Raw genomic sequence first — 63,924 nt, forward strand, 5'->3', positions numbered from 1 at the left:
CTGGGTACTCGTCTGGCTCTGTCAATCTGTTTTTTCACTTCAGCAGGTGGGTATTGTAGTTTTAAGAATGCTTGATAGAGATCTTGTAGGTGCTTGTCTTTATCTGAGGGATTGGAGCAAATGCAGTTATATCTTAGAGCTTGGCTGTAGACAATGGATCGTGTGGTGTGTCCTGGATGGAAGCTGGAGGCATGTAGGTAAGTGTAGCGGTCAGTAGGTTTCCGGTATAGGGTGGTATTTATGTGACCATCGCTTATTAGCACAGTAGTGTCCAGGAAATGGACCGCTTGTGTGGATTGATCTAGGCTGAGGTTGATGGTGGGATGGAAATTATTGAAATCATGGTGAAATTCCTCAAGGGCTTCTTTTCCATGGGTCCAGATGATGAAGATGTCATCAATGTAGCGCAAGTAGAGTAGGGGCGTTAGGGGACGAGAGCTAAGGAAGCGTTGTTCTAAGTCAGCCATAAAAATGTTGGCATATTGTGGGACCATGCGGGTACCCATAGCAGTGCCGCTGACTTGAAGGTATATATTGTCCCCAAATGTGAAATAGTTGTGGGTGAGGACAAAATCACAAAGTTCAGCCACCAGGTTAGCTGTGACATTATCGGGGATACTGTTCCTGATAGCTTGTAGTCCATCTTTGTGTGGAATATTGGCGTAGAGGGCTTCTACGTCCATAGTGGCCAGGGCTGAGCCATTACAAACATTGAATCTATCTCCCCTTGTAAGTATTCTCACACTTCTTATCAAACTGTCTGTACTGGGCTATCTTGATTATCACTTGAAAAGTTTTTTTTCTCTTACTTAATTGGCCTCTCAGGCCTGGTCTACACTACGACTTTAATTCGGTTTTATCAGCGTTAATTCGAATTTACCCTGCAACCGTCCACACAACGACGCCATTTATTTCAAAATAAAGGGCCCTTTAAATTGATTTCTGTACTCCACCCCGACGAGCGGAGTAGCGCCAAAATCGATTTTAACATTTCGAATTAGGGATAGTGTGGCTGCAATTCGATGGTATTGGCCTCCGGGAGCTATCCCACAGTGCATCATTGTGACCGCTCTGGACAGCAATCTAAACTCGGATGCACTGGCCAGGTAGACAGGAAAAGCCCCGCGAACATTTGAATTTCATTTCCTGTTTGCCCAGCGTGGAGAGCACAGGTGACCACAGATAGCTCATCAGCACAGGTAACCATGCAGGCCGATAATCGAAAAAGAGCACCAGCATGGACCGAGAGGGAGGTACTGGATCTGATCGCTATATGGGGAGAGGATTCAGTGCTAGCAGAACTTCGTTCTAAAAGACGAAATGCCAAAACTTTTGAAAAAATCTCCAAGGGCATGATGGAGAGAGGCCACAATAGGGACTCAGATCAGTGCCGCGTGAAAGTCAAGGAGCTCAGACAAGCCTATCAAAAAACAAAGGAGGCAAACGGTCGCTCTGGGTCAGAGCCGCGGACATGCCGTTTCTACGCCGAGCTGCATGCAATTCTAGGGGGGGCCGCCACCACTACCCCATCTGTGATCGTGGATTCCGGGTCGGGGATAGTCTCATCAGCTACACCTGAGGATTCTGCCGATGGGGGAGAGGAGGAGGAGGAGGAGGAGGAGGAGGACGAGCTTGCAGAGAGCACACAGCACTCCGTTCTCCCCAACAGCCAGGATCTTTTTCTCACCCTGACTGAAGTACCCTCCCAACCCTCCCAAGCCAGTATCCAAGACACTGACCCCATGGAAGGGACCTCAGGTGAGTTTACCTTTTAAAATATAAAACTTGTTTTAAAAGCAAACGGTTTTTAATGATTACTTTGCCCTGAGGACTTGGGATGCATTCGCGGTCAGTTCAGCTACTGGAAAAGTCTGTTAACGTGTCTGGGGATGGAGCGGAAATCCTCCAGGGACATCTCCATGAAGCTCTCCTGGAGGTACTCCAAAAGCCTTGCCACAAGGTTTCTGGGCAGTGCATCCTTATTCCCTCCTCCATGGTAGGACACTTGACCACGCCATGCTTGCAGCAAGTAATCTGGTATCATTGCCTGACAAAGCCTGGCAGCGTATGGTCCCGGTGTTTGCTGGCATTCAAGCAACATCCGTTCTTTATCTTGCTGTGTAATCCTCAGGAGAGTGATATCACTCCTGGTAACCTGGTTGAAATACGGGAACTTAATTAAGGGGACAGAAGTGGCCGTTCCTACTGGGCTGTTTGCCTGTGGCTGAAAATAAATCCTTCCCTGCAGTTAGCCAAGCGCAGATGGGAAATTGGCCCTGAGCTTTTCGCGTTTGGCTAGCAGGGATCTTCCATGTTACCAGCCACGCGGTGGGGGGAGGGGTACCGTGATCATCCCAGAGAATTCATGGCAGGAGGGGTGGGGTGGGGTGGTTAGTTTGTTTTCTGCTGCTGCTGAATGTTAACAGAAAAACTGCAGCACTCTACGGGCTTTGCTTGGTATGTGGGAAAGGAGGGCGCAGAAGCCGTAAGACAATGACTTACCATGGCCGCATGCAAGCCGAATTCTGTTGCCCGGACCTGTGATCTCGAGCAGCAAAGCCACAGGCACAGGCACTCAGTATTAAGAGGCAAAATGCGACCTTGCACAGAAATCACATGTGCTATGTAATGTGAATAGTGTTGGTCACCGTGAAAGAGTATAAGCATTGTTCTGCAAAATGTATCTTTTTAAACAATTCTCTCTTCTTTCCCCTCTCTACAGCAGCTGTAAATTCCTCAAGCCTCCCTCCTCCATCCCGAAGGCTATCACAGATAAGGCGTCGTAAGAAGAAGACGCGAGACGAGATGTTTTCAGAAATTATGGAATCCAGCCGCAGTGACAGAGCTCATCTGAATGAGTGGAAGGAAACGGTTGCAAAGTATAGGAAAGAAGCCAGTGAACGTGAGGACAGGAGGGACCAACGTGAGGACATGAGGGACCAATGTGAGGACAGGAGGGACCAACGTGAGGAGAGGAGAGATGCTCGAGATGAGAGGTGGCGGCAGGAAGATCAGAGGAGGCAGGATGCAACGCTGGGGCTGCTGCGTGAGCAAACAGACATGCTCCGGTGTCTGGTGGAGCTTCAGGAACGGCTGCAGGAAAACAGACTGCCGCTACAGCCCCTGTACCCCCCTCACCCCTCCCCATGTTTCGTATCCTCCTCACCCAGACGTGTAAGAACGCGAGGGGGGAGGCTCCGTACACCTTCCCATTCCACCCCAGTAGACAGCCCAAGCAAAAGGCTGTCATTTTTTTAACCTTTTTTTAGTGGCCTTTTCCTTCCCACCGATCCTCCTCCCAAATACCACCCGGGTTCCCTCCCTCTTTTTCTAATCTATTAATAAAGAATAAATGATTTTTAAATGATAGTGACTTTATTTGGTTTGAAAGAAAGCTGGGGGAAGGGGGAGGGTGGGTTCCTTACAGAAAATGAGTCAATAAAGCGGGCAGGTATTCATGAAGGAGAAACAAACAGATATTTCACACTGTAGCCTGGCCAGTCATGAAACTGGTTTTCAAAGCTTCTCTGATGCTCAGCGCTTCCTGGTGTGCTCTTCTAATCGCCCTGGTGTCTGGCTGCGCGTAATCAGCAGCCAGGCGATTTGCCTCAGCCTCCCACCCCGCCATAAAGGTCTCCCCCTTACTTTCACAGAGATTATGGAGCACGCAGCAAGCAGAAATAACAATGGGGAGATTTCTTTGGCTGAGGTCAGAGCGAGTCAATAATGAACGCCAGCGACCTTTTAAATGGCCAAATGCACATTCTACCACCATTCTGCACTTGCTCAGCCTGTAGTTGAACAGCTCCTGACTCCTGTCCAGGCTGCCTGTGTATGGCTTCATGAGCCATGGCATTAAGGGGTAGGCTGGGTCCCCAAGAATAACTATTGGCATCTCAACATCCCCAACGGTTATTTTCTGGTCCGGAAAGTAAGTCCCTTGCTGCAGCCCTTTAAACAGAGTAGTGTTCCTGAAGACGCGAGCGTCATGAACCCTTCCCGCCCAGCCCGCGTTGATGCTGGTGAAATGTCCCTTGTGATCCACAAGTGCTTGCAGCACCATGGAAAAGTACCCCTTGTGGTTTATGTACTCGGTGGCTTGGTGCTCCGGTGCCAAGATAGGGATATGGGTTCCATCTATCGCCCCACCACAGTTAGGGAATCCCATTGCAGCAAAGCCATCCACTATGGCCTGCACATTTCCCAGAGTCACTAACTTTCGTAGCAGCACCTGAGTGATTGCTTTGGCTACTTGCATCACAGCAGCCCCCCACAGTAGATTTGCCCACTCCAAATTGATTCCCGACTGACCGGTAGCTGTCTGGCGTTGCAAGCTTCCACAGGGCTATCGCCACGCGCTTCTCAACTGTGAGGGCTGCTCTCATCTTGGTATTCTGGCGTTTCAGGGCAGGGGACAGCAAGTCACAAAGTTCCATGAAAGTGCCCTTACGCATGCGAAAGTTCCGCAGCCACTGGGAATCATCCCACACCTGCAACACTATGCGGTCCCACCAGTCTGTGCTTGTTTCCCTTGCCCAGAATCGGCGTTCCATGGCTAGAACCTGCCCCATTAACAACATGATCTCCAAAGCACCGGGGCCCGTGGTTTCACAGAATTCTGTGTCCGTGTCCATGTCCATGTCCTCATCATGCTTGTCGCTGCGCTGCCGCCGCTGCTGCCTCCTTGCCTCGTTTTTCTGGTCCTGGCTCAGCATAAACTCCACGAGAACGCGCGAGGTGTTTACAATGTTCATGACTGCTGTCTTGAGCTCAGCGGGCTCCATGCTTGCCGTGGTATGGAGTCTGCAGTGTTCACCCAGGAAAAAAGGCGCGAAATGGTTGTCTGCCGTCTGTTGCTTTCATGCAGGGAGGGAGGGAGGGAGGGAGGAGGTGAGGCTGTACCCAGAACCACCTGCAACGATGTTTTTTGTCCCATCAGGCACTGGGATCTCAACCCAGAATTCCAATGGGCGCGGGAGACTGCGGGAACTATGGGATAGCTATGGGATAGCTACCCAGAGTGCAACGCTGCAGAAATCGACGCTATCCCCGGTACTTGGACGCACACTGCCGAATTAATGTGCTTAGTGTGGCCGCATACATTTCGACTTTATACAATCTGTTTCCCAAATTCGAATTATATAAATTCGGATTAATCCCGTAGTGTAGACATACCCTCAGAGTTGGTAAGACAACCCCCACCTGTTTATGCTCTCTGTATGTGTGTGTATATATATATCTCCTCAATATTTATTCCACTCTATATGCATCCAAAGAAGTGGGCTGTAGTCCATGAAAGCTTATGCTCTAATAAATTTGTTAGTCTCTAAGGTGCCACAAGTACTCCTGTTCTTTTTGCGGATACAGACTAACACGGCTGCTACTCTGAAACCTTTAGAATCTAAAATCTAAAGGCTTATTGATAAAAGAAAAAAGATAGAGATGAGAGTTAGAATTGGTTACATGGAATCAATTACATATAGTAATGGCAAAGTTCTTGGTTCAGGCTTGCAGCAGTGATAGAATAAACTGCAGGTTCAAATCAAGTCTCTGGAGTACATCCCCGCTGGGATGGGTCATTCAGTCCTTTGTTCAAAGCTTCGGCTTGTAGCAAAGTCCTTCCAGAGGTAAGAAGCAGGATTGAAGACAAAATGGAGATGAGGCATCAGCCTTATATAGTCTTTTCCAGGTGTAAGAACACCTCTTTGTTCTTACTGTGGAAAATTACAGCAAAATGGAGCCTGGAGTCACATGGGCCAGTCCCTGCATACTTTGCTGAGTCTGAAGGCATATTTGCCTTCTCTCAATGGGTCCATTGTATAGCTGATGGTCCTTAATGGGCCATCAAGCAGGCTAGTCAGAGCTAATCCCAGCTTGTCTGGGATGTCACCCAGAAGCATAGCATAAGTTTGCCATACAGACAGTATAGAGCCAATATTCATAACTTCAACTACAAAACTGATACACACATATAGACAGCATAATCATAACCAGTAAACCATAACCTTGTCTTAGACACCCCATTTGACCCCCTTTATACAAGATTTGGGTGCCACTACAGGACCTTGGTTGCAACAATGATCTATATGGTCCCAGTTTATGTCAATAACGTCACAGAAGGTTCTCAGGCCGCAGGTGGCCCGCGGGCCGGGACTTTGAGACCCCTGGTTTAGATATTAGCATCCAAGTATTTGGGTACATCACTCATGAAAAGTTATACAGAGAGTTGGTTGTGGAAAGAAAATATATCAGTGAGTGAAGATTGTTCCTCAGTAATTGAGAATTGAACGTAGGTTGTCCATTTTGAAAATACAATCCATGAGGAAAGTATTTCAGTTACTTTCCCGACTATGCTTCTCATTGGCTCTTCAGCTCATCCTCCTGGTATTACTGATGTCCGGTGATGTGTTCTATGTAGATGTCCCTCGACCACCTGATGGCATCCAACACCATGAATTGCCGCATCAGCCAAGCATAGTGCTGACTGATTCCACATTCTCTCAACACTCACTTGTCACTGGTGTCCCATGCACCCAGGGCTCCAATGATCAGCACGTGTGTCTGAACCTGGTAACCATTAGCTCTCAAGGTTTCGGCCAGAGGGGTGTATTTCTGCACCTTTCAAGCTCAGGCATCGTGGAAGGCCAGGGTCCTGTTCTCGAAGGGCACTGTGACATCCACCATCATAATCTTCTTCTGGTCCTCGTTGGTGATGAGGATGTCCGGCTGCAGTTGTCTGTCGGTTCCAGGGATGGCAGAGTTCATGGCCACCTTCCCTACAGGTGGCGGGATGGCTCTGACTAGGCGATCTTGGATGCATTGTGTCACAGCTGCCAGGCTCTGGAATGGGGCTTGCAGCTACATAGGACGTGGGGTAAGGTCTCATTGCCATAGCCACACTTCCTGCATCGCTTGTCCAGATTTCCATGGCAGACGGCTCCGTTCAGCGGAACGCAGTTGAGCCGAGCCCTGTGGATGAACCTCCAGTCGGCAAATCGGGTGAAGCTGCCCCCAGGGAGGAAGTGGTTGCTGGCATCCCACTTGCACGTCACCTTGAATGCCTTGCCCTGGTCTGGCTTCCGTTTCAGGTTTTTCACATATTGGCAGCAGATGCCATCCTTCAGGGTCCTCTCCAGCATGGTTCTAACTCTCAGAGTGACAACTGTGTGCTCTGCATTCTTTACCTGTGGTACCAGGACTCCCAAGTCCTGGCATTCCTCACACCACATCCAGCGGCAGCCTATACACATCTCCAGTTGTTGAGTAGCATTGCGGACATGAGTCCAGAGCAAAGCAAAGTCTCCTCCATCTCTTCCAAATTCGCCTTCCTGTGAGCCACTCAGGTAGGTGGTGACATCTTGGTTGGAGGGGTCCTTGCAATTCGCTTCTTGATGACATCCTGCATAGCACTTTCTGCAATGTTCCTCACCATGGTATCCGGGCACGTCAGAAGATGGAAGGCATGAGTGATCACCGCAATGTCGCAGAGATCACCCATACGAGGGACGATGGCACCACCCTGCCTGTGCGAGATGTACACCAGTTCATTGCTGACTCTCTGGGGAAGAAACATCCACTTCTTCACTAGCTGCCTGATGGTGTTGTCTGCTTTGTTAAGAGGTACCTTCATCACAGCAGATCCCCTCAGAATGAATGAAATACGGGGGATCAGGAAGGTGTTCAAGGCGTTGATCTTCTGCCATGGTGCCAGTAGGGAGGAGTCGATCCTGGCCACATCTCATAGGATCTCCGTGATGATATCCTCAGGTGTCTGCTGGACGAGGAAACCTGTGGGCGTGCCTAGATGTTGGTACACTTGCCCATCCTCGAGGAAGATCATGGGTTCACTCTGGATCTGAAATGGTGTCGCCTGCACCGAGTCCCTGCTAAACCCAGGGTTGGGAGTTTAGTCCTTGAGGGGGCCATTTAGGGATTTGGGGCAAAAATCTGTCTGGGGATTGGTCCTGCTTTGAGCAGGGGGTTGGACTAGATGACCTCCTGAGGTCCCTTTCAACCCTGATATTCTATGATACTGCCATTGACATAACATTTGTATGTCCCTTCATGCTTCAACCACCATTCCAGACATACTTCTATGCTGATGACGCTTATTAAAAAATAAAAGCATTAATTAAATTTATGGCTGAACTCCTTGGGGGAGAACTGTATGTCTCCTGCTCTGTTTTACCCACATTCTGCCATGTATTTCATGTTATAGCAGTCTTGGATGATGATCCAGCACATGTTGTTCATTTTAAGAACACTTTCACTGTAGATTTGACAAAACACAAAGAAGGTACCAATGTGAGATTTCTAAATATAGCTACATCACTAGACCCAAGGTTTAGGAATCTGAAGTGCCTTCCAAAACCTGAGAGGGACAAGGTATGGAGAATGCTTTCAGAAGTCTTTAAAGAACAACACTCTGATGAGGAAACTACAGAACCCAAATCACCAAAAAAGAAAATGAACCTTCTGCTGGTGACATCTGACTCAGATGATGAAAATGAACATGCGTTGATCCGCAGTGCTTTGGATCGTTATCAAGCAGAACGCGTCATTAGCATGGACGCACGTCTTCTGGAATGGTGGTTGAAGCATGAAGGGACATATGAATCTTTAGTGCATCTGTCACATAAATATCTTGCAATGCCGGCTACAACAGTGCCATGACTGTTCTCACTTTCAGGTGACATTGCAAACAAGAAGCAGGTAGCATTATCTCCTGCAAATGTAAACAAGCTTGTTTGTCTCAGAGACTCGCTGAACAAGAAGTAGGACTGAGTGAACTTATAGCCTCTAAAGTTTTACATTATTTTGTTTTTGAATGCAGTCATTTTTTGTACATAATTCTACATTTGTAAGTTCAACTTTCACGATAAAGAGATTGCACTATGGTACTTGTATGAGGTGAATTGAAAAATACTATTTCTTTTGTTTATCTTTTTTACAGTGCAAATATTTGTAATAAAAATAATATAGAGTGAGCACTGTACACTTTGTATTGTGTTGTAATTGTAAGCAGAGTCAGGATGAGCTCTACCCTGACATCTGGTGGTGAATTGTGGAGACTTGTGGAAAAGAACTTCAGGGGCTGATCTTGTTTGCATAGGCACACCCACCCTGCCTAGCATGAGCCCAAATGGTCACTTTGGCTGCTGTGGGATCCCCAGTTTCTCTGTTATTGGGGCAGGAAGAATAAAGTGTTGTTACCCTGATTATGTGACTCAAGGACAATGAAACTGTTTTATGACAGAGGGACTCGCCATCAACTAAGTAGCACTCGCTAGACAAGGGACATGGGTTCCAAAACCCAGTGAATTGAGAGGAAATGGGGATAGGCATTTGTATCTGATGGCATGGGCCCCCTCTTTGAGGGCCTGAAATACCAGTTGCTATGCTGCTGCCTCCTCCTTCTCCTCTCTAGTGTGGAATATCAGAGCTAATTTTAATTCTATTAGGAGTCTAGTTACAGGCTGCTGAGCTGAATTCACTTTGGGCTAATGGTGTACTAGCACTGAGGCTCCTCTACTATAAGCTACTATCACTAAAAAGCTAAAATTACTGAGTGCTGTTGAGTGGGCCTGAAGATATATTGCTGAGTAGCTGGTGGAGCAGAACTGTTTGTGGGACGGCTGGTGGACTGGCTCACGGTGAAGGCTGCAGCAGAACCCCATGGAGAGGTGGGGCAGTTGGCCTTGGACCATGTAAGGTGCTCCCCCCTTCCCCCCCTCCCCCAGGCTGGGAGATAAAACTCTGCAGATAAACTTTTGAAATCTGGGGCTGCACTGACCAGGGACAGAGACTTTTGGGTTGCTGGACTGTTGGGACTTTGGGTGATTTTTTTGGGTTGCTCTACTTAAGTCCCGGGGGGGGGAAGGATACTGCCAAACTTACTTGGGGGTGGGTGGGTCTTTTGCTCATGGTTTGTGTTACGAATCCTGTTTGTGGTGTTTCCCCATATAATGCCTCATTGTTTCCCTCCTTTATTAAAAGGATTTTGCTACACTCAGACTCCGTGCTTGCGAGAGGGGAAGTATTGCCTCTTAGAGGCACCCGGGGGGTGATAAGTAATTGTCCGAGGTCACTGGGTGGGCGCTCGAGCCAGTTTTGCATTGTGTTATTGAAACGTAACCCCTAGCTACTGAACCCGGCCCTTGTTGCTGCCAGCTCAGATGGGCAGAAGAGTTACATAATTGAAATCAATATATTTGAAAATGTAGAAAACATCCAAAATATTTAAATAAATGGTATTCTATTATTGTTTAACAGTGTGATTAATTATGATTATTTTTTTTAATTGCTTGACAGCCCTACTTGTTTTATTATAAGTATTCACAAGTGCTGTGTGAGGAATGGTGATTTAAGATAACACTGGTAAACTGGGGTTCACTGCACCTCTGGGGCAGAGGATGTGCTATTTCTGTGAGTAGCCAGCGTCAAGGGCTGGATATCCCAGGGGAATGATTCAATCGGACATGGATTCACCTATTGTTAATCTGCAAGGAATAGTCCAGAGGAGAGTGCTTGTGTGGCGGAAAGGCTAGTGGTCTTTGGGTGCTAACACCCAGCTCCAACGGGCCAGTCTACCTCTTGCTAGAGGGACAGGGTAACAATGTGACATAGTCCAGGGTACCTCAAGAACTATCAAAAGCTCCTCTGGGTAAGGCTATTGGGGAATGAAGGGTGTGATCAGGATGAAGATCGTGGATGGAGTGGAAGAGGCCTTGAGACCTGGCTGGGAGAGGGTGACTGTTGCCCTTGGTGGGGGCTGCTTCAGGGGAGCTGGACTGCAGGGGCCCTGGAGAGGAGCAGAGCAGACAGCATGTATGGTGAGGAGGAGGAGGCAGGTGGGACAGTAGTAGTAGTCAGGGGAATAGACAGGAGGGATTGAGGAAGCCAATGGCATGGGCAAATGCCAAGGGGGAAGATGCTCATGGGGAGAGACTGGCCAAGGCCAGCAGGGTGTAGTGCAGTTTCAGAGCAGGCTGCGGGCTGGCTCCTCTTGTGAAGGTGTTGGGGGTTTCTTTGAGGCTGAAGACTGAGGGGTCAAACATAGTGATTGCTTTGTTCAATTGCTCGCCCACAGGTGATATGGTGGCAGTGTTGGGGGTGGTACTGAATGGGGCCAGGTCTGTAAGGGGGACAGTGTCTGGGACTGGATGTCACTGCTAGGCAGGGGTTGCTGGGGTTGAGGTGTCTCTGCAAAGGGGCTGGGTGTAACTGGCAGGGAAAAGCAGCGGGTTGGGGCATCTCTGGACAAGGGGTTGGGGGTTGCTGGGGCCAGGGTGTCTCTGCAGGGGGACTGGGTGTCAGTGGCAGACAGAAGGTTGGTGGGGTCAGGGTGTCTCTGGACAGGGTAGGGGCTGGGTGTTACTGGCAGGTGGGGATTGCTGGGGCCATAGTGTCTCTGCAGGGGAGTGTCAGTGGGGGGCAGGAGGTTGCTGGGTATATCTGCAGGGGGACTGGGTATCATTGGAAAGCAGAGGTTTGCCAGGGCTGGGGTGTCACTGCAGGGAGGTGGCAGGGGGTTCGGGACTGCCTCTATATGGAGGCGGGGTATCATTAGCAGGAGGTGTTTGCTGGGGCGGGGGTATAAGCAGGGCCGGCTTTAGGAAGTGCGGGGCCCAATTCGAACATTTTCGGTGGGGCCCCAGCAGGGATGACTAACAAAAAAAAAAAAAAAAACATAAAAAAAAAGCCTTTCATTTCTTCCATGTATTATTTACTTTCCATAACTATATAAATAATAATTTTATATATTTTGCACATTGCGTCATATATGCTGTTGATCGGTTAATAATGAGCTCCGTTTCACATGTGTGGGTCCCCGCCACTCCCTGGGGGTGTGTGTGCACATGTGTGGGTCCCAGGGCCCCTCATTGAAGCAGGTGTGCAGGGTTACTGCCCTGGGAACTGCAGGGCAGGGGCTGACTGGAGGTAGGGTCTGGCTGCAGGCAGGGCAAGGGGTGCGGGGCTGGCTGGAGACAGGGGTGTGTGGGGCGGGCTGGCTGGCTTCAGGCAGGGTCACAGGGGTGTGTGGCAGGGGTTGGCAGGGCTGGAGACAGAGGAGTGTGGGACTGGCTGGCTTCAGGCAGGGGTGTGTGGCAGGGGTTGGCTGGAGATTGGGCAGGGGGTGCGGGGCTGGCTGGCTTCGGGGAGGGCCGCAGGGGGCGCGGCAGGGGTTGGCTGGAGACAGGGCAGAGGGTGCGGCAAGGGTTGGCTGTAGGCAGGGCAGGGCAGGGCGGGCGGGGCTTGTGCAGGCAGGACAGGGCAGGGGGTGCAGGGCTGGTGCAGGCAGGGGGTGCGGGGCTGGAGGCAGAGCAGAGGGTGCAGCAGGGGCTGGCTGGAGACAGGGCCTGGCTGCAGGCAGGGCAGAGGGTGTAGCAGAGGCAGCTAGAGCCCCCGCTATCCCAGGGCTCTGGGGGCTATTTAAAGGGCCCGGGGCTCCCCTGCTTCTACTGCCCCAGCCCTTTAAATAGTCGAGGGAGCCCTGGAGAAGTGGCGGGGCTCCGGCGGCTATTTAAAGGACCGGGGCAGCAGAGGCAGCTGGAGCCCCCGCTACCCCAGGGCTCTGGGGGCTATTTAAAGGGCCCGGGGCTCCCCTGCTTCTACCACCCCAGCCCTTTAAATAGTCGAGGGAGCCCTGGGGAAGTGGTGGGGCTCCAGCGGCTATTTAAAGGGCCGGGGCGGTAGAGGCAGCAGGAGCCCCGGACTTTTTAAATGGCCCCCAGAGCCTCGCAGCCCTACCCCAGGGCTCCAGCAGTGGGGCTCTGGTGGCAATTTAAAGGGCCCCCTGGGGAAGCCGAGCCATGCCGGTTCGCCGTACCGGGGCTTAGGCGCGGGGCCCAATTCAGGGGAATTGGTTGAATTGGCCTAAAGCCGGCCCTGGGTGTAAGTGGGAGGCAGGGGGTCGGGGCTGTCTCTATATGCGTGTCAGTGGCAGGTGGGGGTTGCTGGGGAGGGGGTGTCACTGCAGGGGGTGTCAGTGCCCGGAGGAGGGGGGGGGTCGGGGCTATCTCTGTATGGGTGTCAGTGGCAGGTGGGGGTTGCTGGGGAGGGGGTGTCACTGCAGGGGGTGTCAGTGGCCGGAGCGGGGGGTCGGGGCTGTCTCTATATGGGGGCGGGAGCTGGGGTGTCTCCACACGCGGGGCTGGCAGTCTAGGGCGCAGCAGCAGCGGGGCGGGGGCCCGGGCAGGGCGGAGCGAAGCTGAAGGTCGCGGGGAGGCGGCGCTCGGCTGGCTACTGCCCGTACTGTGCTGGCGGCGGGGAGGCGCTGAGTTGGCGGGATGGCGGCGGCGCTAGACCTGGAGAAGCTGCGGATGTCGGGGGCCGGTATGGCCCTGGCGGTGCTCACCAGCGGGGGGGACGCACAAGGTGAGCCCCCCGCCCCCTCCGGTCCCCGGGGGGCTGCGTCCCGCCCCCCCCGATTCCTCCGCTCCCCGGGGGCTGCCCCCAATCCGCCCCCCCGACCCTGGGGAGGGGGCTACACGGGCTCTTCTCGGGCTCGCTCCTCGCGCGCGCTCCCCCCGCCCCCGAGGGGGCCCGAGGTTCTCGGTTCGCACGTGCCCAAACCCGAGTCACGTGTGCTGTTGGTGAACGTGCCTCTAGTCATGGCGACCGGCCTGAGCAATAGATCCCAGAGGCGAGGTTCCGCCCTCTGAACAACCTCGCGGAGGAGGGGGCGCCTTTGCTAATCGCCCCCAGAGCGCTCGATGGTCGGGTGGGCAGCTCTGAGAGGTCCATTGCAGAGCCTGTGTGGGGTTGCCAGACATCACCAGTCGATCCCTGAGCCCTTCCCGGCCCAGGTGGCATGGTAGTGCCTGGGTCCTGGAGGGCAGAGGGGGACATGCTGGGGGCCCTGCTTGGGCAGAGGGCCTGGCCAGTGACATAGAGGTCAGGGTAATGCAGGGGAGCCAGGTGGGGATCCCCTCTCACCCTGACACCCATAGGTGCAGCACCCAGGCCTCTCGCATGCCAGGCCTTGCCTGTCGCCATGGTGCCCTGCACTTGGTCACACGGACTGTGCACCTGGAGCTGCGGGCACTCAGCACCTCTGAGAGCCAGGCCCCAACGACCCTCAGCTCTGCCATAGGGCTGTATTAGCCCCACAGCTGCCGTGAGGGGCACAGACCCAGCAGGGTGAAACGTATGAGGCACGTTGCCCTGCTGCCCCCAGCAGCTGTGCCTACTGCCTGGCTATGGCCTGCCTGTTTGTCTAGTGGCCGCTGTGGGGTTACGCTGCCCTACTGGCTTCTCTTATATAGTTGCCAAGTGTGTGAGCCAGACCAGATGGTGGCCCCAGGAGTGACCTGCAGTGAAACTGACTAGGGATTGGAAATAAAGGGAACAGTCTACAGCTGTCCCTACCAGGAGATCAGTGCATTACCACTTTATGGCATAGCTATTAAATCTGTGATTAGGGTGATGGTAATACTGGGTGTTTACACTGATAGCAGAGATTTCAGAATAATGAAAGATCTGCTCAGTTACAGTCAGGATGTAAAGAAACGGAGTTCCTATATTGTATCTTTTTTGTTTTAAAATGTAATCTTCAGGAGCATTTGGCATCTTAAATGTTTTTTTGTTTTGTTTTTGTTTTTTTTATAATCAGTTTACCTTTAATATGGGTAAAAAAAAATCAGGCCACTAACATGCCGTTTGCTGCCATCACATTGTCCACTCTGCTTGTGTGAGCTACACCTTCCCTGTGTCTGTCTGGTGTATTTCAATTGTCAGTTCTTTGGGACAGGGACTATCTGGTATTCTGTTTGTACAGTGCCTAGCACAATGGGGCCCTGGTCTTGGTTAGTCCTTAGGCACTACTGTAATAACCGTGATTAATAATAATAAGCACTGAAACATCAAGAAATAGCAAGAGTGCATCTAAACTCTACCCCTCATAAGAGTCTATAATGATATGAGCACAGAGTGCTGTTCTTATTAAGGCATAGATTCCTTTGATTTAAAGAAACATTGCTTAACACAGCAGCAAGGGCATGGTGGAATCTGCAGCCTGCCACTGTCTGCTCTGACCTCTGCAGTCCAATGCCCACCTTCCAAAATGAAGAATGAGCTTTAGTGTCTGTATCTGCCCCCTGATGTAATAACAACAACTGCTCCACACATGCTATTTCTAATATAAGGGAAATATTAGGGTGCCAATTCCATCTTCACAATCACAGCCCTGTGAGCACTAAAGTGGTTTAAAATAAAGATCAAGAACAGATTTTATAATGGCGACAGTGTCATTTATATTTTCATTCTCACACTCCAAAGGGGCGGAACCAGCTGTGCCCAGGCATTCCAGAAATTTCACCTTGAGACAGAGAGCAGTTCTGGAAAACTTGAGCCTGAAAGGTGAAAGTTTTGGAAAACGATCAGCAACTGAAAACACAGGGTTACTATGCAAATTTTTATATTTTTTCCCCTTGTTTTCAGTTGACTCCTCCCTCCATAATCTGTTTTCATTTCTTATTGAGTAATCTGTCTAAGTTAGATTGTAAAACTTTATGGCAGAGACTTTGTCTTTTCACTTTCTAAAACGGCCATCCACACCAGCAGTGCTATATAGATCATCCTAATACTCATAGTTATGTCCTTTGGGGTGAAAAAACCCAAACAATTCCTCTTTCCTTATTGTTTACATCTTTCAAATACTTGTAGTTATCATGTTCCCCCATTAGCAGTCATTTGGCAAAGTTCTGTACACTTTAGATATCCTAATCTGGCCTTAATACCTAATTTCTTGGCTTCTTTGTGCCTCAATTTCTGAATCCTACTGTTGCAGTAAAATTTATTTGACTGCAATATGAACATGTTGAGCTCTATGGGCCAGATCTTCAACCTGTGTAAATCAGAACAGATCCCTTGATTTCAGTGAAGTTACGCTGATTTACACGAGCTGAGGATCTGACTCAGCATGTTTATTGTAAAAATAATGCACCCCAAATATCACAACCCCTTTTTACATTCCTCTTCTTCCCTAATGGCAATGGTAGCGATAGGTTGGAAAACAGAGATCTGGTGGTGCCTAAACTAACCTTGCTAAGCTTTGTTTTAGGGTGTTGGACTAATGAAACCAGAGAAGGAGGAGCCTGCCTGCCTGATAGAAAATACCCCATTTCTCCAAATATCGATTCAGGGAAGCACTTAAGCACATATTTAAAGTTAGGTCTATAAGCATGTGCTAAAATGCTTTCCTGAATCGGGGCCCTAGCGATCAGCCCAGCACTTACTGATATTCTGCCAATGCATTTTCTCTTGCAGATCCACAAGGCTGGGATTACTGTATTTTTCCTCTGTGCAGTTTCATTCTCAGCCATAGGATAAACTTGTAGACAGCTTGTTTAAGTCTCATGTGGATTAGTTTGTTTTACGTGCTGCAGTCCAAGGATTAGCTAAAAAGTCAACATTAGATTCTGCTAAGTGCTGGAATTCTGGGACAAGTTTCAGAGGAGTAGCCGTGTTAGTCTGTTTCAGCACAAACAACGAGTAGTCTTGTGGCGCCTTAAAGACTAACAAATTTATTAGAGCATAATCTTTCGTGGGCTATGACCCACTTCTTCAGATGTAGAAGAGGGTCATAGCCCACGAAAGATTATGCTCTAATAAATTTGTTAGTCTTTATGGTGCCAGAAGACTCCTCGTTGGAATTCTGGGAGTGGCTCTGCCCTGAAGGAGATCTTTCTAAGACTCCTCTGGCCTGTAGACGAGTGCTTGCACAATCTGTTCTAGCAACTTCACTCCTACTTCACTGATGTTTGTCTGGCAGGGCAAAGAGCATGTTAATGATTAAAGTACAGTACATAGCTGTAGTTACTGCAAACACTAGCAGGTGAGTAACTGTATAGCCCCGGGGAAGTTAATAGATGCAGTAAAGCTACTCACGTGTGTAAGTGTTTGCGAGATCTGGCCCAGTGTAACTAAACCGGTGGTTTTCAACCTGTGGTCCATGGACCTCTGGGGATCTGCAGACCATGTCTAAGATTTCCAAAGGGGTCTGCACCTCCATTTGAAAATTTGTAGGGGTCTGCAAATGAATAAAAGGTTGAAAACCACTGCTCTAGACCTGATAACAGCTAGGCACTGGCAGGTGACAAGTTGTTATTGTTGCTCCTGATTGGTTGAGAACTGCACTTATGCTGTTTACCTTCTTTCCCCCACCCTAATCCATTAGTCTGGCTGTCTCATTCACCTAGATTGTAAACTCTTGGGGGGATGGGCTGTCACGTTTGTGTTTATGCCTAGAATGATGAGGCTCCAATCTGGTTGGCCTCAGGTACTACTGTAATATTCATGTTCATGTGACACCACGGTATTCTCCGATAGTCTGAGCTGCTTATGTCCTAGTTTTGCTGCCAGAGTCAGTAACAACACAAAGAACAGCTAACTGAGGGTATGTCTACACTACGGGATTAATCCGAATTTATATAATTCGGATTTGAAAAACAGGTTGTATAAAGTCGAAATGTATGCGGCCACACTAAGCACATTAATTCGGTGGTGTGCGTCCAAGTACCGGGGCTAGCGTCGATTTCTGCACCGTTGCACTGTGGGTAGCTATCCCATAGCTATCCCATAGTTCCCGCAGTCTCCCGCGCCCATTGGGACTGTGGGTTAAGATCCCAGTGCCTGATGGGACAAAAAACATCGTCGCAGGTGGTTCTGGGTACAGCCTCACCTCCTCCCTCCCTCCTCCCTGCATGAAAGCAACGGACGGCAGACAACCATTTTCGCGCCTTTTTTCCTGGGTGGGTGAACACTGCAGACTCCATACCACGGCAAGCATGGAGCCCGCTGAGCTCAAGACAGCAGTCATGAACATTGTAAACACCTCGCGCGTTCTCGTGGAGTTTATGCTCAGCCAGGACCAGAAAAACGAGGCGAGGAGGCAGCGGCAGCGGCAGCGCAGCGACAAGCATGATGAGGACATTGACATGGACATGGACACGGACACGGATACAGAATTCTGTGAAACCACGGGCCCCGGTGCTTTTGAGATCATGTTGTTAATGGGGCAGATTCTATCCATGGAACGCCGATTCTGGGCAAGGGAAACAAGCACAGACTGGTGGGACCGCATAGTCTTGCAGGTATGGGATGATTCCCAGTGGCTGCGGAACTTTCGCATGCGTAAGGGCACTTTCATGGAACTTTGTGACTTGCTGTCCCCTGCCCTGAAACGCCAGAATACCAAGATGAGAGCAGCCCTCACAGTTGAGAAGCGCGTGGCGATAGCCCTGTGGAAGCTTGCAACGCCAGACAGCTACTGGTCAGTCGGGAATCAATTTGGAGTGGGCAAATCTACTGTGGGGGCTGCTGTGATGCAAGTAGCCAAAGCAATCACTCAGGTGCTGCTACGAAAGTTAGTGACTCTGGGAAATGTGCAGGCTATAGTGGATGGTTTTGCTGCAATGGGATTCCCTAACTGTGGTGGGGCGATAGACGGAACCCATATCCCTATCTTGGCACCGGAGCACCAAGCCACCGAGTACATAAACCGCAAGGGGTACTTTTCAATGGTGCTGCAAGCACTTGTGGATCACAAGGGACGTTTCACCAACATCAATGCGGTCTGGGCGGGAAGGGTTCATGACGCTCGCGTCTTCAGGAACACTACTCTGTTTAAAGGGCTGCAGCAAGGGACTTACTTTCCGGACCAGAAAATAACCGTTGGGGATGTTGAGATGCCAATAGTTATTCTTGGGGACCCAGCCTACCCCTTAATGCCATGGCTCATGAAGCCGTACACAGGCAGCCTGGACAGGAGTCAGGAGCTGTTTAACTACAGGCTAAGCAAGTGCAGAATGGTGGTAGAATGTGCATTTGGCCGTTTAAAAGGTCGCTGGCGATCATTATTGACTCGCTCTGACCTCAGCCAAAGAAATCTCCCCATTGTTATTTCTGCTTGCTGTGTGCTCCACAATCTCTGTGAAAGTAAGGGGGAGACCTTTATGGCGGGGTGGGAGGCTGAGGCAAATCGCCTGGCTGCTGATTACGCGCAGCCAGACACCAGGGCGATTAGAAGAGCACACCAGGAAGCGCTGTGCATCAGAGAAGCTTTAAAAACCAGTTTCATGACTGGCCAGGCTACAGTGTGAAATATCTGTTTGTTTCTCCTTCATGAAAACCCGCCCCCTTTATTGACTGATTTTCTGTAAGGAACCCACCCTCCCCCTTCCCCCAGCTTTCTTTCAAACCAAATAAAGTCACTATCATTTAAAAATCATTTATTCTTTATTAATAGATTAGAAAAAGAGGGAGGGAACCCAGGTGGTATTTGGGAGGAGGATTGCTGGGAAGGAAAAAGCCACAAAGAAAAGGTTAAAAAAATGACAGCCTTTTGCTTGGGCTGTCTACTGGGGTGGAATGGGAAGGTGTACGGAGCCTCCCCCCCCGCGTTCTTACACGTCTGGGTGAGGAGGATACGGAACATGGGGAGGGGGGAGGGTGGAACAGGGGCTGAAGCGGCAGTCTGTTTTCCAGCAGCCGTTCCTGAAGCTCCACCAGACGCCGGAGCATGTCTGTTTGCTCACGCAACAGCCCCAGCGTTGCATCCTGCTTCCTCTGGTCTTCCTGCCGCCACCTCTCATCTCGAGCGTCTCTCCTGTCCTCACGTTGGTCCCTCCTGTCCTCACGTTCACTGGCTTCTTTCCTATACTTTGAAACTGTTTCCTTCCACTCATTCAGATGAGCTCTGTCACTGCGGCTGGATTCCATAATTTCAGAAAACATCTCGTCTCGCGTTCTCTTCTTACGACGCCTTATCTGTGATAACCTTCGGGATGGAGGAGGGAGGCTTGAGGAATTTGCAGCTGCTGTAGGGAGGGGAAAAAAGAGAGACTTGTTTAAAAAGCTACATTTTGCAGAACAATGCTTATACTCTTTCACGGTGACCAACACTATTCACATTACATAGCACATGTGATTTCTGTGCAAGGTCGCATTTTGCCTGTTAATGCTGAGTGCCTGTGGCTTTGCTGCTAGAGATCACAGGTCTGGGCAACAGAATTCGGCTTGCATGCGGCCATGGTAAGCCATTGTTTTACAGCTTCTGCGCCCTCCTTTCCCACATACCAAGCATAGCCTGTAGAGTGCTGCGGTTTTTCTGTTAACATTCAGCAGCAGCAGAAAACAAACTAACCACCCCCCCCTCTCGCCATGAATTCTCTGGGATGATCGCTGTACCCCTCCCCCCCACCGCGTGGCTGGTATCAGGGAAGATCCCTGCAGGCACCAAACTAACCACCACCCCCCCCGCCGCCGCCACCCTCCCGCCATGAATTCTCTGGGATGATCGCTGTACCCCTCCCCCCCACCGCGTGGCTGGTAACAGGGAAGATCCCTGCTAGCCAAACGCGAAAAACTCAGGGCCAATTTCCCATCTGCGCTTGGCTAACTGCAGGGAAGGATTTATTTTCCGCCACAGGCAAACAGCCCAGTAGGAACGGCCACCTCTGTCCCCTTAATTAAGTTCCCGTATTTCAACCAGGTTACCAGGAGTGATATCACTCTCCTGAGGATTACACAGCAAGATAAAGAACGGATGTTGCTTGAATGCCAGCAAACACCGGGACCATACGCTGCCAGGCTTTGTCAGGCAATGATACCAGATTACTTGCTGCAAGCATGGCGTGGTCAAGTGTCCTACCATGGAGGAGGGAATAAGGATGCACTGCCCAGAAACCTTGTGGCAAGGCTTTTGGAGTACCTCCAGGAGAGCTTCATGGAGATGTCCCTGGAGGATTTCCGCTCCATCCCCAGACACGTTAACAGACTTTTCCAGTAGCTGAACTGACCGCGAATGCATCCCAAGTCCTCAGGGCAAAGTAATCATTAAAAATCGTTTGCTTTTAAAACAAGTTTTATATTTTAAAAGGTAAACTCACCTGAGGTCCCTTCCATGGGGTCAGAGTCTTGGGTACTGGCTTGGGAGGCTTGGGAGGGTACTTCAGTCAGGGTGAGAAAAAGATCCTGGCTGTTGGGGAGAACGGAGTGCTGTGTGCTCTCTGCAAGCTCATCCTCATCCTCCTCCTCCTCCTCTCCCCCATCGGCAGAATCCTCAGGCGTCGCTGATGAGACTATCCCCGACCCAGAATCCACGATCACAGGTGGGGTAGTGGTGGCAGCCCCCCCTAGAATTGCATGCAGCTCGGCGTAGAAGCGGCATGTCCGCGGCTCTGACCCGGAGCGACCGTTTGCCTCCTTTGTTTTTTGATAGGCTTGTCTGAGCTCCTTGACTTTCACGCGGCACTGCTCAGAGTCCCTATTGTGGCCTCTCTCCATCATGCCCTTGGAAATTTTTTCAAACGTTTTGGCATTTCGTCTTTTAGAACGAAGTTCTGCAAGCACTGAATCCTCTCCCCATACAGTGATCAGATCCAGTACCTCCCTCACGGTCCATGCTGGTGCTCTTTTTCGATTATCAGCCTGCATGGTTACCTGTGCTGATGAGCTATCTGTGGTTACCTGTGCTCTCCACGCTGGGCAAACAGGAAATGAAATTCAAATGTTCGCGGGGCTTTTCCTGTCTACCTGGCCAGTGCATCCGAGTTTAGATTGCTGTCCAGAGCGGTCACAATGATGCACTGTGGGATAGCTCCCGGAGGCCAATACCATCGAATTGCGGCCACACTATCCCTAATTCAAAATGTTAAAATCGATTTTGGCGCTACTCCGCTCGTCGGGTTGGAGTACAGAAATCGATTTAGAGGGCCCTTTACATCGAAATAAATAGCGTCGTTGTGTGGACGGTTACAGGGTAAATTCGAATTAAAGCTGATAAATCCGAATTAAAGTCGTAGTGTAGACCAGGCCTGAGGCATGAACAAACTGTTCCATTTCTAACCCTTTTTTCCATCTGCCTTTGCTCAGGGTAGCTGGCATGGCACTCTGCGTGTTGAGGAGCCCCAGGAGGGCTGCAGCTCACATTTCTCTGGATTGCAGGACAGTGATAAATCTCTGGGGTTGTTTGACCATACAGCACTGCTTCTCTTCATAAACCCCCATCTCCATTTTTCTTTCTTGTGGCATCTTTGTGGGCAAGCTTGTAGCTTTGAGCAGTGCTTTTGCATGTCACCTCTAAACAAAGGTTAGAAGGATCCCCTTTGGCACATATTTGAGAAATCCTCTTGTTCAATTTCCTGCAGCATTGGGGTTCTGCAGAATCCGAGCTGTTACTTTAAAAAAAACAATGTTTCTAGCACCAGTGTATTTTGCCATAGCTGGTAGCCTAAGCCCTCTGGCTGGTATATGCCAGGTACATTTTCAAGGCCTGCCCCTTGATAAAAGGTGATTGTATGTCTGGGCAGGGATTCACCTGGCCAGCTATGTTTTTGCTTTAAGTGACTGGCTTAATTTTTTTAACAAAGAAAAGTGATTTTTAATGCATTTTAACACACACAAATATATTGGGTCAGATTACTCTCTGGCAATGTCACTGGAGTCAGCCCATTATGAATACAAATGAAAGGCTGGCTTGTTTGGCAGTGTGGTCTCCTGAGCCAAAGTTAATACAGCCTGAATCTTCATAGGAAGCATCAGGACATGGAGGTACGTTCAAAGAACTGCTAGCCATCCTGTTCCCTATTGGCACAACTCTAACCCCAAGGGACAGACACTGAAGTTTGCTCTGTATGAAATGGCAGTGCCAAACACAGGACTGCCTGATGTGAGCAGTTGCTGTGGGATCTGAAACTGAAATTACCCAATCAGGTGGGGAAACAGCTGAGACTTGCTACATTATCTTCCAAGGGCCTAAAATAGACTTTGGTTGAAAGGAGCAGCATAGAGAAAGGGAGGAACCAAACAGTTCTAGCGCTGTGATAAGTAACAGGAAAAGGGGATAGATGTGAAGGAAAAGCGTTAAGGGGAACCTGCTCTATGCTACTTAACGTTAATCAGCACTCGTGGTCAGATGTGGTAACTAAGGGTATGTCTACAACAGGGGTTGGCAACCTTTCAGAAGCGGTGTGCCGAGTCTTCATTTAGTCACTCTAATTTAAGGTTTCGTGTGCCAGTAATACATTTTAACGTTTTTAGAAGGTCTCTTTCTATAAATCTATAATATATAACTAAACGATTGTTGTATGTAAAGTAAATAAGGTTTAAAAAATGTTTAAGAAGCTTCATTTAAAATTAAATTAAAATGCAGAGCCCCCCGGACCGGTGGCCAGGACCCGGGAAGTGTGAGTGCCACTGAAAATCAGCTCGCATGCCGACTTCGGCACGCATGCCATAGGTTGCCTACCCCAGTCTACAATATGACATTAGGTCGATTTTATAGAAGTCGATTTTTAGAAATCGATTTTTATACAGTCAATTGTGTATGTCCCCACTAAGCGCATTAAGTCGGCGGAGTGCTCCTCACTACCGTGGCTAGCATCGACTCACGGAGCAGTGCACTGTGGGAAGCTATCCCACAGTTCCCACAGTCTCCGCTGCCCATTGCAATTCTGGGTTAAGCTCCCAATGCCTGATGGTGCAAAAACATTGTTGCAGGTGGTTTTGGGTACATGTCGTCAGTCTCCCCTCCCTCCCTCCCTCCGTGAAAGCAACTGCAGACAATCATTTTGCACCTTTTTTCCTGGGTTACCTGTGCAGACGCCATAGCACGGCAAGCATGGAGCCCACTTAGCTCACTGCTGCTGTTGCGAGCATTGTAAACACCTCGCACATTATACTGCAGTATGTGCAGAACCTGGCTAAGAAACGGCAGCACGAGGACGATTGTGAGGAGGACATGGACACAGACGTTCCTGAAAGCACAGGATGTGGCAATTGGGACATCATGGTGGCAGTGGGGCTGGTTGATACAGTGGAATGCCGATTCTGGGCCCAGCAAACAAGCACAGACTGGTGGGACCACATAGTGTTGCAGGTATGGGATGATTCCCAGTGGCTGCGAAACTTTCGCATGCGTAAGGCCACTTTCCTGGAACTCTGGTAGTTGCTTTCCCCCACCCTGTAGCGCAGGAATACCAAGATGAGAGCTGCCCTGACAGTTGAGACGCGAGTGGTGATAGCCCTGTGGAAGCTTGCATCGTCTGACTGCTACTGATCAGTCGGGAATCAATTTGGAATGGGCAAATCTACTCTGGGGACTGCTGTGATTCAAGTAGCCAGTGGAATCACTGACGTTCTGTTATCAAGGGTAGTGACTCTGGGAAATGTGCAGGTCATAGTGGATGGCTTTGCTGCAATGGGTTTCCCTAACTGTGGTGGGGTGATAGATGGAACCCATACCCTTATCTTGGCACCGGGCCACCTTGCCAACCAGTATATAAACTGCAAGGGGTACTTCTCAATGGTGCTACAAGCACTGGTGGATCACAAGGGATGTTTCACTGACATCAGTGTGGGATGGCTGGGAAAGGTGTATGACGCTTGCATCTTTAGGAACTGTTTGAGCAGCTGCAAGAAGGGACTTACTTCCCAGACCAGAAAATTACTGTTGGGGATGTTGAAATGCCAATAGTTATCCTTGGAGACCCAGCCTACCCCTTGCTCCCATGGCTCACGAAGCCATACACAGGCAGCCTGGACAGTAGTAAGGAGCAGTTCAACTATAGGCTGAGCAAGTGCAGAATGGTGGTAGAATGTGCCTTTGGACGTTTAAAAGCTCGCTGGCGCTGTTTGCTGATTAGGTTAGACCTCAGCGCAACCAATATTCCCATTGTTATTACTGCTTGCTGTGTGCTCCATAATATCTGTGAGAGTAAGGGGGGGACGTTTATGGCGGGGTGGGAGGTTGAGGCAAATTGCCTGACTGCCAATTTTGAACAGCCAGACACCAGGGCGATTAGAAGAGCACAGGTAGGTGCGCTGCACATCAGTGAGGCTTTGAAAAACAGTTTCATGACTGGCCAGGCTACGGTGTGACAATTGTGTGTGTTTCTCCTTGATGCAAACCGGCCCCCTTTGTTTATTTTAATTCCCTGTAAGCCAATAACCCTCCCCCCTTCGATCACAGCTTGCAAAGGAAATAAAGTCACTATTGTTTTGAAACCATGCATTCATTCTTTATTAATTTAAAAAAAAAAGGGAGATAACTGATAAGGTAGCCTGGGTGGGGTGGGGGAGGAGGGGAGAAGGGAAGGACAAGGCCACATTGCTTATTGTAGCCACACTACAAATCAAAACTGTTTGAATGACAGCCTTCTCTTGCTTGGGCCATCCTCTGGAGTGGAGTGGCTGGGTGCCCGGAACCTCCCCCCCTGTGTTCTTGGGCGTCTAGGTGAGGAGGATATGGAACTTGGGGAGGAAGGCAGGCGGTTGTACAGTGTATGCAGCATATGCAGTGCTCTTGTTGGCTTTCCTGCTCCACCAGACACCTGAGCATGTCCGTTTGCTCCCTCATTAGCCTCAGCATTGCATCCTGCCTCTTCTCATCACGCTCACTTAATGCCTTCCTGGACTCTGCCACTGAATGCCTCCATGCATTCAGCTGTGCCCTATCAGTGCGGGAGGACTGCATGAGCTCGGAAAACATGTAATCACGAGTGGGTTTTTTTCACCTTCTAATCTGCGATAACCTCAGGGACGGAGATGATAGGGGGAGCATAGAAACATTTGCACCTGCGGAAAATGGAGAGTAAAATTTAAAATGATACATTTCTGAGAACAAAAGGGAGACTCTTTCACAGTGAATCAAGCGATTCACAGCAGACAGCACATGTGCTTTAGATACAAGGTTGCATTTTGCCTTTTATATTGAGCACCTGCCGGTATGGTGACACATCACACACAGCTGGGCAACAGAATTCTGTTTCCAGGCAGCCATGGTAAGCCAAAGGGTATGCGGGTTTGGCTTCTAACACCTTCATAACGTGTGGGAATGTTTTCAAACCGCAGCACCCTCCTTTCCCATAGCAAGCAATGCCGGTTGGGTTTGCCATTTAAAAGGAGGGGCTGCGGTTTTCGGGTGGATGTGCAGCACACCCCTCCCCCCACCCCTCCGCATGGCTATTTGGGATGATCCCTTCACCCCTCCCCCCACCGCGTGGCTATTCTCAGGGATGATCCCTTTTAGCCAAGCGCAAACAGCCCAGCATGAATGGGGTCCTTTTACTGTTCCCTTACAAAAATTCCCCTATTTCAACTGGATGACCATGAATGATATCACTCTCCTGAGGCTGACACAGAAAGATATAGACCAAATGTTCCTTGAATGCGACCAAAACCCAGGACCATTCGCTGCCATGCTTTGTGCTGCAATGATTCCAGACTGCTTGCTACTGGCTTGGCGTGGTAAAGTGTCCTACTGTGGAGGATGAAATAAGGCAGCCCTCCCCAGAAACCTTCTGCAAAAGCTTTCAGAGTACCTCCAGGAGAGCGTCATGGAGATGTCCCTGGAGGATTCCCGCTCCATCCCCAGACACGTTAACAGACTTTTCCAGTAGCTGTACTGGCCATGAATGCATCCTAAGTCTTCAGGGCAAATCAAACATTAAACACTATTGCTTTTAAACCCTGTAGTGTAGTTAAAAATGTGCACTCACCAGAGGGGCCTTTTCCACCTTCAGGATCTGGGATCCCACCTTGGGAGGGTATTCGCTCCAGGCAGTCCTGGCTGCCGGGGAGAACGGATTCACTGCTTGCCTGCTGCGCATTCTCCTCCTCCTCCTTCTCCTCTTCCTCATCCACAAAATCCTCCTCTGAGTTGCGTGAGACTCCCCCCTTGCAGGTGTCCATGGACAGTGGTGGGGTAGTGGTAGGGTCCCCCCCTACAATGCCATGCAGCTGATCATAGAAGCGGCAGGTATGGGGCTTTGACCCGGAGTGACCGTTTGCCTCCTTTGTCTTTTGGTAGGCTTGCCTGAGCTCCTTGACTTTCACGCGGCTCTGCTGTGTGTCCCTGTTGTAGCCTCTGTCCATCATGCCCTGTGCGATTTTGGCATATATATTAGCATTTCTTCTTTTTGATCGGAGTTCTGCCTGCACAGATGCTTCTCCCCATACAGCAATCAGATCCATTGTCTCCTTTTTGCTCCATGCTGGAGCTCGTTTGCGATTCTGGGGGGACTGCATGGTCACCTGTGTTGCTGAGTTTGCCACGCTGACCAAACAGGAAATGAAATTCAAAAGTTCCCGGGGCTTTTCCTGTGTACCTGGCCAGTGCATCGGAGTTGAAAGTGTTGTCCAGAGCAGTCACATTGGAGCACTCTGGGATAGCTCCCGGAGGCCAATAACGTCGATTTGCGTCTGCACTACCCCAAATTCGTCCCAGCAAAGTCGATTTTAGTGCTACTCCCCTCGCCAGGGAGGAGTACAGAAGTCGATTTTAAGAGCCCTTTAGGTCGACGGAACGGGATTGCTTGTGTAGACACATTCATTATAAAATCGACCTAAAGCGGCTAAATTCGACCTAACCCTGTAGTGTAGACCAGTGCCTAGTGGGGAAACAGCCATGGAGAGGAGTATCTCACAGTCAGTTAACAGCCTTTCATCTCCAAGCAGTTGGAGTCAATCTGATTTAGGTCAAAAGTCAAATGATTCTGGAGGGCTCATCCTAGTCCATTGTGATATTCATTCACAAGCACCACTCACTTTGATGCTCTCTAATCAGGAGTTGTCTGAGCCTGGAATAAATAGTAAGGCGGTTACAGATCCTTGGATTTACTAGACCACTAGTGAAGTACCTGCCTGTGTAACGCCGACTGACCCCGGTCATCAGCGGGCCAGATCGAACCAGCGACCTCTGGAGCTTAGTGCATGAGCCGCTACAAAAGGAGCTAAAAGCAAACTGGCTCTTAGCTAAGGCTGTAGAGCAGACTCATTTAACTCTCTCTCTAAGTGGTCTCGGTGCCACTAGATGGGACAGAACACCGCACCCTGGAGGTGTGTGGGTTACACCTGCACTGTATCTGGCTCTAGGCAGGGGGGATTGATTTAAATCAAAGCGATTTAAATCACCTATTGGGAAGCCTATATTTAAATCTATTTTAATCAGCCTTTTCATTTGTACTTCAGTTATTTCTAAAGAAAGGTGCACACTCATTGGTTGATATAACCATTAAAATACGTTGATTTACAACTAAATAGAGCCTTGACACTATATTTGGTACATCTTTTTGCTATCTAGGAGGGTACACTATAACTATGTACATTTATTTAAGCAACTATATAGCTTAATATTTTCAGATTCTTATAAACTGTACATTTTTAGTATGTCAGAAAATGGTGAATGAGATATTGCTTATTTACTAACTGAGGCTTCCCACTCAGTGATTTAAATCGCTTTGATTTAAATCAATCCCCCCTGACTAGAACCAGATACAGTGCAGGCAGGTACTTCACTAGTGGTCTAGTAAATCCAAGGATCTGTAACCGCCGTACTATTTATTCCAGGCTCAGACAACTCCTGATTAGAGACAGCCAAAGTGAGTGGTGCTTGTGAACGAATTTCACAATGGACTAGGATGAGCCCTCCAGAATCATTTGACTTTTGGCCTAAATCAGATTGATTCCAACTGCTTGGAGATGAAAGGCTGTTAACTGACTGTGAGATACTTATACTAGATAATTAACTTTTTGTGCATGATTTGCCTCAAGCTGCATTAGGATGGGTAACTGGAATTTAATTAAACACACACAACAGCATGTGAAGTTTATTTGTATTAAAACAACCTTACATGTTTTGGATACCTATCAAAACATGTTTCACATTTACAGTTAAATGATTTCTTAAACAGAGGAATTAACTGTATTTTTGTTATTTAAATCGGATTTATTTTGTTTAAATTATAATATATTTTCCTAAATAACAGTTTTAAAAAGAAAAGCTTATAACAAATAAAAAAATCCAACTTAATTTAAAAAATCAGATTTTTTTTTAATTTTTAAAAAACTCCGATTTTTATCCACCCTCCTTCTAGACCAGCACTTTCACAGGTGGTCACTTTAATTTTGGTTGTAACAAATGGGTTTGATTGTTTCTGTCTGGTGCACTCCCCATTCTCACATCTTTTCAGATAGGGGAAGGAATTGCAAAGCTTTAGGCGAGAAGCTTTATGGTGAAATTTGCTATGGTTATCAATCTAATAGCAGTAGCTGAAAGAAACTAAAAAACAAAAACAACAAAACACAAGCAAACCCCCCCCCCCCCCCCCCAAACCCTTATTCTTAAAATTACTTTCTCATTTCCTTGGTCCTGCTCTCATGTCTCTCTCTCCTTCCTCACCTTAACTTTCACATGTTCCTTCCTCATCCCCTCTTGTTTATTCTTCTCTCTCTCTCTCTCATTTCTACATTCCTTCCCCGCCTCTTCATTTCAGCCTCTTCTCTTTTTCCCCCAGAAGCCATCTGGGGTTCCCCATTTAACCCTGCCAGGCAGGCAAAAGGTTTAGCCGCATGCTGGAGAATACAAGAACTAACACCCGCTGTCAAAGACAAAGAATATTGTGAGGGCAAGGTTTAGGTTGAAGCTAGCCACTGGGAAGGCCTGGTAATCTATATAATCACAGTGCAAGAGGAATCTGGGGGGACTGAGGTACTGTGAGTCTATTTATTCTATTGGGTCTGGTTTAGCTGTAGATGAGGAAGTGGTTATTTATAATGTTACTTTCTTGTACATGAAAACTACTTACCTATATTAAGTGTAGCTAGCTTTCCTACTCCTGGTCTATGTAGCTGTTGTTGAATTGCCTTAGTCCATCATTTTGATGGTGAGAAATAGTAATAAACCTATACTCTTACTCCCCCAACTTTGTGATTGCTATCGAGATTATAAATTGGGAAGCTTTGATCTAATAGCAACCTGAACCATATTGAAACTCAGGACTATAAGGACCGGTCCCTGTTTTGTGGCCCCTATACCCAGGTGCTCAGTATTGACTGTGGTTTATTTTGTACTCCCTTTCCAGGTATGAATGCTGCCGTCCGTGCCGTGACTCGCATGGGAATATACGTTGGAGCAAAAGTTTTCCTGATCTATGAGGTTCGATTCAATATTTTTTTCTGTCATTCTCAAGGGGTAGAGATTGTATAGCTTTGTCCTGTAAATGGCTAAGTGCCACCTATGGAACTTGGAGGGGGAAATAAACTGGGGCTTGGTTATGCTGTGATAGTGCAGCATCCTTTCACCTCTAGTGACCTCTACTCAGAGCCTGCCTGTGACAGGGAAGGATGATCGCACCCCTGCTTTGCAAATGATTACACAGAGGCGAAAGAGGAGAAGGGACTTGCCCTAGGTGGAACCCAGGAGTCGTGACTCCTAGTCTCCAGTGTGTTAACATCAAGTTGGCGTGACTGGTGGCTTCTTCCCGGGGGAAACCCCAAACTGGGATAGACGGGTTAGCTATAGCTCGTGACAGATTCAACTGGCAGAGCTGTTGGGCAGGAGGAGCTCTTTCTCTTAGCTCCTTGGTATCGTGATCCCTACAATCATGGACATTTCTTTTCAAGGGTGTTGTACTCAAAGTACTGCACAGGATCTTTTCAGGGGGAATAAGACAAAACGCCACATTTATTAGTAATACATGTATTCATTAACACTGTATTATATGCATATAATATATTACACATTACACTCACACACACACACACAAACACACTCCGTCTTGTTATTACCAATTAGTTGCTCCCCTTAACTTCACTGGCCAGGTGAGTTAGATGGGGGAGGGGGTGGAGCCGGGCTTCTGCCGATCCGGATCGATGCTCCAATGTTGACAAGACGAGACCCGGGGTTCTCTGCAAGACACCTCACTTTTATAGCAGCTTTCCTCTTATGCAAATCTATACCAGATTCAAACTCTGTGTCTGTGTCCATTGGTCCTTTGTGCTGCTTTCTTTTGAGTGTTGTCCCAATGCTGCAAAGAGGGTGTTTCCAAAAGAAGGTGCTTGCTTCTAACCCCCGAGGCCGTCGGTATGTCTGCTTGTCTTTAATGAGCCCACTTGACACGTTTTATTGTCCTTGGGTCTGGGCTCCCAGCCCCTCTCCAACAGTTGAGTCTGTCTGGAGGTGCTGCCTTCCATGCCTTGCTCATCCACACCTCATTCATTCAACAGGGCAATTGATTAAGAGTGGGGGGGGGGGGGGAGAGCTCTTGTTCTACTGTTAGCAAAAATAAATTTTTCTTCTATCTTATTCTATCCTTAGGGGCTATAATATTATACCAAGGGCAATGCAAAGTTTCTAAATGAGGCTTTGATACAAAGTCCCATGAAAACAGAGGTCACATGTGGGTAGACCCACCACAAGGTTATATGAAGAGGCACAATGTAAAGTCATATGAAAATTATCAGAGATTTATCTACAAGGGTCCCTTCTTCCCTCCCCCCTTCACTCCCACGGTCTTGCTCAGCTTCATTTGTGGTGACTTCAGTTTAAGGCAGAGAGTTGCCAGGTTCTTGGCACAGTTGCTGCTGGGTTTGCAGCCGGGTTGTGCGGCCGCATCCAGTTGGGATTGACAGAGATGGATTAAGCTTTTGTGGGGCCATGGGCCAGAGCAAGTGGGGGGCCCCTCCCCCAAGCTCCTGCCAGGGAAAGGGGGTTGGTCATGGGGGCATGCCATCCCGCCCCTCTCGCCTGGTGCGCCAGCAGGGTGGGTGGGGTGGGGGCTTCCCCTGCTCCCCAGCAGGAGTGCTGGGGCAGCAGGCGGAGTGGGGCAAGCCCCTGTGCTCTGATCCCACTCCCTGGAAGGAGCTCTGGGTGGGTGGGCGGAGAGGGTCGGGGCCCCTGGGGATGGGCCCCATTGGCCCAGTGGCTAATGTGCCACTGGGGACGGAGGGTTTTCTCGCTGTGCCGTTACAAATGGAAGGTGCAGTTCTAGCTCACTTTGCCAACAAGGGCTGGCCCCAGGCTTGCAGTGGAAACCATACACTAAATAAATACACGTGCAGCCAACATCTAACCACATTGGTGACCCTAACGTGGGTGGTTTAATTAAGGTCTGTTATCTCCACTGTCTGCCAAAGCTGAAACTGCACACTAAATAAACACACATGCAGCCAACATCTAACCACGCTTCGTTGTTATGATCCCTGCTCTTTCTCCTTGGACTCCTCCAGCCCCGAACAAAGTCAAATCTGGGCTGTTGAGCTTGTCCACTAGCAAATGAGTGTAAAAGTGGATGAAACACAGCAGCTGGCTATTTTGGGGAGGGGGCAATTTAGAACCCCCCCTTTGCCTTCGTTCAGCCCTCTCCCGTCCCAGTCGCCCCTCCTCTCCCCACAAGGAGCTGGATTACAAATGCCAGCTGCTTGGAGAGCTAGTGAAATTTTAACGGCCATTCACCCCTGCAGCTGTTGCCCAGTAACAGTCAATGGGAGGGTGTGGGGTGTGATCCCCGCTTGAACTCTCGGGACGTCCGGAGCTTTGTTCTGTTCCTTCTGTGCGAGTGTGCTGCTGGGGACTGCTGCATGCTGCTTCCAGCCACCCCAGCAGCCAAAGTGTCTCATAGCAGCCTTTAGCTTGGGTGGATTCTGTGCAGCAAAATGTTAGTGCTCCTGATCTCCTCCTGGTGCTCATGAGAGTCACTTCCCACCGCAGGGCCATGGAAACCAGGCCCTCTTCTGGTGTGAAGTGGCACAGTGTCATTTACTCCATTGGCTTTACACAGGCTGAGGATCTGGCCCTTAGTTTTTTATTTTAAATGTTTGAACTAAGCTAACTTCTCCCCTTCCCCCACACTAGGATGGCCAGGTGCCTGGTTTTCGACTGGTCTGGTCGAAAAGGGAACCTGACAGTGTCCAGTCACTGCGGGCGGGGGAGGCAGGAAGGCACCAGGTCATCATCGCACCAGCCCCTACTCAGCTGGGACCGCCTCCTACATTCATCGGGCAGCTGCAGCTCCCAGCCCCCCAGCCCTGGCTCGACAGGCGAGACCCTCCCATGCTGAGCAGAGTTAGGGGAGAGGCAAAGAGCAGCAAGCAATGGGGGGAGGGGGGAGAGAGACGGGAAGAGGAGCAAATGGGGGGCAGTGCCTCAGGGAAGAGGTGGGGTGGGGCAGGGCAGGGGAGGTTCCAGCACTCCTGCTGCAGTGTCCGGTTTTTAAATATTACAAAGTTGGCAACCCTACCCCACACGCACAGTGAGATGTGAGGGCTTCCGTGCCCCATTCGCTCCTGAGGGAGAAAGGCAGGGACGGGGAGGTGGAGCAGGAGAGGGGAAGCCAGCTGTGTCCCTCCTGGTCTGTTTCAGCCCTTAGTGGGCACAGGGAGATGCTCTGTGGCTGAGGGAAGAATTTCTGACTGCCAGTACCTGACGCCGGGCCCTGAACCCAAACTGTCAGTCACCTGGGGTAGCATTACCTTCCTGCTGCCTTGGACACGCCTAGCAGGCTCTGCACTAACCCCAGTCTGCACTCGCCATTGCGGGGGCTCACACAAGGTTACCTGCGGTCCTGCCAAGGAGCTGTTTTACAGCCTCACCCTCTCGTGAGGTGTCTGCCTCACTGATCCCTCACCCAGGCCCAGAGAGACGCGTAGCCAAAATGGACCAGTGAATCAGATCCGCCGCACAGAAGCTGCTGGGTGTTGGCTCCTGCTTCAGCGAGGCGGTCATTTCACGTCTGCATCTTTGCTTCTCTGTTTGCAGGGTTATGAGGGGCTGGTGGAAGGAGGAGAGAACATTAAGCAAGCAAACTGGCTGAGCGTCTCAAACATCATTCAGTTGGTAAGCAATTTTGCCGTTGCCCTCTGTGAGTATAAAGGCCTCTCAGTCCTTCCCTTTTAACTTGTGCAGCTCACATGCATCTCTGACGCATCTGCCCAGTGTTGTGATTTCCTCTGGTCTGCGGGGGTCAGAGCTGGAGAGGGTTTTCTGAAATGATTTAGTAATAACATATAAAATCCTAGTCTTTGCTCCCCACGGTCCCGTCTACACTGGGCTCACACTGAGGTTGCAGAGCTCGGTTTTGTAGCTCAGTTTGGCTGGTCATGCTGGGCAAAGCTAAACCATGTTCTAGTCCAGTTCAATGGAGTCTAGATGCTGGATCCATCCAGCACATGTTGAACACCAGGACGAACTCTTTAGCCTGGGGATAGAGGCTGTTCTTCCTGTCCTAATGATTGCAACTGCAGGGCCAGGGCACGCTGGGAGTAGGGGGTGATTGATTTACAGCGCTGTGTGTGCTCCGTTCTCTGCTAGCAGGAGACAGTGGGGAGAAAGCGTTTTTGGGAGAAAGCGTTTTTGGAAAGAGGCTGTTCCCCTGGAGGGGAAGTCAGTGTAAGCCATCCGGCAGCATAGCAAGGCCGGAGAAACACTGTTAGCTGAGCCCTTTTCCTCAAGAGAGCAGGAAGGGGCCATCTCAGAGGTGACACTTCATTAAACTTGCTAAATGGCTGTGTGTGAGTTCCATCCATGTCTGTGCATGCCCCTTTCCCAAGCCCCCTGAGGCAGGGAGCGGGTCTCCTTTCTCCGTCCCTCTTGGTAACAGTGATTCGCGTCCTACTGAAACACGCCTTTGGGTTGATTTGACTCCGTTGTATGATTTAGACATCTCTTTCCCCCTCACGAGTCGTCTCTCCTGCCTTCCCGCTCAGTCTGTGCTTCTCACATCAAGGTCCCGAGGACTGGTGCACCAAGTTGCGGTCGTTCGGTGTGATAACACAGTTTTGGTGTCAGCTGCGTAGACAGCCCCAAACTGTGTTAAAAACATGCTTGGCTCTTTAAGGGCCCATTGACCCTACACTGTAAAGACAGCTGTGTCAGCAATACCACTGTCCCTGCCACAGTTTGCTCTGTAGCGTAGATGGGACCTAACCGTGTATATAACTGTGTCCCTGAACTGGGCTGCAGGCTCGGACAGACCTGGGCCGTAGTGAGATTCTGATTCATGGTGAACACGAGGTTAGAGCCCATCTACATTGCAAAGTGGAAACTCTGCTGGGGAAACCCTGCCCCTCACAGTGTACTTGTAGTGTAGATGCGACCCCAGCTTAAAGGGGACCAGCTGATGGGAAATGAATTGGGTTTAGGCACTCTGGTCCGTGTCCCTGTCTTGGTTCTTTCTGACGTGTAAAAGATGTGGTTTTGAATTGTGTGTTTGCTTGCGGTTTTACCTTGAAGTATCTGGGCTGACGCGTCTGAGCTTACCCTGGTTTGCTGGAGGTCTCCTTGGAGGTCTCACATGAGGACTGAGGCTTTCTGAGTCCTTCAGTGAACAAGGGGTTGTTGAATCTTTAATAAAGGCACCTAAAGCCATCTTGTCTCCCACAGGTTTCTGAGGCATTTGAGTTCAATAGGCTTTAACAAACCAAAGGGCCAGATCCTTAGCTGGCACAAATCAGCATGGCTCTCTTGAAATCACACAGACAGTCTCCCCTGCAGTCAGTGGGGAGCGCTGATTTACACCGGCTAGGGATCCAGCCGAAGGAGATTTAAACAGGTGCCGCTGGCATGGTGTCACAGCCCTGCTAGAAACACTGGAGAGAGGGACTGGAATGTCTAACGTCAAAAACAAGCAAGTAGCCAGTCCCCTCCCAGATACGCTTCCAAAACCAAACAGCTTGATGTACCTTCCCAGTGGTTTCTTTCCTTCGAGCCCTATTGCTTCTCCTTGCTAGGTCCCCTTCTAGGCCCTGCCTACTCCACAAAACCAGCTACATTTAAACACAGCTGTGCAGCGTGGAAACACACAACCAATCAGGGCCACAAAAATACTTCCCAACGGCATGTCAGTGTGGTTCTTTGCATAGCACAATGGCCTGTGCTAAAGCGTGGTTCAGCCCCACACGCCCCCTGCGAATAACCTGGTTCTGCCATGACCTGGTGTAACAGACTTTGGGGGATTGGGGGTCCTGGAGCAGGGACTTTGACTCTTACAGAAATACCATCTTAGCCTGTGTTTAAGGGGCAAGGGCTTCAGTGGGGTGGGGGAGGGCTCTGCCTTGGAAACACTGGCTTTGTCTGCCCCAGTGTGGGTCGCTGACCCAGATGAGGTGCTAGCCCCATTGGTTCCCAGCTGGGATCTACCAGGCGCCCAAGAAAGCTGTAACTGCTGTGTAGCCAGGACCGAAACCAGCCAGCTATGCCGGCCACTTGGAAGCATCCCTCAGTTCCTTGAGCCTTTCATTCCATTCTCTTGTGTTTTCTCCCCTCTCCCTCTAGCATCTTCCCTGATTTGAGCAGTGTGTCTCCCTGCTCACAGGTAATGCTCCGGTGCTGCATGCCCTCCCCACTCCTGTCTGTGTGCTGCTGTTCCACAGCCGCTGGCACTCAGCATGCCACGCCTTGCTTCGCTTGGCAGTGCCGCTCGCTCATCCGTGGGGAGTGACCTCAGAAGCCTGGCTCCGGAGGAGAGGGGCAGGGATGTCACATTGGTGTCCCTGCCACATCTGCCTGAGGGACCTGGCAAGTCCCCCCGCGTTTACGCCAGGCCTTTCCAAAGCAGTAAAGCCAACCGTGGTAGCGAGCTCCTGAAATCCGTGGCATTTTGTCTCTCTGCCTCCCTTGTCTTCCCTCTTTCGCTTTCCTTCTCCGAACCCTTCTCTGTTTTGCACATGCCAGTGTTTTTACTGCCATGGGTGTAAGGTGCGCTGCTGACCCGGGAGCTGCTGTCTATGCGGTTGTGAGTGTGTGGTGATGGGGAAAACAGGCCAGCTCCTAACTCTCCCCCACGCTCAGGGTTGGGAGTATGTAGCAAGGCGGCAGAGTCCATGGGGATAAAAGCAGCAATTACGCCTCACAGTGCTAGTTAAGGTACCTCAGCTAAACTGTAGCAAACCCCAGGCACAAATGCAAGCCAGAGACAGGCAGGCTCCTTGCTGGGACATGCCCCTAAATGAACCAGAAGCAATTTGCATGCTGGGCTGTGACCCAGAACAAAACAGGGCAATCTCTCGCGGGGATGGGCCAAGTGCCAGGCCACCAAGTGCCCAAGGGAGCGTTTGTTCTTGCCAGCACCTTTTGGAGAGTCTGCTTCCAAAAGGAGAGCCGTCTGGCAGCAAGACAGGCCATTAGTGGTGCAAAGAGGTTGGGGGCACATTAGCTCCCTTGGGGCAGGAGGGTCGCGACCACTTCTTTGGGCTTGATTTGCAATCGGAGCCGGAGGAAGTGCCTGAGACAAATACAAAGGCTGCAAAGAGTTATGAAAGCTGTGGGTCTGACGCCTTGGTGATGAGCTTGTGGGAGGCCTGCCCTCGCTGGCTCAGTCCGACTCCCAGGAGAACAGCCGTCCTCACTCCGTATTGTTCCGTTGGAAGGCGAAGAGTCGAGATCCCAGCAAATGGACGCGAGGGGCACGGTCAGGGAGGCGGTGGGTGGCGTGTTTTAAGTGGAACCGTTACGTTGCTGGTTAACTCTGCCCCAGCTGTTTTCTACCCTGGGACCAAAGGAGACTGGGAAGATTTGAAACGGAAACGTCGGGTGGCTCCTGCCCGAACTACGCTGCTGCGGTGCGGGAGGGGTGGCAGCTTGCCGTCACAGCACAGGCTGGCTCAAGGCAGGTGATTCTGGGGAAGGACAGGTTGAAACGCAGAGCAGCATCTTCCCCTGGCTAGTGCCTGCTGCAGTGGGCAGCAGAAGGGACAGCTGGCCAGAGCCCGCCACCAGCTGGGAGACCGCATCCCCTCCAGCCAGTGCAACATCAGCAGTCACAGGTGTTGGACCCCTCTAGAGCTCTAGGTATGGTTGAATCTTGGCCTGCTGGGGCATGGGCCGGAATAAGCTTCCTGCACCCTCTTTCCTCCCCTCTACCCACAGGTAACCTGCTCACCCTTCCCCATCCTTTAGCTATAGGGGCAGGACGCTTCCCATGACTGATTCCCAGGTGGATTTGCCCCAAGAGCTTGTGCTCCTGAGGGTCAGTCCCACCCAGTTGGCCCTTTGCATCCACCAGCTGCTCTGGCTGTTTGTTTCCTCTCTCACCTTGTTCTGCTGTTTGTAGGGCGGCACGATCATTGGCAGCGCCCGCTGCAAAGCCTTCACCACGCGAGAGGGGCGCCTCCTGGCTGCCCACAACCTGGTGCAGCACGGCATCACCAACCTGTGCGTCATTGGCGGGGACGGCAGCCTGACGGGGGCCAACATCTTCCGGACAGAATGGGGCAGCCTGCTGGAGGAGCTGGTCAAAGACGGTACGTGCCAGCGCAGGCCCCAGTTTGAACTGCAGCGTAATACAAGCACTGTGCTAATCCCCAGGGCCAAAGCCAAAGGTGGGGGGTGGGGAGTAGCTTGAGCATGAGACATCATCAGAATCTTAGATTTTAAGGCCAGAAGGGACCATCAGATCAGTTAATCTGACCTCCTGTACATCACAGGTCATTACATTTACTCAGTGCGTTGAGCCCAATAACTTGTATTTGGCTAAAGCGTCTCCCAGGTAGGCCTCCAGTCCGGATGTGAGGACATCAAGAGATGTCCCTTGGCCCTCTGTTCCAATGGCGAATCGCCCTCACTGTTAAACTTGCCTGACATCAGCTCGAACTGTGGGTTCTTGTTCTGCCTTTCTCTGCGCAAAGGCACATGTGGGCTTAGGTGCAAAGTCTAAATCATGAACGTGAGCCTGAAGTCTTGAAATTATATCAAAAAGGAGTTAGTCAGGATGCAGCTCTCTGTTTGATCCAGGAAGAAAGCGGGTGTGATCGTGAAGTTGGTTTGATGGCTTTGAAGGCCTAACAGAGGAGATCACCATGAAATTAACCACAATTTCTAGGCTGGTCTTTTTTTTTATATGACTCTCCTTACTGCAACTTGTCAAATCTGCAATTGGGAGCTGCATGGCTGCTTCCTGCTGTCTGCAGCAAACGGCTTGGAAGACTCAGGACAATGGCCTTTTCCAGTCACACTGTTCAAGCAGAACAGGGATACCTAGATTTAACATGTATTGTCAAAGTAACGGCTTGCTTTGCATGCCCATAAGCAGGGCCCATTCTGCCCCGCAGCCGGAGCAGTGTCTTGCTCTGCAGGGAAAGTCAGGAGTTGATCGCTGCAGCCTCTCTGTGTTTAACCCCAGGTAAGATCACCAAGGAGGTGGCTAAGAAATACTGTCACTTGAACATCGTCGGCCTGGTGGGCTCCATCGACAATGATTTCTGTGGCACCGACATGACGATCGGCACGGACTCTGCGCTGCACCGCATCATGGAGGTGATCGACGCGATCACCACCACGGCCCAGAGGTGAGCGGGAGTCCCTCACGGCTGCCCTCCTCTCTCTGCCGGCTCCTTCTCACAGAACGTACAGGAGGGTGTACCAGCTTGGCAGGGCCAGAGCTCTGTACTGAACAGTAACACAGCGCTGCACAGTCCTTGCCTCTGACCCAGATTCTTGGGGGATGCGATGGGAGGGGCCTTTTGATGACTGAACCTGACTCTGGCCAAGGAGCCTTGCTGTAGAGAGACACTACTCTCCAAATTCTGATCCTCGTTCTCTCTTTGCAGCCACCAGCGGACCTTTGTGCTGGAGGTGATGGGCAGACACTGTGGGTAAGGAGAGGCCCCCACTCTTTGGAGGTGGGAGGGCGAGGGTGGCTGTCTGGGAGAGAGGGAGAAGCGGGGGAGGGGGGATGGGTGCTGGCAGTGTCGGGAGGGGAAGAGAGTGGGTTTTGGGTAGGAGGGGAGGAAGCGGTGCTGAGGGCAATGGAAGGTCTGGGCTGTGTGGAATGCGCTACACAAGAGCCAAGAGAAGTCCCTAATCAGCAATGCGCCCTGGGGCAAATGGGAACCATGCAGTGGTTTGCTCTGGTGGAAAGGAGACTGCTGCCAGCCTCTGTGGTTACTAGCAACATAACCGTAGTGTGTGCAGGCCCAAGGCATATTGCAAGCTAACCATGCCACTAACTCTGTCAGGTGCTGTCATGTGGACAGGATTTCTCATGCTTACTCCCAAGCCATGAGAGGCCTGAACTTGTTTCGATCCCAAGCCACACGGTTCTTACCTCCCTAGTCTGCTTCCCTAGGTACCTGGCGCTGGTGTCTGCCTTGGCCTCGGGTGCTGACTGGCTTTTCATCCCAGAGGCCCCTCCTGAGGATGGCTGGGAGGATTTCATGTGCGAGAGGCTTGGGGAGGTGAGTGCTGTTTGGGATGCGGCAATCATCTTCTGTCAGCTGGGGAAGTGAGCTCGGTTTGGTGGGGAATCCAGAGAGAAATGCCACTCCAAGCTTCTACTCTTCTTCCTTGGTCTCTCCTTTTTATCTGCCCTTCTCTTAGTCCTGCCACTTGGGCAAAAAGGATCTTAATGAAGTGACACCCCCATTTCAAAGCAGGAGTCTATTCTTAGCATCAGCAGTCCAATGTTCTCAGCCAAACACCTGGTAAATTTCAATTCAAAACCACTGTGGGACCAGAAGGCTGCTCAGGTGCTTGGAAAGAATGCTCATGGAGCGTGTGGGCAAGGCTGACTCAAATGCTTAATATTTTGTCTTCACTGGTCCTTTACCAAGCCGTGATCTCTGGTCCTTTGTTCTGTCAACTGTATAATGGGCACCCCTCAATAGGGTGCACACCTATATTAGGGTCCCAATCCTGCACTCTGCTCCATGCCAGCAGATCTGCCTGCCCACATGGACCCCACCGAGTCGCACACAACGATGTACATGATCAGTGCTGAGCACCAGTGAGCTCCCTGAACAGCCAGCGGAGCCAGTCTGTCTGCTCCTGCCAGCTCCGGTTAAGTTTGGCTGTTTCTTTCTCTTGTGGCAGACGCGCAGCAGAGGGTCCCGGCTCAACATCATAATCATCGCTGAAGGCGCCATTGACAGGAACGGCAAACCCATCTCCTCCAGCTACGTGAAGGATGTAAGTGACGCACTCTGGGGCACACGCTCCTTTGCTGGGGGGCTCTGGAAGTACATTGGCCTGTAACAAACCCACTCTCTTTTCTCTGCTGAACAGCTGGTTGTCCAGCGCCTCGGCTTTGACACCCGGGTGACCGTTCTTGGTCACGTGCAGCGTGGCGGGACCCCCTCGGCGTTTGATCGCGTGCTGGTAGGTACAATCGGTTTGGCCGAGAGGGGACTTGTGTGCAAGCGGGCCCTGTGTGTGATCGCAGCGACGGGTCTGGTGTGCCTGCATTTGGGAGGGTGAAATCCCAGCATGGTGAGCAGGAAATGGGCCCCTGGAAGGTTCCCAACGCGAGATGCACTTGCTAACAGGCTCGGGGGAATGCCTGGAGTCACACATACAGTGCAGCGTTCGTTGGTGCTTGACCCTGTTGTGCAGAACAGAGACTGGCCCCCTCCTAATCCACTGCTAACTGTCCTAATCTTAAATAGCCTAGTAACGATCTGGGATCCTAATCATCTAAATTAGAGAAACAAACCCACTGAGCCACAGAATCCACCCATCTCTTCCCTGCCCCCTCCGAGGGGCTGTGCCGGAGCTTTGTCCAATGGCCCGTGGCTCTGATACCTGCGTGGGGAAGTGAGTTAACAAGGGGGAAACACCCAAGCACAGAATTAAAACCACCCCTGCAGGAGTTGCAGCAGCACCTGTCTCCTCTGGTGTATGTGTGGGGCAGGGGCTTGCTCCCTGGAAGTTTCTTTGGCATGTGGGGGTCTGGGAGAAGATCTGGGTGGCTGCGGGATCTTTCAGCAGCAGCCCTCAGGTACGTTTGTGCCCCACCAGCTCAGTCTCTCCTTAGTACGTGGTGTGTTTTGTGTAGCCAAGCCCACGTGATGCTCCGATTCCCACTAGCGTGTCTGTACGAGGCTCCCCACTAGCACGGCTGCCTCTGACAGGTGGGCATGAGCCATGCAGCAGGGCACGTGGCAGCAGCGGGCCCACACTAGAGAATCAGCCCTCTTACCAAGGTTACTGTGTCCTCCACAGAGCAGTAAGATGGGGATGGAGGCCGTGATGGCGCTGCTGGAGGCCACGCCTGACACGCCCGCCTGCGTGGTGAGCCTTTCCGGGAACCAGTCTGTCCGCCTGCCCCTGATGGAGTGCGTCCAGGTGGTGAGTATATGGGGCAGCTCTGGGTGAACAGTTCTACTGCTCAGTTTGGCCTCCCTCTCTTTTATACTGTACTCTGCTGTGCACATGCGATTAGCAAGGGAGAAACAGCACTCGAGAGTCCAGAACAAATGAGGATGGCCCCAGAGATCTGCGTATCTGGGGGTCTGTTCTAGCTATGCGCAGGTGGGGGTTTATGTGTCATTAGCAATGCAGAGTCTCACACACACAGATCCCCTGTATCTAGAGATTTAAAGTCCCAGTACATCCCTTCTGCTGTCGTCCAAAGCCTGAGTCTGTGTGTGAGAGAGAGAGAATCCATTTCTGGCCTTGTTCTGCCCTGTTTGCTCCCTAGCCAGGCTCAGGGGTTACTAAGAGATAATCTGCCAAGTGTAATTTCATTTTCAACCGTGTCTCACATTTAGCTGACTTCCCTTGAATTACGTGGGTTTTTCTTTCTTACTGAAACTTCCCCATCACTTTTTTTTTTTTCTTCAGACAAAGGACGTGCAGAAAGCGATGGATGAGAAGAGGTTCGAAGAGGCAATCCAGCTCCGGGGGAGGTGAGGCACCCTGATTATGGTGGAGCAGCAGCTCTGCAATAGCTACGGTTGAGAGTCACTCACCTTTTTTAAGATGACTATTCTAAGTACTGTACAATGCACATGCTCACTCAGATTGCTTTGAAACTTGCTGTGGCTCATGGGGATGTGGGATAGGGTCAATGGTGCAAATTTGGGGTCATTTGAGCAAGGGGTTTCCAAGCTACAGTCCCTCCCCCCTCCTTCCCCCCCAAGAAATCATGTATTTACAAAATCACCTGGTTCTTCTAATGTTTTTGTGCACATCTGGGGCCCAGGCGATGGCTTTGATCCTCCCCAAACCGATCTCACTCCTTGGGATTGATCTCAGCTTGTGCCCTGCACCCCTGGCTCTTTGGGGGAGCGATGCTGACAGTTACTGAGAGTGAAATTTGGAACTGCAGGGGGGTGAGAGCTAAACTGATGCGCCCAAGGGAGTGAAATGCTTGTGCACGAGGCCCAGGGCAGGGGCAGGGACTCTGCATCTCCACTCTCCCGCCCCTCCCTGCCTTCAGCTGGTCCTGGCCCTTCTCGCGGCACTGGGGGAGTGAGCAGGTGGAGGGAAGGTGGGGGTGGGAGCTGTGCAGAGAGAAGTGGGGTGGGAAGGGGGGATCAGAGCTGTGCAGTGGGCAAGGTTGGGGAGGTTTTATCGCTCTCCGCCCAACCCCTCCACATCACTGCCCCTCAGTTCTGTCCCCCTTTCAAAATACGCCCCCCGCCTCCCTCCCCGCCCCAGCTCCATGCTAGTCCCTGTGCTGTTCCCGTGTCCTCTGCCCAGCCCCTCACCCTGCGGGTTCCCTGCCAACGCCTGCTGCCCACAGAGAGGAAGGCTGTGCGGGGTAGAGAGAGGGGTGACGAGCAGATGGCACAGGGCAGTGAGGGTGCTACGTGCAGCCAGGGCATGCTGGGGCTGGGTAGTCGCTGCCACAGAGCCAGAGGCCGGGCAGAGGGATAGCTGGGCCGTGGGACATGGGGAGGGGCTGAGAAGTTGTTTTGAAAGCCAAGGAAATGGACTGCAGCAGCGTCGTTAAAGCACGGCTCCGGCCGCCCGGTGGGCGGGGCCCATCTGGAGGGCAGCTGACCCTCTGCCTCTGCAAAGAGCAGCTGGCGAGCAAGAGTGACGCCAGCCCCGCACTGCAGCCTCCCCTGCCCTCAGCAGGCGAGGTCCCAGCCTGCTGCCGGCATCCGGAGCAGCGCTCTGCACACACAGGGGACACGGCCCACGAGCCCTGCGGGGGACAGACAGCCTCGCTTTGCTGAGACGACACTTGGGCTCAGGCCAGGCATGGCGAACAGGAGCCATCTACCCCGGCCTGAGCCTGCTCCACACAACCCCCCCAACTTGCTGCTCCCTCCCCTTCACCTGGCCCTGAGGAGCCCTTCTGAGATACTGCCTTCGCTGACCCCGTGCTAAGTCCAGAGACCACTGCCACCTCTGCCAGCAGAGCGCCAGCAGTCCCATGATGCAGTCCCTGTGCCCTGCCACTGACACACCCTGCAGCTCCCAGCGCTCAGGGCAGCCCTGATCCTCACGGTACACGTGCACTGTCACTGCAACAGCTCTGCCAACTCGCTCCAACCGCTCCCTCCTCCATTCAGTACAGCTACTGCTAGCACAGCGACCGCAGCTGGGGGGCATGCGGATAAATGCTGCAGTTCAGAACTGTGCAACACAACACAGACAATGACAGGTTCTTTTGATCACTCTTCGTGGCTGCTTCTCATCGCATCAGCCTGAGTGTGCCATTTGCACTGGCTATTGCCAGCTCCCAGGGGCAGAGTTAAGGTTGTGCTTGGGTTGTGTGTGATGTTCCTTAACCCTGTATTGCCTGGTTTGCGTAGCAGAGCTCCTCATTCCAGAAGGGCATGAGGCACCACTCGGCAACCTTCACTCATTAGCAAAGTTTTGCGGGCAGTTAATTAGCAGCACAGCCCATGCAATCAAATCTGCACGTGGCACTAGTCAGCATTTCTGTTAGAAAATCCCCAAAGCGAAGTTGTTCTCACTCAGCTACCATGATTTAAAATCTTGTTCAGAAGGCGGGAACCCGGAATTCTGATGAGTTTAACACTCACTTAGCCAAAGGAAGATGTTTTTGCCATTTCCCAAGGCTCTGGGAGTACTAAAACGTACCAAAACTGCCTTAAGAAAGATGAAAGTTGGGAGGGGGTTGCTCTAAATGGGAGAATTAACTGGGATCTGGGAGAGAGAGATTCAAAGTAGTCCCATGTTCATGCACAAGCAACGAAAAACACTAGTTTAAATTCTGGAAGTACAATAGCATAATGACATCAACTGTCCAGCCCTTCCCTCCTTGGGGAATGCAGACGCACAACTAGCCGAGATACGGGGCTCACACTTCGTTAGCTCCCCCTTCAGCTGGAGTAAATCGGCATAGCCTTACCCCCTTGCCCCCCTCCCCTCCGAATACCCAGTTCATAGAATCATAGAATATCAGGGTTGGAAGGGACCTCAAGAGGTCATCTAGTCCAACCCCCTGCTCAAAGCAGGACCAATTCCCAACTAAATCATCCCAGCCAGGGCTTTGTCAAGCCACGCCTTAAAAACCTCCAAGGAAGGAGACTCCACCACCTCCCTAGGTAAAGCATTCCAGTGCTTCACCACCCTCCTAGTGAAATAGTGTTTCCTAATATCCAACCTGGACCTCCCCCACTGCAACTTGAGACCATTGCTCCTTGTTCTGTCATCTGCCACCACTGAGAACAGCCGAGCTCCATCCTCTTTGGAACCCCCCTACAGTTCCTACAGTCTGACACCCTGGAGCTGTTCTCCTAGGCACATGGCCCTGTCCCCTCCCTGTTTAAATCTGTAATCTCCAGCTTGGCGCTGATCGCTAACTCTGGAGTGGATCCTGCAGGTGGGGTTCGATGTGATTGTGGTGTGGGGTCACTGGCTCATCGAGAGTGGTTTTCTTTCCAGGAGCTTTGAAAATAACTGGAACATTTACAAGCTCCTGGCACACCAGAAAACAGCCCATGAAAAGGTAAGTCAGGGGGGAGAAGGTGCAGATAGTGCTTGGGCTCTTGGGTCTAATCTAGCATAGACTGCAAGTTATTGAAAACTAAAAAAAGGTGTCCACCCACCCGCATGCACCAATACATCTGCATGAATACACGGACACACCCACCCGCGTGCACAGACATGTCCACATGCACGCACCAATGCACTCACCTGCGTGCACTGACACACCCGCATGCATGCACGGACTCACCCGCCTGCATGCACTGACACACCCGCATGCATGCACCGACACACCCACCCTTGGATGCGCACACAGACCTGGTCTCAATCTCACACCCAGATCCCCCAAAAGCATCAGGAGGCAGAGCCCAGGTTCACTCTTAGCTCAGGTAGCTTTTCAATGACGGAAACGCCTCCTGTAAGGAGGGATGGAGATCTCGCTAAGAGGGTGGCGAGGGGCCTAGTGGGGAAGCTGCATGCTGGCTGTTCCTAGCAGCATGTGGTCCTTGGAGGGGGCTGGGCGGGGGAGGGGGAACCAAGTGTGCTAGGGGCTCCCTAGGGACAGGCAGAGCCAGTCAGTGTCTGATCCTGCTCTCCCTGGGGCTCCCGCAGCCTGACAAAGAACAGGCCATGGTGCAGCAAGACCCACTCTGCACTCTTTCCCGCACCAGTGGGGAGCTGGTGAGCAGCTGCAGCAGGGAAGGGTGGGCTGCCTCTCCCAGCACCCCGGCCCACAGCTGAGCGGCTCCTGGGGCTGCCAGGAGGCCACACCCCCTCCCACAGTGACTGATCCAGAGAACTTGTGGTCACAGTGATCCCTGGAGCCACAAACCTGATGGGTCATGGAGCAGAGTGCCCCTGGTGCCATTCAGCTGATGTGGCTGGGGCTGGCTGGTGTGTGGTGTGGCAGTGCCGCAGTGCCCCGGGCACGCGTGTGCTCTCCCTGCTGCCGCTGTCTGTGCCGACTGGTGTTGTTTGTCTCCCTTCCAGCAGACTCACTTCAGCCTGGCGATTCTGAACGTCGGCGCCCCGGCGGCCGGCATGAACGCAGCTGTCAGGTCGGCGGTGCGTATCGGGATCTCCCAGGGGCACACGGTCTACGTGGTGAACGATGGCTTTGAAGGCTTGTCGAAGGGGCAGGTACACCTCTCCAGTTTGACTGCGGGCAGGGGCAGCTGGGGGCAGACATCGGCATGTGCCTCTGGGGAACCTACATGGGTGGCTTTGTATTAACACCTCTGGCGAGTATTTGCCACGTCACCAAGTCGTTAGTAAGCTGGTCCCGTCCAGTGAGATTGGCAGGCTGAGCTCAGCCAGCGTGGAGAGCGTAAGCAGCCAAATTCCATCCTCACGCGCCCCCTCCAAAACGTGCCATCATCTCACTGCCCAGAGCCAGGGGATTTGCTGACGGGTGTCTCAAGCTTCCTGGCAGCCAGGCTGGGAGCAAATGGGAAAAGGCTGGATTGTCGTCAGCATGAACCAAGACATTGCTCCTTTCAGATCCGCAAGGTGGGCTGGCACGACGTAGCAGGCTGGCTGGGACGCGGCGGGTCCATGCTGGGCACCAAGCGGTAAGTGCCACGGACGGGGTGGTGAATCTGAGCAGTGCTTGCTGCTAAGCACAATGAAAAGTATCAGGGCAGGAGCAGAGAGACAGGGGCCAAGCGCAAGCTTCTGAAACTCCGTGACCCACTGAGGTAGGGCTGGCCTCACATGTACTTTGAGCAAACGCCTGTTAATCTCCTTGAAGCAAAATCTGTGTCTAGAACTGGTCTGCCTGCTGCATATCCCAGAGCAGAGCCATTGCCAGCTCACGCCTGGGGTCGCCCCACTGCAGCCTAGGGGTCACTCCAGGGTTCATTGCTGTTGAGAGAAGAAAAGGCCCCATGTGAAAAGGAAACTTCCCCAAAATGGGAGGCGGGGGGAGCAACTGGCCTCTTGGGATCCTGCTGCAGGGTGCGTCCCTTCGATCCGGCTGTGAATTCATAGGGTAGCTGCAGGCACCTGTGTGGAATGAGAGCAAACTCTGCCTGCTCAGGCTGCCTGTGTTGTCCATCCCTTTTGCACAAGGCGCAAATCAGACCCTGGGGCTCAGTTGTCAGGTGTCCTGGTGCAATGGCCTGAGATCCCGGGGCCTAGCTGCGTCACCAGGCTTCTCTCCTCCCTCCCGTCTCCACACTGTTCCCCAGGCGCGTGGTGTGATGTGGGCTCTTGGGTGACAGCTCTGGGGAGCCTGCCTGAGTCCTGCGCGGAGCTGTGCCTGGCAAGGAGCGTCTGCTTCAGCGCTAGGAGGACCGCAGCTCTGCAGAGCTTGGCGGGAGACCCAGGCCCCGGGACAGTCCCCAGTACCTTCTCACCGAGCTGTGGCTCTGGTGCATCCCAGCATGGTCGCCGGGCCTCTCCCAGGCTGCCAGTGTGTCCTAGAAAATAACCCAAGTGAGAGATTAAACACACCCGACCCGCTTCCTCTGCGCTACCCAGCATTGGAGTCTGAGGCCGAGCTTGCTCCGCTTGGAGGGTGGGGCTGGCAGAACAGCCTTTAGTAAGCTGGCAGATTGGCTTCCCCGCCATCCTTATCGGTGGGTGAGGGTGTACTCCCAGCCCAGACAAACCAAGCTGTGAGTGCAGCTGCTAGCACCCCTGGGAGACTAGGAGCAGGTGGGTTTAACGATCCCTGTGGTCTCGCTGCTCCCTGGGGTGCTAAGAGTGCAGTTCATGCTTCTGGGACCCGGCGAAGGGGTGTGTTGTGTGTTTGTCTGCTCATGTTCTTGTGAGAGAGACTTTCTCTCCAAGGGTGTCCCAGGCAATAGCCAGATGCCACTGTCCTATGCAGACCTCTCTGTCATAGATGTGAAAGCCAGAAAGGACTGCTGTGATCATCTAGTGTGACCTCCCATATAAAACAGGCCAGAGATCATCACCCAGTGGTACCTGCTTCAAGCCCGTATCTTGTGGCTGAGCTAGAGCATATTTCCAGACAAGTTCCTCACCTTATCCTTGCTCTGTTCATCCTGAACAGAACATAAGAACGGCCATACTGGGTCAGACCAAAGGTCCATCTAGCCCAGTATCCTGTCTTCCAACAGTGGCCAATGCCAGGTGCCCCAGAGGGAATGAACAGAACAGGTAATCATCAAGTGATCTATTCCCTGTTGCCCATTCCCAGCTTTGGCAAACAGAGGCTAGGGACACTATCCCTGCCCATCCTGGCTAATAGCCATTAAGCACTAATGACTGGGTGGCAGAGAGGGAATTCTCTTGCCATCCAGTCAGGGCTGAGATTTCAGGTGACTGTCCCTTGATGAAGTGAGTTCCTTCTCACTAGTGTGTGTTCTTCCCTGGATGTGGCCAGCCCAGCTCCCGGCTGTAGAACCAGCATGGTGTGCAGGGTACGTTCTGCACTCAGCCACCCCCTTGTTTCGCTTTACAGAACTCTTCCGAAGACCTGCCTGGAAAAGATTGTGGAGAACGTGCGGAAATTCAACATCTACGGCCTCCTTGTTGTTGGAGGCTTTGAGGTGGGGTGAGGCTGCCAGCCCCTTCGATGGTCTGTTGGGCAAAGGGGGCTGGTGAATTATTTTGTATGACAGCAGGACCTCAGAGTTACGGCCCCCTTGGAATGGAGGTTGTTCGGAACTCTGAACAGTGTCTTCACCTCCTACCTGTAAGCGGCTGCCCCACACGTGGGGGTGGGGACAGGCAGCTGGGTCTAGCCCCCTGGCTGCAAGGGTGAGGAGTGAGGCACCCTGGGGCACCGTGGTGTCAGTGACTGCGCAGTGCAGTCGGTGGCCCCTTAAAACTGAGATGCTCCTCCAGAGCCCAGCGTGCCGGCAGCCGCTCGGCCTCCCGACTCCAGCAGCTCACACTCCAGTCCAGGCTCTGGTCACAAGAGCAGCAGGTCCTGCCCCAGCGCCTTCCTTGTAGCATCAGCAGCTTCTTTCCTGGGCTCAGACTGAGCTTGCAAGCTTGTCCCCCTCCCGACCAAGGGGAGGGGATGAAACCAGCATCCACAGCTTACAGGAAAGGGGTACAGATGCCAGCGCTGCTCCTGCTCTGCCGGCTCGGGCTGACAGCAGGGGCTCACTGCTGTGCCTGCGAACCTCAGCATCTTCACCTCCTAGCTGTAAATGGCTGCCCATGCGTGGGGTGAGGGTGCGAACAGGCAGCCCAGATGTGCCTACCTTTAAGGTGCAATGCAGGCACAGTACAGTATTTGCCTTTTTTGGGGGTCTCCAGTGCTACCTGATCACGTTCTTCTGGTTCCACATGGTGTCCGGTTGACCGCTCAGTCCATAACTCTGGTGTTTGGGTCTTCAAGGTTCTACTGTACTAGTATTCCAGCTGAGATCAGGGCCCCGCTGCTAGGCACTAGACATGCTGATGGTAGGAGACAGTCTCCACCTCAAAGGCTTACAGTTCTGAACAGATCAGGCAAAGGTGTTCTAGCCCCATGTTGCAGATGGAGAACTGAGGCCCGGATGGATGAAGCACCTTGGCCAAGTCACACGGGCAGTCTGTGGCAGAGCTGGGACTAGAACCCGGATCTCCTGAGTTCCAGCCTAGTGCTCTAGCCACAGGCCCATTTCTGTGATGATGTGTGTATCCCAAACTGGGAAATGTGGGTGCTCAATGTGGCCCTGGACACACTGTGCATGTGCAGGAGCTGCCTGGGTACACCCCAGCCCCACGTTGTGAGGTAGGGACCGCAGCTATCCTGCTTGGGGTCAGAAAATCACAAAAGGCTGAACCCGTTCAAGCTGGACGTAGCATGCGCTTAGCAAAATGCACCTGGTGTGAGGTGAGACACGGGCCCTGGGGTCTGCTGGGTGCTATTGGAACCTGGCCTCGAGTCAGGCACCCTCTCTTGGCAGACTCCATCAGCTCCTGCTCTAGGCCACTGCATGCAGGATGCTTCTCTCCCCTTCCGGGGGCCCACGAGCCTCCTTTCTAAACCAGCTGGTAAAGCTCTTCCCCTACGCTCTGTGCCTGGAGTCTGGGTGTGAGTCATGGCAGCAGTCACTGCTCCTGTCAGTCATAGGTAAGAATAGCACTGACGTGCTCTGCAGCTGATGGAGCCCCACAACCCCCATGTGAGGCAGGTATGTGTTATTAACCTGTTGTCCCCGTCCTGGCCCCTCCACAGAGATGTATTTGGACCCACGCGCTGGATCTGTCTGCTTTTGGGCAAGCTCCAACCACCTTCTCTGGCTCTGGCCTCTCAGGCCAAGACTCTGATGCCACTTCTAAGGAATAGGCCACTGTGGCCCAGCTGTCCTGAGCCCCCAGGACCAGTGCTGGCTTCCCAAGACAGCCCAGTCACTCAAGGACACCCTCCCTAGAGCTCCACCCCAATGGACACTCGGGTTTAAGTTTAACCCTTCAGGGACACACAACAATTGAAGCAAGTTGCATGGAGACTTTGCAGAAGAATTTCTAAACCAATCGCACTTTACTGATAGACAAAGCACAAGAGATACACAGATGTAGGCAAACAAAGAAAGCCCTGTACGCCACTCCCTCCCTCAGGGTCCTCCCAACTCTGAGCATTCCTTGGATTTTGGTCCGTGCCTTCTGGGGTCCCAGCTCCCCCCCCTCTGAGACCCCTCTCCTCTAGCTCAGTCTTCTCTTCCTGAATGTGGAGTTTCCTCTGACTCCTGAAATAAGCTCCCTTTACCTTGTTGCTCTCCAGCCATCAGGAGGTCCCTCTTCGCCCAGCAAGCATATTCCTTTTTAACAGCAACTCATAACACTCCTTGTTTTTGTTCCTTCATTTCTGCTGGAGATTTTCCACTGCTTCAACCCCACCTCCTGCAGCCATCCTGGGGAACTGGTGTCTCCTCTGCTGCAGCCATCTCTTTGTTCTAGGGTGCTTCCCCCTGAATGGAAGGTTAATGACTCTTCATTGTTCCTGTTATAGCCAGGTCTCGGTGGAATGTGACAGACCCCATTAGCAGATGGCTGATTCCATATACGCTGAGGGATAGTTATACAGAGAGTTCACAAAATCAGTTCTACACTGAGAGATTCCCCAAGCCACTGCAGCCACATTTTAGGAAGGGATGTTGAGTGATCTTCCCAAAGATCTACAGAGTTGGTGTTAGCACTGGATTAGTAGTTGGCAGGCTCAGCAGGGAAAGCCAGTGGCTGAGCTCGGCACTAGTATTATTATTATTTATTATTTATTACGGATATTGTGGATCCCCAGCCATGGCCCACGACCCCGCTGCGCTAGGTGCGGCACACACAGAACAGAGACAGTCCGTATCCCAAAGGCCTTACCCTGCGGAACGCTGAAGCAGGCAGTTGGGGAGCTCCTGTGCCTGCTGTATGCACATTGCTACTTTGGGGGGTAGATAGGAGATCTGAGTCTCTGCTAACCCCCAGCACCCTTGTGAGCATGTCAATTCACGGAGCATCAAACTGGCCTTGCCCTGGGGGTTGGTTATAGTCTCTGCTGTGTCGTTACATTTCCACTTGTGCTGCCCCCTGCAGGCGTACGAGGGGGTACTGCAGCTGGTCGAGGCACGAGGGCAGTACGAGGAGCTCTGCATCATCATGTGCGTGATCCCGGCCACCATCAGTAACAATGTGCCTGGGACGGACTTCAGCCTGGGCTGCGACACGGCCGTCAATGCTGCCATGGAGGTGAGGCAAGTCGGGGGGCGGGGGAGGAGGCATGAGCAGGAGACATGTCACTGCTGGGAGATACATTCCCATCGCAGGCCCGGATCTGCAAAGGGGCTTGGGCACCGTGACGCTGAGCTTCGCAGTGCCTAGCTTGTAGTTACCTAGATAACCCTGGGACCAGCACTGTGATCTGCAGAGCCTGAGGCTTGCAGCTAGGCTGCTGCTGCTTCCAACATCATTGGGCCAGAGAGGGAGCAAGCATGACTCTGTGGTCCAGTGCATGGGTCATCCCCCTGCAGGGTGAGTCCCAGCGTCCAGGCCCCTTGCTCCAGGGGCTCTCGCCCACCCCCTGACAAATTCCACAGTGCAGCTAGGAGCCATCAGCACAAAAACCTGCAGCCTGTTGAACAGGGAAATGTGGGGAAGGAGGCGGTGCCTTTTGGCTGCCCACCCTCCCCTGCATTTCTAGCATGGGTCACCCACACAGCCCCATCCTCCCCCTCTCCCCTCTGCACACTGCCTGGGGAGCACTCGCTCACCCCCCACATAGAGCACAGAGACCCACCCCTTGCCTCGACCCAGGCTCCTGCTGGGGCCAGCCTCGACAGCCTCCTGCACCCCAAAGCAGCCCCTTCCTCCTCCCATCGCTGTGTGGGGCCTTGTCCTCCCTCCCCGCGCTGGCTAGACGCTCTGCTCATCACCCTGCTAAGCCAGCCAGAAAGGTTCCAACACAGACAGGCCCAGGCCTGTGTCACCAGGTTACGCGCAGGGAGGGGACCCAGGGACACTTCCCCTTCCTCTGCCCGCTCAGCCTGGGCCCCGCCATGCTCCACGGGCTGCCAGACAGCGGGGTCCTCCCCAGCACAGGGCTTGGACCCCAGAGCTGCTCTGATTCCGAGCAGACACCTGCCGGTCAGTGGCAGAGTGCTGCCTGGAAGCGGGGGTCAAGGGCCCTGTCCTGCTGGAGCATGCATCCAAGTTGGGTCTAGTGTTTCAGGGGTGCTGTAAGGGTTGTGAAGGGCCAAGCTATCCTTGGCTGCCAGGCTGGAGGAGGAGAGCCTGTCTGCTCAGGATGACAGCAGACATGGCTCTGACCCACGGCTGGTTTTCCTTGCCAGCTGTCCATGACCAGGGGTGGGGATCCCATACTTGCTCCAATTCTGACGTCTGTGCTAACGAGCCCACTCTTCTCTCCTGGGCACAGAGCTGTGACCGCATTAAGCAGTCAGCCTCTGGCACCAAGCGCCGCGTCTTCATTGTGGAGACCATGGGGGGTTACTGCGGCTACCTGTCGACAGTGACCGGCATCGCCGTGGGAGCGGACGCCGCCTACGTCTACGAGGATCCTTTCACCATTCACGACCTGAAGGTGAGCTCGCTCTCTGGCTCCCGCGGAGATACGCTCTGCACAGAGCTGGGCGTGTCCTTCCCTGTGGGCGTGACATGGGCCAGACTGAGATGCGGCCACATGATATGTACAGGAACAGGAAGAGCATGCAGCAGGTGGCTTTGCTCCAGCGTTCCCTTAGTGTGTTTGGGGCAGACATAGTACATGGGGAAGACGTAGTACGTGTAATTATTTTGCAGCACCATTAATTAAAGGGAGGAGAGAGAGCGCAGGATGGTTCCTGGGAAGAGAGAGCCGTGATCTCTGCCTCACTCGCTGGACCGAGGAGATCTAAGCGTGGGGGTTGCCAGTGGGAATTCGGTGAGGACATCAGCTGTAGATGTGACGGGGAAGGGCACGGTGCTGGACATGGGGTTGGGAGGGTCTGATAGGGATCCCTGGGCCCAAGGACCATGAGGTAGCAGAGGAAAACGAATGGCTGCCTTTCATTGCCTCATCAGATCTGAATCTGAGTGCTGGATTCACAAAGGCCCCGTAGCAGAGGCTGGTGTGGTAACCTCCCATCGTGAGGATGGCATCACCTCCTGCTACAAGCATAGGCTCCCTGGGTCCCTCTGATGCAGAGGGTGAAGGGTCTCAAGAGCCTGGGCCAACAGGGTGGTGAGAAAATTATTCGCCAGAGGCCCTAGCAGTACAGCTCACCCAGGGAGGCAGTGGAATGAGCCCTGGTAACTCCCTTCCCCCAGGCAATAGCTAGGGGCCAGCCAAGGTTTGTTCATGGCTGCACTAGCGCAGGACAGAGGAGATGCCCCCCTCGGATCAGCTTCCTTTCCCTGCCTGAGAGCAAGTTGTAGCCCTTGTTTGAACCCTGCCGGAAGGAGGAGATAATGCTGATTGGATGAGGGTGTTTCTGGGTTGGGGTTGCCCCGCACCGAAGGTTTGAATGGAGGGAAGGCAAGAGTGGGGCTAAGGGCCTTTTCTGGGGCAGGAAGCCCCTGGCCAGACAGGTGCTGGGTGGTGGGATGGTGCTGAGTGCTGTACTAGCACGCCCTGTGTCTGTCTTGTAGGCCAACGTTGAGCACTTGACTGAGAAGATGAAGACTGACATTCAGAGGGGCCTGGTGCTCCGGTGAGTCAGCCCAAGGCTCTTCTCTCTGTGGCAACGCAGCTCTTCAGGCTGCACCACCACTGCGAAACTAACCCAGCTTCCACGCTCCAGCCCGCAACCAGACTGCATGGGGCACTGGCCGGCCCCCTCGGCACCCCCTGAGTGCCAGGCTGGAGAGCTGACATAGAGCTGGGCAGGGGGGGTGGCCCTGCTTAAATCCTGCTTGGGGGGAGGGTTTAGTAGTTTTAACCCTTTTCCTGATGCTGAGGAGAGTACCCCATGGGATGCACGTTTGGAGCATAGAGGGTTCAGGAGTGTGCCGGCTGAAGGACACAGCCCTGACCCTCCAGGCAGCCCGACTGCTGCCCGTTGAATGGCTACACGTGCACACAGGAATCAGGGAGGGACTCTCAAGGGAAGCCAACACGCTACGCAAGGGTGGAGAACATTGGTTTTGGTGCGGCTGCGGTTGAACCGCAAAGAGTTTAAATGAACCAGTTTGAAGACATGAGCTTGGGGCTGGGAGTCAGCCCCATCGCAGAGCAGCACCCCAAGTGCCAGGTTGTTTTTAGGGGGCTGAGACAGCTTTAGCTCTTTGAGGGCCAACAAGAAGCTCTGACCTCCGGCCTTCAGACGCTTTTATTTCCAAACCTGGCAATTCAGCTTTAACCCAAATCAGCCTAGTGAAGCCCCCAGTGGTTAGAAACATAGGCAGGAAATACTGGGACGAACCAGCGTGGGAAAAAGCATGTGAATGGGGGAGAGGAAACGGGACCGCAGGAGCAAGGGGTGAGACCTGCGGGTGGTAGGGGTCAGCAAGTGAGACATGGCTGTGCCGTGCGGTATGGCTAGTGCGGGGACGGTCTCTCCCGGCCTGGCTGAGACCACCCCTGGGGAGCTACCACTATCTAGCACAGCTGAGCAGTGACTGTTTCACCAGCTCTGGTGCCTGGCAGGTGGAAGCCTGGGGAGAAGTCCCTCAGGGGGCTGTCAAAGAACAGGATGAATTAGATGTAGCCTCCAGGAGGGAAAGTTCCCTAGCAGGACGATTTCTTTGGCTAGGCCGAGGTGGCAGGCCCATCCCATGAGATGTTTGAAGCAAGGCTCCACAAAGAGCTGGCTAACACACAGCCGGGGCAATCCTGAACTGGTAGGGCGAGGGAGAGCTAGATCTCGCTGTGCTCTTCCATCTCTAATGCCTAGGGCTTTGGCCCTGAGCCAGGGCTTGGCACGCAGGGCAGGGGGAGTTTCCTGCACTGGGCTGTTGACCTGCCAAGCTTTGGTAACTGCGGAATGTTTCAGAGACAGCCCGGCCGGGGGTGGCGGTGACCAGGTCGTGCTGGGATTTGGGATCATAGATTATTGTTCTAAGCACTGTGCAGCTCCCCGCTTTGCCCATGGTGCAGCAAGCTGTGGGTAGGATCCTCTGCCCCCCACCATGGCCTGCTGAATCTCGGGAGGCAGCCCCGCTAATGCGCTCTCCTTTGCCTTCCCCCAAGCAATGAGAAGTGCCATGAACATTACACCACTGAGTTCCTCTACAACCTCTACTCGTCCGAGGGCAGAGGGATCTTCGACTGCAGGATCAACGTCCTGGGACACCTCCAGCAGGTAGGCGGCAGCCACCCCGGCTGGGCTGGGAACCCTCTGGGCAGGCGGCTAGGGCCAGAGATGGGCTCCCGTTCAGCTCAGGAGGACAGGCTGTGGCATAGTCACCTCTAGGCCCTGCCACCACTTTGCTTTCCCTGTCTTCCTGCGCTCACGGAAGTGCGGAGGCCTCCACTCACCGTGCTTAGCCGGTCTGAGTGTTGCTCTGCAGGCCGCACCCCTCCGAAAGCACAGCACATGCTGTGCTGCAGCTGCCTGGGCTGTATGCTCTGTGTACGGCCCAGAGGCGGGTGGCCATTTCCAGGGCACCCACTTCCCGCGTTACACAATGATGAGTAGATGCCACCCCCCACCCCCCCACCTAGAGCCTCCCCCCGCAGCTGTGCGACAAGCTCCCTTTGTTCCTGGCTTAATTCCGTGCCCCGTGGGGCCACCCGTTTCCGTTTTCAGGGCGGAGCTCCGACCCCCTTTGACCGTAACTATGGCACCAAGCTGGGGGTGAAGGCCATGCTGTGGATGTCGGAGAAGCTGCAGGAGGCTTATCGCAAGGGTAGGTCGAGTGTCGCGGCAAGGGGAGGCCTTGTCTGGCACGGGGAACGTGGGCGAGGATGCAGTGCTTGCCCTGGGCTCAGAGAATGCTCTGCCTGCCAAGGCATTGACACTGAGCCCCTGGGGTCCATCGGGCAGGCTTCACTCCACCACCACCCAGCCCCCGGGCGAGTGTCCAGCGGCTGAGCCAGGCTGGTAACTGTGGCCCCACCAGCCCTGGTGATCCACAGGACACACTCAGCATGGGAAAGTGTCCATGCAATTTCCCAACCTGCCCCATCCGTGGCCTGCAGAGATAGCCTATAGAGGTGAAAGGGGAGCAGAGGCCCCACAGCTCAGTCAGTCCTGGCCTGGAGTGGCTCGTTACGAGGTAGCCCCAGCTGATGGTGCAGCAAGCTGGCCCCTGCATTCCGGAAGCCCCTTGCTGAGGCTGGGGTGTGTTGCTGGTTAGTCAGCGCTCTGCAGGGGAGGTGGGGGACCCTGCGTGGCTATGTCCATGTTGCTGCTAACGCCCCACCTGTGGTCCCACAGGGCGCGTCTTCGCAAACTCGGCAGACTCAGCCTGCGTGATCGGGCTCAGGAAGAAGACGGTGGCCTTCAGCCCCGTGTCGGAGCTCAAGAAAGTCACCGATTTTGAGTGAGTACCGGGCTGGGAGCGAGGGGGGTTCCCTTCTCCCAGTGCGCCAGCCTGCTTGGGAGCCGGAGCCACTGCCAGCCAAGCCAGCAGCGATGCGCCTGTCACGCGCTGGCGGCAGGGACCGGAGTTGGCCTGACGCAGTCATGGGCCAGGACGGCAGTGTTCCCAGCGTCTCGGACAGAACTGGCTGGGCGACGCCCCAGCTCAAGAGCAGAACTCATTTTCCCTTTCAGCCTGGTTTGATCTCCCCTGTCTGACTCCCTCAGAAAACCTGCTTTCCACCCGCTGGGCTCCTGGTGCATTTCAAAGTCTGGGGTTACTGGGGTTTCCAAGACAGGGCCAGTTTCCCTTTGCAAAGCCATCTGTTCCGCTGCGGGGAAAGCACATCTCGCGGGCTGGAAACACTGGATGGGGGGGATTTGTCCATCTGCCGGGAGCACGAGTCTCTGGGCTAGACCCTTCACTGCTGCAAGCCAGCTCGGTGCAGGGCTGATCTCTGTCCCTCTCCCCCACAGGCACAGGCTGCCGCAGGAACAGTGGTGGCTCAATCTGCGCCTGATGCTGAAGATGTTGGCCAACTACCAGATCAGCCTGACTGAGTACATCTCTGGCAAGATGGAGCACGTCACCCGGCGCACCCTCAGCATCGAGAAGGGGTTCTAGCACTGCCCCCCTAGCTGCAGGGACGCTGTAGTGCCCCATCCCCCGTGTCTCTATTGCCTTTCCACACAGTGTTAGCTGAACCCCAGTCCCCGGTGCCAGGACGGGGGCTACCAGGTGCTTGTGCTGGCACGCTGGCTAGCGTGACTCCCAGGATCTCCTGCCTTCTGGGGATTTCAACCAGCCTCCGAGATTAGTTAACACTCCTGTCTCCCACCCGGCCTGCAGAGCGGGTCTGTGATCTGCCTCTCCCCTGCTGGGTCTGGGCAACAGGGTCCCAGGCCTACTGATGGTTCAGTGATCAGTGGTTTGGGTGCCTGGCTAGAGCCACCTTACAGGAGCCTGATTCTCAGCAAGCTCTGTGGACAGACCCTCAAAGGTACTGAGGTGCCTAACTCCCATTGGTTTCAGAGGGACGTAGGTGTCTAAAGACCCTTCAGGGTCTGGACCCAAGCCAGGCCCCTGTAAGGCTTTCCCGGTGGGCTCGTCCCGTTTGAAGAGATTGGCCCAGGAGGCTGGTGTCTGGGGGAGGAGCGTGCTCACATCCAGTCCGCACAGGGCAGATCCTTTAGCCCACACTCGGATTTTGTTCCCGTTACTTAATGTCTTCAGTGTCTGATGAATTCTTCATGGTTCACTCACATGGCCAAAGGTGTTAGTGTCACCCGCAATGAACTGGAAGGGACCATGGATGAGCGTCAGGTCTCCGCAGACGCTTCCCAGTGGCTTTCTCTCGCCATTGCGTAGGCACCCAATAAAGCCCCTTCTGTTCTTCCCAACCTGGCAGACGTGTGTCACCTGCATGTTCCCGCTCGCCTCCTCTGTTGGGACACTTGCTAAATTTCATTTCTTCCTGGCAGCGGGAGTCTTCTCTGGGCGCTGGGCGCCAGCCCAGCCCAGCTCTGTGCTGAGCAGTCAGCACCCAGAAGACGTTGTTTCGCACGAGTGCTTGGCTTCTGTTGCTCTTCAGCGCAGGCTCCTAGCACGGCCGAGGCGCTCAGCGCCCTTCCCGGCCCTTGCCGATGTTCCTCGTGAGCCACCATGCCCAATGCACGCTGTGGGGTAGTCACCGTGGCTGTAGCTGTGTCCTGGTGTTCTCTGTGCAGTCCGTGTCTTGTGCTGTCTGTGGCGCTGCTTGTGTCTCCTAGCGATAAAACCTGCTGAACCTGAACCTGTGTCTGGAAAGCGGTGCTTGCGCCCCTGCCTGTGTAGCCGAGCACCAGCGTGGCTCTTCTTCATGGGGGCTTGGACCAAGGGAGAGCACGGCTCCCAGCTCTCCGTGTTGGCGGAGTCCCGTGGTGCTGAAGTGGAGAGAGAAGGGCTGTAGATCATAGAGAGGGTGAGCTAATTTGGAAAACAGGCCCCTCTCCCCCACTGTCACTGGTTCACTGCCCCTGTGCTGTGGTGTTCTTATCCGTCCAGACGCTGAAACCCCACCCAACGAGGCCTCAGCACGGAGTCTAGCTCGCTGGGAAGCAGGGCAGCGATGCAGCATGAAATCCTAGGCGAGGCCGTGGTTTGGCTAAGCTTCAGCCGCACGCGCAGCATGTAGACGGCATCTCTGCAGCCTGCCGTGGGCCTTTGCTGAGCGCTAGGTGTCTGCTCTGAGCACTCGGTGCAGCTGTCCAGGAATAATGGGCAAGGCCCCATACCACAGAGTACCCTTCCCTGTAAGAGTCCAAGGCGTCTGGAGATCCAGGAGCTTTCCCTGAGTCCATACTTATAGCTTCTTCTCCCAGAAAACAAGCTGACAGGTCACCACCCACGTGGGCTTTTTCTTTGATTGGTGGAGAGATAGGAACACATTTAGAGTCTTCGATCTCTGATCATCGTACACAATGACCACTTGCCTTCAAACGCGCAAGAATTAGCACTTCCCTGCTAAAGTTCTTCATTTGCATTCCATAAGGCTTCTTGCTTGTTTGATGGGTTATTTAGTTACCGGGGTACACACAATGTAAATGTTTATTACATCATAACAGGATACAGATAAGTGAAAATGCATGTAACATCCCATTAGTTTTCATGAAGCTTAAACACCAAATACACTCTGATACAATTAACAACTGCTTTAATCTACACCAGGGGTCTCGAACTCAATTTACCTTAGGGCCAGGGCCAGTCCTCAAATCCTCCCAGCGGGCCAATAATGTCACTCATGCCGCCCAGAACCTGCCCCCCAAAATTCCGCTCCCCCAAACTCTGCCCCCACATGCCTAAGGCTCTGGAAGGGAGTTTGGGTTGGGGAGGAGGTCTGAGGTAGGGGATTAGGGTGCAGGCTCTGGGAGGGAGTTTGGGTGCAGAAGGGGTGAGAGGTTGGGCTCTGGGAGGGAGTTTGAGGGCTGTGGGGTGGGAAGAGGGAGGGTGTGCAGGCTCTGGGAGGGGATCGGGGGTGCGGCTCTTACCTGGGGCTCCAAGGCGGGGCGGGCCAGGGGGCCTCCATGCGCTACTTCCCCCAGGCACCGCTCCCGCAGCTTCCCATTGGCCACAGGGGTGCTCGGGATGCTGGAGCCCCGTGGGCCACATTGGGGTGGTTCTCGGGTCGCAGATGGCCTGCGGGCCGGGACTCTGAGACCACTGATCTACACTAATACACACATGAATTGGCCTGGAACGTTGGTATGAGCTGGCACCTGGTCTGCCAGCATCACAATGATCAGTATTTCCATTTCACACATGGGGAAACTGAGGTCCAGAGAAGTTGTGACTCTTCCAAGGCCCTAGAGCAGGTCATTGGAAGAGAATAGAGACCACATCTTGACTCCCAGGGCAGTGCCCTGGCACCAGGACCATGCAACCTCAGAGGATAATGATCCTGTGCCATCTGTGATGTGTTTTGAGCTCTAAGGCGCTAAGGTTACAAGTGTGTGCAACCATGCCTTTGTGGGCCACAACTGTGGATGACAAATTCAGGACAAACTGCTGAGAAATAGGGCAGATACACCCCAAGACTGGTGCCTAATCCCTCCCATAGGATATACCAAACCAGCAGCAAAAGTAAACTGTTTCACCACACTGGCTAACAAGAAGACATAAAAGCAATTTCCTTAGGCATTCCAGTTCTTATATCACCACCAAAAACTCTGGATTTAAAGGTGAGTGGTTTTTTACAACCAGTATCATCAAATAGAAGGTTCTCCTGATCCCAAAGGACCAGCCACATACCCAGGTCAATATATAACTCAGATCTTACCCAAAAATCACGCTGATGTCAGTCCTTTAGTATTTAAAATCTAAAGGTTTAAGCATAGAAAGAAAGAAAGGTGAGAGTTTAAATTGGTTAAAGGAATTTAAAAGAATCAGTTACATCCAGTAATGACAAAGTTCTTGGTTCAGGCTTGTAGAAGTGATGGAATAAACTGCTGGCTTATAGCAAGTCTCTGGTTGCTTCCAAATCATTGGAAGGTCCTCAGTCCATTGGTTATAATGCTCCCATTAGTATAGTCCAGAGTTTTGGGCAGGAAAGAGGCAAAATGGAGGTGTTTCCAGTGCCTTTTATAGCTTCTGCCATGTGAAGAGAATCCCATTGTTCTTACTGTGGAAAAGTACAGTAACAAGATGGTGGTTGGAGTCACATGGACAAGTCACATGTCCATGCATTTTGCCTAGTCACAGCAGGAAATTCCATTAAGTGTAATAGGCGTCTCTCATGGTTCATTGTCAGTTAAATGGTATTTTGATGGACCACTCAGTTTGAATAGTCCCTCCAAGATGTGCTGGTCAACTACCTTGTGGGCGCTACCCCAGGAGCAAACATTTAATATCCAGGTATAGAGCCAATATTTATAAATTCAAATACAAAAATGATACATGCATACAGATAGCATAATCAGAACCAGCAAATCAGAACCTTTTCATAGCTATCTTACATCCCACATTTTGTACAAGATTTGTTGCAGTGGTTGCAACAATGATCTATATGATCATATTTTAACCAGATAACATCACAGTGTGTTTCAGTGGAGTTCAGCAAACACCCGCACACTGGCTTTCACCTTTACAACAGTTATACATCCTGAAACACAAAGGAGTCTGGGAAGGATTCCGGGCCAAATGCCAATGACGCCTTCATCACTCACCATTGTCCTCCCAGCTCACTGCTCTCCCACCTGAATTCTGACCCTTACAATTTCCAAAAAGACACACAGATGTCAAAATACATTCCTAGGAAATGATCAGATCTTCCTCCTAGAGAGCAGATAACACATGCATCATATGGGTGGAAAAACGTATCTGGGCCAGAAACCTGTAGAGTATTGCGGGTCCTTGTGGGGACACCTCAAATAAACATTACCCAGCAACTTTCCTTCTCACTGATAGAAAAGATCACCAAATAAAGTCATGGCCACACATGTGGCAAGATCCCAAATAAACAGAGCACTCAGGCAGGCAGGAAGCTCTGATGAGGACCAGACCAGATACTCAGAAGCAACAGCCTGTTCTCTGAAAGTACACAGGAAAAACTATTACAGGGCTCAGCGATCTGGCATCCTTCCTACTGCAGCTCTCATTGCACAAGCACAAAGAAGGGGACCTAGGACACAGACTCAGGCAGGAGGGCTGTGAAACTATGGATTTGAGGGGTGAGTTACAGGTGGGGGGCCCCAGAAATTAGAGCCATTGCCCCTGGAAGGAGGGCAGTGAAACCCTGAATTTAAGGTAAGGGGGCAAAAGAGGCTCTTCTGGGAGCCAGGTGGTGCTTAATAAACCAGATCCTAAGAGAGGGGGAATATTACTTTAAAGACATTTTGCTGTAAGTAATTTCTGGGGACTCAGAGAGAAACTGAGGCAGGGTGTGTGTAGGGCACGAAGGGGTGCCCTGGGATGGCACCAGTGTACAGTGCCTAACTCAGGCTTTGTGGAGCCCAGTGATTTTCAAGGTGCCTAAAGTTGGCATTGTGATGCTCAGTGCTGCCTGGTATGGCTCACAACCAAGAGTGCTGACCTCAGATGGTGCGTTCTAGCATTAGATTTCACCAAGCCAGTAACAAATGTGAACTCCTTAAGTCTCTCCATGGAGTCACAGACTCCTTAGCCTGTCCAGCCTATCTTGTCGTCCAGGCAAACTGGACTTTGTGATAAAACATCACTTACACCAAAAATCACACCACAGTCAGGTTGCTTCCAATCCCAAGAGACCAGTCACTTATCCCAGATCAATTGGTATCCTATCCTACACCAAAGAGAACGCCTGTAACCAATCCTGTAATAAACTATATAAAGGGTTATTCATTTGGGAAAAGAAATGTGAGTTATTTACAGGTAAAGCAAAGATATCCACACCAATGAGTTACCATCTATATCCTAGGAGTGACAGAGCTGTAGTGACCCGTCAATTCAAAGTGTCTTTCAGGGCAGCCCCAGGAGGCAGCCCCTGGGGATCTCTGGCTTCAGTTTAGCATCTCTGGCCCTTCCGAGTTCAAACAGCCCAAAAGATGCAGTTTTTTCTTGGCAGGAATTTTTATTCCCTTCCCCCAAAGTTCAAGATAATGGGGCAAGTTCACATGCACATCTCCTCTTCATGGAGTGGGGGGGATGCTCATACTAGTGCTTGTATGAAGCAGCTCCCCCAAGTCTGCGATCTCTGGGCTGCAAGCAAGGAGAAGTCCAGTCCCAAGTCAGTACCTGATGGGGTTTTCAAAGAGGATGGTAGACAACATCTCTAGCCCACATTGCATGTCTGAGTTGATGATGACTCAAGATTGTGGAGTACCAGGCTCAGTTGGAATTATTCAATCAAAGATTATCAGTCAGAGATTAGTACAGCATTATACAGAAAGAATAGATACATGACCACCCTTTGATGTGATGATAAAGGGCTGGCTACGTGTCTCCTTCACTATATGTGGAGGCATGTGGCAGATTTCATTCCCCAACCAAGTCCCCATACCAGTGTCATTATATAGGGGTTTCAAACGAAGGAAATCTCTTTGCCAAAAGAAACCATGTTTTGATGTCATTTCTATATGCCTTCACACCAAAATCAG

At 52.2% G+C, this 63,924-nt stretch overlaps 2 protein-coding genes across 3 annotated transcripts; one reads left to right on the forward strand and one right to left on the reverse strand.

The window, feature by feature from the left end:
- Positions 1–13,210: 13,210 nt before the first annotated feature.
- Positions 13,211–59,108, forward strand: PFKL (phosphofructokinase, liver type). Of its 2 annotated transcripts, none has more exons than XM_054038991.1 (22): positions 13,211–13,377; positions 29,865–29,938; positions 33,539–33,616; positions 37,830–38,019; positions 38,898–39,063; positions 39,325–39,369; positions 39,843–39,951; positions 40,586–40,681; positions 40,778–40,870; positions 41,714–41,839; positions 42,335–42,399; positions 45,359–45,422; positions 46,394–46,540; positions 46,901–46,971; positions 48,831–48,918; positions 51,893–52,045; positions 53,232–53,396; positions 54,443–54,504; positions 55,983–56,094; positions 56,542–56,641; positions 57,172–57,277; positions 57,793–59,108. In XM_054038991.1, exons 1-22 carry the CDS (start codon positions 13,290–13,292, stop codon positions 57,938–57,940), a joined length of 2,346 nt encoding a protein of 781 aa, XP_053894966.1. In that variant the 5' UTR covers positions 13,211–13,289; the 3' UTR covers positions 57,941–59,108. The 2 variants fall into 2 exon arrangements, with proteins under 2 accessions (XP_053894966.1, XP_053894965.1); XM_054038990.1 differs by having other exon boundaries at positions 13,212–13,377; positions 46,391–46,540.
- LOC128842802 (uncharacterized) lies at positions 19,246–21,333 on the reverse strand. The gene is made up of 2 exons (XM_054038992.1): positions 20,892–21,333; positions 19,246–19,820 (listed from the first exon to the last, which is right to left on the reverse strand). The coding sequence occupies exons 1-2, from the start codon at positions 21,289–21,291 to the stop codon at positions 19,327–19,329; spliced, it is 894 nt and encodes a 297-aa protein (XP_053894967.1). The 5' UTR covers positions 21,292–21,333; the 3' UTR covers positions 19,246–19,326.
- Positions 59,109–63,924: the final 4,816 nt, after the last annotated feature.

Source organism: Malaclemys terrapin, chromosome 9 (genome assembly GCF_027887155.1).
Source record: "Malaclemys terrapin pileata isolate rMalTer1 chromosome 9, rMalTer1.hap1, whole genome shotgun sequence".
NCBI classification, from domain to species: Eukaryota; Metazoa; Chordata; order Testudines; family Emydidae; genus Malaclemys; species Malaclemys terrapin.

Bases quoted from the DNA above. Each gene is read 5' to 3' on its own strand.
- LOC128842802 (XM_054038992.1), bottom strand. From the start codon at position 21,291: ATGATGGAGAGAGGCCACAATAGGGACTCTGAGCAGTGCCGCGTGAAA. The intron at 19,821-20,891 runs GTGAGTTTACCT...CCCTCCCTACAG, and splicing joins CCCCATGGAAGGGACCTCAG to CAGCTGCAAATTCCTCAAGC.
- PFKL (XM_054038990.1), top strand. From the start codon at position 13,290: ATGGCGGCGGCGCTAGACCTGGAGAAGCTGCGGATGTCGGGGGCCGGT. The intron at 41,840-42,334 runs GTGAGTATATGG...TTTTTTCTTCAG, and splicing joins TGATGGAGTGCGTCCAGGTG to ACAAAGGACGTGCAGAAAGC. The intron at 53,397-54,442 runs GTGAGCTCGCTC...TCTGTCTTGTAG, and splicing joins TCACCATTCACGACCTGAAG to GCCAACGTTGAGCACTTGAC.